Here is a 72,089-nt window from a genome sequence, read left to right on the forward strand (position 1 = left end):
CTTACTGTATTTTGAAATGGATTGGAAGTCGTATTGGTGGAGATCTTATCTTCACTTACAAAATCAATGAGCTGATTAAAATTGTAGATCCTGTATTGGCTTCCGATTTCCCCACAAAACACGATGTTATAGAACAGATTCTTCTGTTGGCTTTATCTTGCACTTGAGCGGATCTAGGCAATCGACCAGACATGAAGGAGATCTTATCTTCACTTACAAAGATCAGCAAGAAACTGTAGTTATAACTAGTATATGAGTTATTAATTGCAAGTTTCATTTCAAGATTGCAGCAGTTTCCTATTTGTTTGAGAACATTACTTCTATTTAAACAATATGGCACTAAATAGAGACTATTTGCTTTGATCATTTTGCCCTTAAACCATTTTAAGTCTTTATTTTTAGCCTCTAGCTCTTTTACTTCCTATATTTGTCTTCCAATAAGAAGAATGCATGTTGTTCCTACTCAAATTGCCCCCGAATTTTATAGTAAAAAAATCTGCACATGTATCAAATTGAGCAAGCTCGGACAACTAGATAAAATCTTGCATATAATTTACCACTTGAATTTTTAAAATAACAAACAGTGCTTACTAATTATCCATTTGGTCGTTAATGATTTCTCATTTATGTATACAAAGGAAGGTTAACTCGAGCAAGCTAGGACAACTGAGAAAACTTATTGGTTATTCGTGTAGCAATAAACAATTCAATTAGATGGAACCATTTAAGTGAACTAAATTGTGAATTAAGTCAGCCTGATATTTATACAGTTCTATACATGATTTACGGTTCGAAAAACCGAGTTCTATACATGAATTAAGTCAGCATGTCATTTACCTTTACAATGTTTCTTGAATATGCATATCACATGCCGTTATGTGTATGTATAGTATTCATGAAAAATCTTTTATCATTTAATCATTTTACCCTTAAATATCTTTTCCATTTCAAAAGACTTGTATTACCAGAAAAAGAGATTTAAATTGTCTAACCAACCCATCCGTCAGTTCTTATAAATAGAGGACCGTCAGTTCCTCTTGGATTCAGACTTCCAGAGGAAGTATGGAGTGGAAAAGAGGTTAAATTCAAACATCTTAAAGTGTTCGGTTGTGATGCTTACATTGGGATAAAAGATACTGAGAGGGACAAGCTTGACCCTAAAGCGAAGAAGTGTACTTTTATAGGCTATGGAGACGCAAAGATGGGCTACAGGCTTTGGGATCCAGAGGCCAGAAAGGTATGTCGGGCTCGTGATCCGGTTTTTAATGAAGCAAGACTTTACAAAGATAGAAAGTCATTCTCACAAGAAGTTGATAAAGAACATGTAGAGTTTGAAGATTCAAGTGAGAAGGTTGATAGTCAGAGCTCAGGAAGAGGTTTTGGAAGAAAATGCAGATGAATTTGAGGATTTCTCTGACAGTGGGAGTTCAGAGCCTAATACTGAACAGTCTCCACTAGAACAAGAAATGGTTACACCTCAGCTAGAGGTTTGGAGGTCTTCCAGAACCATTAGACCTCCTAAGAGATATTCTCCTTCTGTTAATTACCTTCTACTGACAGAGAATGGTGAACCACAATGTTACTCTGAAGTAATGAGCTTGAAAGACTCGTCTCAGTGGGAGAAAGCGATGAGAGAAGAGATGGATTCACTTAACAAGAACGAGACTTGGGTTCTTACAAAGCTTCCGGCCGGGAAGAAAGCTCTTCAGAACCGATGGGCAGGATCAAGGATGAAAGTGATGATACAAAGAGATACAAAGCACGATTGGTAGTGAAAGGGTTCCAACAAAAGCATGGGGTTGATTATAATGAGATATTTTCCCCTGTGGTAAAAATGACTACAATCAGACTGGTGCTTAGTATTGTGGCTGCAGAAAACTTACATCTGGAGCAGTTGGATGTGAAGACTGCTTTTCTGCATGGTGACCTTGAGGAGGATATCTACATGGCACAGCCAGAGGGGTTTCAAACAGTTGGTAAAGAAAGCATGGTGTGCAAGTTAAAGAAGAGTCTTTATGGGTTGAAGCAGGCGCCCAGGCAGTGGTATATCAAGTTTGATGATTTTATGGGCAGGAATGGATACAAAAGATGTGAGATGGACCACTGTTGTTATCTCAAGAAATTCGCCAGTTCTTATATCATTCTACTGTTATATGTAGATGATATGTTGATTGCCGGTTCAGACATGTCAGAGATTAATAAGTTGAAGCGACAGATGTCTGAAGAATTTGAAATGAAAGATTTAGGTCCAGCCAAGCAAATTCTTGGCATGAGCATCACCGGAAACAAGAAGGACAGTTCTCTAACTTTATCTCAGGAGAAATACATATGGAAGATTTTAGAGAAGTTTAACATGAGCGATGAGAAAACCGCTACTCGAAGTACACCTATGGGTAGTCATATTAAACTTTCTAAGGATCAGTCTCCTAGTACTGATGGAGAAAAGGCAGAGATGGCAAAGATTCCTTATGCATCTGTAGTGGGTAGTCTTATGTATGCAATGGTATGCACGAGGCCTGATATCGCTCACGCAGTGGGAGTTATTAGCAGGTTCATGTCAAAGCCAGGGAAAGCACATTGGGAAGCAGTGAAGTGGCTGCTTAAGTACCTAAAGGGAACTTCAAAGATGGCATTATGCTTTAAAGGCAAGAATGCAATTCTTAAAGGGTTTTCAGATGCTGACTTGGGCGGATGTAAGGAGACTTATAAGAGTACTACGGGATATGTGTTCACTATGGGGGATACTGCAATCTGTTGGAAGTCTAGACTGCAAAAGAGTGTGGCACTCTCAACCACAGAAGCTGAGTATATGGCAGCTGCTGAAGCGAGTAAAGAGCTTGTTTGGTTGAGGACGTTCTTAGAGGAGTTAGGCAGGGAACAAACAGATTATCCATTGTACTGCGATAATGAAAGTGCTGTGAAATTAGCCAAGAATCCTGTGTATCATGGTAAAACAAAGCACATTCATATGCGTTATCATTACATTCGGGGTTTAGTCAGTGATGGGACTATTCGGTTGGACAACATTAGGGGAGACAGGAATCCGGCGGATATGTTTACCAAGGTTGTGACCTTGGACAAACTGAAGCTATGTGTAGCTTCAGTTGGTCTCCAGGAATAGTGTTGAGGAGGTGGCGACGAACAGGTAGAAGACATGGTTTATATTGAAGACAAAAGATTACAGGTACGGGTGTGTTTACAGGTGGAGCAAGTGAAGACGTTCCGAGGCTCCAAGTGGGAGATTGTTGGGTTTAATACGGGTGTAGCCCCGGCCCGTCTTAGGTTGGGCAGTTGAAGACTAGAAGGGTTGAATGGGCTGGCCACCCACTCAACTTTAGTGGCCCGTTTTATATTATTTCTTGTAACTTATGGAGAAAGATATAAACCCTAGTTAGCCTCCCTATATAAATAATGTTGTATCTTGTAACTTCTTTACCACCTTAATAAAAGAAGAGACCCTGTTCGTTGCACGTGGACGTAGGTTACACACCGTGACCGAACCACGTAAATCCCGTGTTCGTATCTTCTCTCTGCTTTACGATTATTATAATTATTATTGTTAGCAATTGTGTGTTTTTTGTGAATCTACTGCCGCCACTATCTAATATTATTATATTGCAACAAGTTGTGATTTGCAAATTAGTTGGAGTCTGTGTTCGTGAGAATTCCCTGCCGCCGTCACCAATCATTATTATACAAGGAATTATATATCATAATTGATATATAGTATTTGTTTGACAACAAATACTACCGTAACCATCATCAATCTGGAAGTCCGTTAACAGCCAATATTGTGAACTTGATCAGAAGGAAGCTGCGGTGTTAAGTTTGGATCAAGGGTAATCACTTTCAGGTTTTGGTTTATATTCTGGTTTAATTTGGTTGTTTGGGTTATCTAATTTAAGTTTTGTTTTACTTCTCGTTTATCCGCTGCGTTTACTTGGTACACGTTATTCGTTTTAGAAATCAATTAGAAATACCGTTGTATTGTGTTGATTTCTGTCACCCTATCCGACTCCTTTCGGGTCAGCCGCGTACACGTAGTACCTAACACCTATCAAACCGGTAGCTACACTTAAAACATTTTTCATCAGCCACATGAGTTAAACATTCTTTAGTTGTGTGTGTGTGTGTGTTTTTTTTAATCTGAATATGAAAGATTCAACTGATGAATCATTAGATTGTCGCCAGTGATGAAATACGTGGGAGAGACGGCGGGATCTACGCCGTTGGATCTCTAGACAGCTGGGCTTATGGCCAAACTTTATATCTACATAACCGTAAGTACGTAATATAATAGTTATATTAAAATTGAATATTTTATTAGTCGTAAAAGTTATAAAGACTACTTATTTGAGTCTTACAAATTTGATTTTAATTTCAAAGTATAGGTCGAGTTATTTACAAAGTGGAACAAAAATGAGAATGATGAGAAGGATTTGTAGTGGGTTTCAAAAACATTGGTTTCTCCTTATTTCCAAGTGAGTTTATTTTCAAGTTTTGGGTCAAGTGACCTTTTATATGGTCCTCATTTCACCAAGTTTACATAACGTGGATACAAAATAAAAGTACTGAGGTACGTAATACACCGATTAATAGCAAATAGAAAGACACACAATTCTAATACTAATATAGAATAGGCTTTGCGATTCAAAAGGGGATAGCGGCGCAGCTTGTTGCTCACTTACCCATTATCCAGATATAGCTCGGTTTGTATTATATAAAAAGATATATTAGAATATTAGCCCTAAATTACATCTTTTAATCAATAGTTTGTACGAACGTAACGTCAATAGTGTTAGGTGGGCCTTTTAAGTTTTTCCCTTAAGCATGTATGAATGACTAAAGTAACTTTATAATTAAATCATTGTTATGTCATCATATCCTTGAAAGAGAGACCCAAAGAAAAATATATTGATATCACGTGCACGTTGGGTCTAGTTGTTTCAGCTTTACAATGACTTTATTTGGCACACCGTTCTACACTCTTACAGTACAGTACCATATCATTTTAGACTTAAGACGCCCAGCCAGCATCTTTGAACCCAAACTTTTGTACACTATTTATATACATATTAAAGGAAACCTTAGATTTACTGTAGCAGCTACAGTGGTCAACCTTTTTATATTCAGTTTTAGTCCCTTATTTAGTAGAAGCGAGCAGATGAGGCGGTAGTGAGGTGTACACCTTGACGGTGATTTGCGTGTACGCCTTATTAGTAACTTTTAATTAAATCTTTTCTAATTACTGGATATTGAGTCAACCCATGGTTGAATATAAATGATAATTCAGGTTAAAGAAGACACCTAACAATGTTTGAAGTTTTGTGCATACAATGATTTCCGGTAGTCACTAACCTTCAAATATTAGAGATATCCTTTGATATTGCTGGTCACATTTTTAAACGAGCCAGGTTTAGGATCTTTTTTTAAGACCAAAAGTTTTTAATTAGAAAAGAGGAATATTCCACATACCTTAAAATTATATGTGTGTGTCTGGTTTCTGTTTATGTAGCTAACATGTTTTTATTATTTTTATGCAACTTTGACTTATTGCCAAATATTTTTGATGTTTTCTAGCAGGTTTAACTAATGTTCTCAACGGTTCGATTATTAAGTATGTACTTTTATTTAGGGGTTTGCAGGAACCATTGGTGCCTACTGATTTTATGGAATGGAGTGATTCAAATGGCAAGCTACAAAAGGGCTCTATAACAAGATGACCAAGTTCAACCTATATACCTGAATTTGAGATTTGTTTACGTTGCGTACATTTGTAATCTATACATGCATTAGAAGAACCTTACACTACGTGTCTGAACAACCTCGGCGCAACGCACCGGGGCATCTACTAGTTTATATAAAACAAAAGTGATTGTGCTTGCATTAATATATATACACTTGTCTATGTCATAATAATTTGTTAACGCTTTATATATTTATTTAGATAATTTTGGTGAACACGCAGTTCATTGCAAAGAACTCTTGGGTTTCGGGCTTAGGGACCATAGTCACATAAATCACAAGGAAGGCCGCGTATTACGTATTGGATAGTTTTGTTCCCAAACGAAATCGCATACGTTCCTAATCGCCATGAAATCGTTAATTCAATTGACGGGTGCGGCGATCCTAATCGTTAGTGAATACGAATCCAATTTAACTGGTTCGTCGATTCTAATTGAAATTGAATTCTATCCAGCCGATATGGCATACGTAATTGGATCGTATTTTTGTTAACGTATGCTTTCTTATAAGCAGATCCAATTAACTTGGGCGGTAAATAAGGCAACTCCGCGTTTCCAATCCTAATTATTCCTAAACGATTTTTAGGTATTCATTACCGGAATCAATTTACTGCTAGACTATCAATTAGCCTTCTTGTTTCCAAAGACAGTCCAGTCTATTTACAACAATAAAAGTTAATTTAAACTTTGAGCGTTATATATTACAAGGGTTGAGTTATAATAAGGAGATTATTTTTTTAAGAATGATAGGAAATAATCTTTTCCATTCATTTTACTTAAATGGTTGAGATTATATTAGAGAGAAAATCAAGTGTAAAACAAGGGTAAGACCATAATAGGATAACATATTTGTTTACTTTCTCCCTCCACATGCAAAACACATGTCAAATTCCCCAATCGTTTTAAAACGTTCATAACTTTTTTATACGGCATTTTTTTAAAAACAACTTTACCTTAATAACGAGTGTTTTTTTATCTTTTATATGAGTACCATATTGCTATATAAAAATAAAAAAATTTGTGGGTTTTTTTACAAATTATGTTTTATCAAAATTGTGTTTTACAAAATTGTGTTATACAATTGTTTTTTATTTTTTCATAGTATTTTTTACATTATGTTTTTTACATTGTGTTATTTAATTGTGTTTTTTTCATTGTATTTTTTCATAGTGTTTTCCATTGTGTTTTTTCCGGTAGCCATGGTTGATCATTTCTGGTAATTGTTTTTCGGTAAACATTTCGACGAATTTTCCGGTGAAATTTTCCGGGGATTGTTTACCGGTGAATTTCCGACGAATTTTCCGGCGAAATTTTTCCGAAGACTTTCTGGCAAGGTGGTGGCGGTGGGCGGTGGTGGTTGTAGGAGATGAGTGAAATTTAAGTGGGTTTTAAGATTAATTAAGTGGATTTTTAACTAAATTAAGTGGGTTTTCAATTAAGGTAGTAGACTAAAATGCCCTTGTTCCAAGCCTTCTTAGAAATATTAAACTTCTTATTTGAACCCAACTTTATATTATAATATCAGTTTAGAGTTTAGAGAGATTTATTTTTTGTTATGGTAATTTGAATTTTGGAATTTGGTAAATTATGTTTTGATTTGGGAACATTGAACTAGACTCTATGGTACAACGTACTGGTTCGTACCGAAATGAACCTCCCCCCTATGTACCTAATACGCCCTCACTAGTGAATTGTGTTCCCGTTCCTCGTTTCCGTACCCGAGCCCGCGATCTATGTGACTATGTCAGGGACACCGGGTTTGTTGCTAGATAGACAATGCTAAAGGCAGTAGCAGGAAAAATTGCTAAGCATGAGAATGCGTGTGTTGAGAATCAACACGCTTTCATTCCTTTTGCTTTCGATACATTTGAGTCCCTTGCCCATGGTGTTGCAATGTTTCTAAAATGAGTTTAGCGGATCATGCACAGTAACTCAACGTACAACGCCGAAGACCGATAACTTTGTTTTCAGTAGGATCGGTTTTGTCATTCAAAAAAGGGTGGTGGCGCAGCTTGTTGCTCGCTTACCTGCCTCTCTATCGTAATCGATTCCTTTTATAGTTGATCATGAGCTTGAAAAATAAAAAATAAATTATTATTAATAATTTATTTTTATTTTCAAAAAATATTTATATGTTATAAGTACTGTAGCTAACATATATACTAAAAACAAACATGCATGTATATATGCACATAATAATTATTATTTTAAGTATAATTTAATTAAGCTGTAAAATACTAGATCTTATTGTATTTAATTTAAATGGGAACTCAAACTTTGGGATGCCCTGTGAGGTGGAGTGTAACCACCCTTTACATGGAGAGACTTTCATTAATATGATAAGTCTTTGATTAAACACATTAAGAAATAATATTTCCTCCTAGTTCTGCAATATAAATAATCAGCTTCGATGCTGCTCATCAGCACTTCAATGCATTCAAAATATTTGTCCTTTCAGCTTTCCTTTTCCTGGTACTTTGTGGTCATTGCATCTTGGAAGATGATGAAGTAAATGATTTGAAACATTTCAAGAATTCAATCACAGATGACCTGACTAGTGCACTCCTGAACTGGGATGCTGAATCCACCCAGCGCTACGACTGGACTGGAATCCAATGCAATAATATCACCAAACGTGTCATTTCTATTTCAATTCCACAAGCACGCCTCAAAGGCCAAATCTCCCACTTTCTTGGTAACCTTTCCGGTCTTCGATTTCTAAATTTATCTTTTAATTCATTCACTGGCAACATTCCACTCCAGCTGGGATACTGCGCACAACTTTCCACACTAAGATTAAGAATGAGAATAAAATTATCGATACGTATCACCAACGCATGTCATTGTGAATTTGTCCTCTCTAATAAAACCACCACATCCACTCCTTATCAACCAAAATTGCATTGCACTTACGTTTACCATTTGGTTATGTGTGCTATTAAACAAATATTGTAAAAAGATTAGAAAATAGGAAAAGCCAAGGCTATTTTGTTGGTTGTGTTTTGATTATTTTATTATTATTTATGATAATATTATAATTTATAATTTGTCTCTTCCGTTGAATGCAAAAAAGAGAAGAATTTTATAGTATTATATAAATGATCACGTGTAAAATAATATTTGTCAATTTCTTTCCGATGCAAGTGGGCCCCACTTGAAGACATACAAAGATTTCCTTATCATCTTTATGCATTATCGGCTTTACATGTCGGCTTTTTCACGTTTGCTCCGTCATCAGAAGAGAAGCTTACCAGTACTATCTCGGTTCTTTACACACACTAATGTACTTTACTTTTTACATTAACGTAAGACAAACTTCAGTTATAACTCATATATGAGTTATTAATTGCAAGTTTCATTTCAAGATTGTAGCAGTTTCATATTTGTCTGTGAGCATTACTCTGTTTAAGCAAAATGGCACAGAGAGTATTTACTTTTACCAGTTTGACCTTAAACCAATTTATGAATTTAACTCTTTGTTTTTACCCTATTCCACTTCCTATATTTGTCTCAGAATAAGAAGATGATGGCCACATGAAGCATAAAGTGTGGTCATTAACTAACAATAGTCACATTTGTTATTTTGCTGTCACTATTAGCTTTTAGCCACACATCAAATATTATAAGTGGCTAACAAACAATGTTATATGGTCACATAAACCTTTAAGTGTGACCAAATTTATTAATTTTTAGCCACATATGAAACAATTAAAGTGTGACAATTAATTACTAATAATCACACGCTTTGTCTTAACTTTTAGCTACACATAAAACTTATAAGTGGCTAACAAACAATACTCTATGATAACATATACCCGTAAGTGTGGCCATATATATTAGCTTTAGCCACATATTAACAAATTACTGTAAACATAGATAATATTTGGCCACAGTTTATTAAATGTGGCTAATAAATATCACATTTTTTGTGAAAATGTGGCTAACGCTGCGTTTTTTGTCACACAATTTGAATAAGAGTGGCTAAAGGTTCTATCATGTGTGTTTTTTGTTACACGAATCTAATATATGTGGCTAAAGGTTCTAACATGTGTGTTTTTAGTTCTAACAGGTGCGTTTTTAGTCACACGAATAACAAATGTTTGACGAAAGCGACCTTTAGCCACACATTTAGACCGAGGTGTGGCAAACCGCCCAGAGCATGTGTGTGGCCAGAAGCCAATATTCACGTGGTGAATATCATCCTTAATTGATAGTTTAATTTGAAAAGTGGGTCCACCTAAAACCTAATTACAAATATAATCGGAGTAGATAGTTGGTTAAAAGACTTTGTCGGTCAAGACGGAATACCAAAAATCCTATCGGTCGAGACGATATTTAAACTTTTAAAACTTATAAGAAGAAACTTGAGAATATGAACTCCTTGGAACAAATTCAATCAAAATGCGTCTTGAAAGACAAAATTAAAAATGCTCAACTCTCAAGAAAAATATAATATGAACTGACCAGACAAGAAACATAAAAAAACCGTCTTGATAGATTGTTTTATAAAAAGTGATTTAAGTTTAAAATAAGGTCGGAAGCCACGAGAAGTTTAAAAATCTCGTCTGGTGTGTCAAATGCTTTCCACATGTCAGCTTTTCATTGGTTGAAAAATCTCGTCGTTTATTTTCCCAAAGCGTCGGCTCAGTACATATTTAATTGGTTAGTTTGGGAATGTGAACAAATTTAGGATCTTTATTTTTTTTCTCTCTCTTCTTTTGAGTTATTTTGGGAGTTTCTACTATATAAGAGCATTCACATCCCATCCCCCACCCCATCTCTATAATTACATTATAAAACACTATATTTCACTTTCCTGTTTAATTAAATAATATTTTTTATACTTTTATCATTACAGTTTTCTCTCTCCTCTACTTACAACCAATTCAATAAATATTAAAAAATAAATAGGGACAAACTTTGTTTCCTCAAATTTACAAAAAATCACTACATTTCTTTCTCCACTCTATAATTTACACTCACAATCATTCAAAACTCCATCCTATAATTTACTAATTCCCCTCACATAATTATGGGGGATGGGACGAGAATGCTCTAATATGTTATGATAGGTAGGTAAGTAGATAGATAGTAGATAATAAATTATTAATAATAGACGATCAAATATAATATTTAATTATGCGCATTATTACTAAATTACTGTAATTTCTTGGAAGGAAAATTCAAAAAATATATATATTCATATTCATACGCACGATGTGTCTATTTGTTTAGCATTCCCCGCTCGTCCTCAATCCTCATCTTTATAATTACACTATAAAACACCGTATTTCTCTTTTATGTTCAATTAAATAATATTTTATATATGTTTATCATTAAATTTTTCTCTCTCTACTACTCACAACCAATTCAACAAATATTAAAAATTAAATAGGGACTGACAAAGTACTACAATTTCTCTCCGCCCTATAGTTTACACTCACAACCACTAAAAACCCTCACCCTATAATTTACATATAACCTCTCCTCATATAAATTTAGGGAATGGGTTGAGAATGCTCTTATATGAGAGAAAAAGTGTGATTGTGCATGTGTACGTGAATTTATATACTTATGTGCATGTGTTCACCGTTATTTATAAATTATGGTAAAAAATATTTCTTGTAAAAACTAAAATGTGCTATAATTGTAGCTAATATATATATATATATATATACTGAAAACACACACATGCTTGTATGCAAAAATCATAGAATGTGTTTTTTTTTTAAATATAATGTAATTAAGTTGTAAAACATAGAATTTAATTACTGTATTTTGAATAGGATTGGGGTGTTGGAGTACGACCGCCATTTACTTGGAAGAAGACTTGTTTCACCCCATGAAATAAGCCACGTATGAGATGATGAGTCTTTGATTTGAATTTTTGACACATATTATATGATATGTTAAGTCTTTGATATGAACTTTTTACGTATATAATATGATATGATAAGTCTTTGATTTGAATTTTTGACACATATAATACATAATAAAACGAAAAAAAAATCTTATCTTCTGAATTCTGCAATATAAAAAACCAGCTTCGATATATGCTGGTCACCACTTCAATCAGTCAATGGCGTTCAAAAGTTTTATGCTTTTACCTTTCCTGGTGCTTGGTGCTAATTCCATCTGGGAAGATGATGAAGCAAATGCTTTGAAACAATTTAGAAATTCAATCACGGCCGACCCGACAAGTGCACTTCTCAGTTGGAATGTCGATTTCACCCACCATTGCAACTGGACGGGAATCCGATGCCATAATATCACCAAACGTGTTGTTTCTATTTCCGTTCAACAAGCACGGCTTAAAGGCCAAATCTCTCCCTTCCTTGGAAACCTTTCCAGCCTCCGTGTTCTTGATTTATCTTATAATTCATTCACTGGCAACATTCCATTCCAGTTGGGATACTGCACACAGCTTACCTCACTTGCTCTGTACGCCAATTCCCTCTCTGGCCCGATACCATCCGAACTTGGGAGACTTCGGATGCTGCAGATGCTAGACGTGGGAAACAACTCCATCACTGGAATCATTCCGGATAGCTTGTGCAACTGCACTTCTTTGCAACAACTTAAACTTGATTCCAACAATCTCAATGGTATCGTTCCAGACAGAATTGGTGACTTGGCAAATCTTCAAGTACTCTGGGCTTTTGATAACCTTTTAGAAGGTTCAATTCCAACTTCGATTGGTCATTTGAAAGACGTACAAAATATTGGCTTGAGCCAAAACCAACTTTCGGGAATCATTCCTAGGGAGATTGGAAATTTGTCAAGGTTACAAGTCCTTCACTTGTGGCAAAACAGGTTCTCTGGCCCGATTCCATCGGAACTGGGAAAACTTCACAATCTGCAGAAACTAGACCTGGGAATCAATTTCATTACTGGAATCATTCCGGAGGGGTTATGTAACTGCACTTCTTTGCAGCAACTCAGACTTAATTCCAACTTAATTAGCGATACCATTCCAGACAAAATCGGTGACTTGGTTAATATTCAGGTACTTTGGGCTTTTAATAACCTTTTAGAGGGTTCAATTCCAACTACGATTGGCCGTTTTAAAGAGCTACAAAATCTTGACTTTAGCGAGAACCAACTTATTGGTATCATTCCAAGAGAGATTGGAAACTTGTCCAGTTTGCAAATTTTGTACTTGTGGCAAAACTCCATCACGGGAACTATTCCGGACAGCTTGTGCAACCGCACTTCTTTGAAACAACTTAAACTTAATTCTAACAAACTCAACGGTATAGTTCCAAACAGAATTGGTGACTTAGCAAATCTTCAGGTTCTCTGGGTTTTTAATAACCTTTTAGAAGGTTCAATTCCGACTTCGATTGGTCATTTGAAAGAAGTACAAAATATTGACTTGAGCCAAAACCAACTTTCGGGAATCATTCCTAGGGAGATTGGAAATTTGTCCAGGCTCCAAGTTCTTCACATGTGGAAAAACACACTCTCTGGCCCGATACCATCTGAACTGGGAAAACTCCACAATCTGCAGAAACTAGACCTGGCAATAAATTTCATTACTGGAATCATGCCGGATAGCTTAGGCAGCTGCACTTCTTTACTGCAACTTAGACTTTTTTCCAATAACCTTAGCGGTACCATTCCAGACAGAATCGGTGACTTGGTCAATCTTAAGGTACTTTGGTCTTTTAATAACCTTTTAGAGGGTTCAATTCCAACTACGATTGGCCATTTGAAAGAGCTACAAAATCTTGACTTCAGCCAAAACCAACTTATAGGTATCATTCCTAGAGAGATTGGAAATTTGTTCAGGTTAGAAGCTCTTTACTTGTGGCAAAACACACTCTCTGGCCCGATTCCATCTGAATTGGGTAAACTCCAGAATTTGCAGACACTAGACCTGGGAATCAATTTCATTACTGGAATCATTCCGGATAGCTTATGCAACTGCACTTCTTTGCATCAGCTTAGACTCAACTCCAACAAAATTAACGGTTCAATTCCAACTTCGATTGGTCAATTGAAAGAGCTACAAGATCTTGACTTGAGTCAAAACCAAATTTCTGGTATGATTCCAAGAGAGATTGGGAATTTGTCCAGTTTACAAGTTCTTTATTTGTTGAAAAATTCACTTTCCGGTGAAATCCCTCTATCAATAACCAGGTTAGTCGATTTAAATAGATTGAAAATTAGCTTCAACTTTCTCACGGGATCAATTCCTTCAAGCATTGGGTCTCTTTACAAATTAATGTATTTGTTACTTTCTGGTAATCTTCTCGAGGGGCCTATTCCAATTAGCATCACAAATTGTACAAAGATCCGTATGTTAGAGTTGGCTAAAAATAGGATTGTGGGAGAAATTCCTCATGTTTTAGGAAAGTTGCCAAATCTTTTAATTCTTAATATTGGCCGCAACAAATTGTCTGGAAAGATCCCTGATGATCTCTTCAATTGTTCAAGTCTTGAGCAATTGTATATATATCTAAACAATCTTACTGGGGTGTTGAAACCAGGAATTGGAAGACTTTCTAATCTCAAAATGCTGCAAATTTATGATAATTCCTTTTTCGGGCCAATCCCACGAGAAATTGGAAACTTGACTAATTTGATAACGTTATATCTTGGACAAAACCAATTTTCAAGCTCCATTCCTGTAGAAATCTCAAAAATTTCCTCTCTTCAAAGCCTGTATATTGCTTATACAAATTTAGAAGGCCGGGTTCCTGATCAAATCTTCGAGCTTAAACAGTTGACTCAACTCTCTCTGATGAACAATAAGTTTGAAGGTCCAGTTTTGAATTCAATTTCAAAGCTTGAGATGCTCTCTAAGCTGGATCTCAGTGGAAACTTGTTTAATGGGTCAATTGGGGACAGTATGACAAAATTGAACCGACTGATTTGGATAGACCTCTCACACAACTTTCTCACTGGATCAATTCCTGGGCCGGTGATTGCAAGCATGAAGAATACGCAGATATATCTAAATTTCTCAAACAATTTCCTTACAGGAAACATCCCAAGTGAATTTGGAATGATGGAGATGGTGCAAGCCGTTGATATCTCAAACAATAATCTATCAGGAGGTATTCCTGTAGCAATTCAGAACTGCAGAAACTTGCAAAGTCTTGATTTGTCAGGAAACCAGCTTTCCGGTACCGTCTCTGATGAAATTTTCCCTACTCTTAAGGTTCTTTCCTTCATAAATTTATCAAGAAATCAGTTGGAAGGAGAGATTCCAGAAAGCATGTCAAATCTGACACTTCTTACTTCAGTTGATCTTTCCCAAAACAAATTCAATGGCACGATTCCTAAAAATTTTGGATATAATTTGGCATTAAAACACCTTAATCTCTCGTTTAATCACCTCAAGGGGCGTGTTCCTGATACTGAACTTTTCAAAAACTCTAGCGCCGTTGGATTACTTGGAAATCCATCTCTATGTTTTACCAATGACACCAACTCATGTGTTTTCTCATCCCAAACAAATCATTCACATCATATATCCAGAAAAGTCATTATTCTTTCAATATTCGGATGTCTAGCTTTGCTTCTTGTACTAATTTTGGGGGTTGTATGTTATCGACGTGTTAAAAAATCTAAAGATCCAGAGCCAGAATTCACCCAAGGGTTCACCTTAAAAAGATTCGATAGACAAGAACTTGAAGATGCTACCGACGGATTCATTGAAAGTAACATTCTTGGTATAAGCAGTTTAAGCACAGTGTACAAGGGTAGACTAACAGATGGAAGGATGATAGCGGTAAAAAATCTGAATTTCAGAGACTTTTCAACAGAATCCGATAAGAGCTTCTACAAAGAAATGAGCACGTTAGCAAAATTGAGGCATAGAAATCTAGTGAAAGTGGTTGGTTATGCATGGGAGAGTAGAAAGTTAAAGGCTGTGGTTCTTGAATACATGGAAAATGGTAATCTGGATAAGGTTATACATGATTCTGGGATTGATCGATCAAGATGGAATCTTTCTGAGAGAGTTGGTCTTTTGGTTTCAGTTTCTAGAGGACTCGTTTATTTACATTCAGGATATGATTTCCCCATAGTTCATTGTGATTTAAAGCCTTCTAACATTCTTCTCGATGAAAATTGGGATGCTCATGTTAGCGATTTTGGGACCGCTCGGATTCTAGGAGTGATTCAGCCGGATGGAAGGAGTGTTTCTTCTACATCCGCATTTCAAGGGACCATTGGTTACTTGGCGCCAGGTAATATATGCATCCCCAACTCTCTTTTTAGATAGCATTTGACCTAAAAAGTCACACTAATTCATTTTTTTCTCCACCAGAGTTTGCATATATGCGAAAAGTGACAACAAAAGTGGATGTATTTAGCTTTGGAGTGATAATTTTGGAGTTTATGACCGGAAGAAGACCAACAGGACTCACCGAAGACGAGGGAACTTTGCCACAGTTGATAGAACAAGCACTTTCAAATGAAACCAGTGAGCTGATTGAAATTGTCGATCCTGTACTGGCTTCCGATTTCCCCACAAAACACGGTGTTATAGAACAGATTCTTCAGTTGGCATTATCTTGCACTCAAGCGGATCCAGATGATCGACCAGACATGAACGAAGTCTTATCTTCACTCACAAAGATCAGCAAGAAAGTGTAGTTATAACTCGTATTTGAGTGATTAATAACAAGTTTCACTTCAAGATTGTAGCAGTTTCATATTTGTCCGTGAGCATTACTTCTATTAAAGCAAAATATCATAGGGAGTACTTACTTTGACCATTTTGCCCTTAAACCATTTTAATACTTTGATTCTAAAAAAATCATTTCAACCCAAGTCTATTCTATGAATCGCATTCGCATTCGTTAAAATTATTTGTTTCATTTCATCAGACAATATATAAAACTCTTGTTTTCACACACAGGTTCCTCATAAGGCTACCTTAGTCATTACTCATTAGTAAATTCACAGTTTGACTTTCTTTAGTCAAAATGACCAGAAGATGCATACATTAACCAACACTACAAATATGTTACAAATTTATAACTCAAAACCTATGAATTCATACACTTCTGCTCTCCTGAACTGCATCATTCAAAGATCACTAATCTCTATGTCTATCTTGTTCTTCGCATTTCATGGTAAGTATCCAACTTATTTATCAAAACTCTAGAACTCGTCACTGATTAAAGTCTCTTTACTTCTTCTCTCCTTATAATATCTTTCATAAGCTGGTTCCGTTCTTAAAGAAAGCAGAAAACTTGAAACCAAACCCAACAAAGAAACGCATCCCCACAATATAAACGTCTGGTAATAACATTTTCGACCGATACACACCGTTGATCCTTCATCTTCTGAGCTCCTGATGTGGTCATCATAAACCAAAGATGCAGTAACACCATATATCAGTGATCCCAACGGGATGTTGGTTATAAGAATATTATGATTAATCCTCGAGCTCTCTGAGCCAAAAAGCTCGGAAGTGATCATAACAGCTGTCGACACTAAGAACCCGGAGCAGACTCCTATCAAACCGGTAGCCACACGTAAAACAGTCAACCTGTCAGATAATATTAGCAGGACAAAAGAAAAAGGCATCGGCACGAGGGCAAGTGATAGCCTCCCGGCCCGAGTTCTATACATTCCTGTATAAGGCTGGTGGTAAAAGCAGGCAACCAAATCTGCAGCACCCGTAAGAAGACACCCAAAAAACGAGCATGTAGAATAAGTCGTAACAAGTGGTTTGGTCATGGAAATGTATCCAAGCGACTGCACAACCTGCCCTAAATTGTTACTGTAAACGAGCCCGATAGTACCCCCACAAAAATACGCGATATAATAAAGCCAAAAATCACACCGAGATTTGTAGCACTATGCTCCTCACCAAGCACCGTTAACTGATCCTGTTCGATTATTTCATTAAAACCGCAACCACCACGTGAACTTGTGTCAACCACAGGAGTAATACATTCTTCATGGAATTCTTCATGATGTTCAAATTCAACCAAATTGTAACCCGGGCCTTTAGCGGGCTGTTGTTTAAAATAGTGAGCCCGCTGCACTTTCTTTATATACAAGATAAATGATGCTTGGGGAGATGAATGGAAGGATTATCAACAAGAATATCCGTGCGCCGCCACCACCGGGTGTCGTTTGTGTTGTCACCTAGCGAAGTTTGTTATGTGGTGTCTCAACCGGTTATTCATTAACCGAGTTAAAATTAAATATTGTCGGTATTTAATTTGGTTGATTTGTTTTTTACTCATATTGTTTGTAACCGGATCCTATATGATTCCATAAAGTGATGATTACTCATTTATTTATTTTGCTGCATTCATAATAATTTTAATCAGATTAATAATTATGAAACTTTTATTAAAACCGGGTTTAATCGTTAAACTGTTGACTGATCACCATTGGAACCCAACAAAATGAGTATACCCAAAGTATGAAGACTGAAGCACAATTTAAAATTTAATCCTTAAAAGTCAAAATATATATTTTTAGCCTTTAGACAGTTGTCTTTTAATCAATGTTGTAAAAGTAGGTTTCAAAGGCCGAGTACTCTCCGAATACTCGCTACAAGGTATGTCTCCGAGACAAGTTTATTTAATTCCGCCTAGTTACTAAAAATTGATTAAAAGTGGTAAATTTCAGTCAGAATCGCATCTAGTCGGTTAACTTGGGCCGATTTTGGCTTAAAAAAATAAAACATAACTCGGATTTCTTTAATATAAAAGAATAAATATCATTTTTTTTACTTAATAACTAACCATTTTTAAAATAATTTATTATTTAAAAATGTATTTCTCTTATTTATATTAATCATTACCTATTTTGTTATAAATATTAGTAAATTTATGATATTTATCATGTTCGAGTATTATCCGAGTACTCCGAGTACACCCAACTCCCCAGTTGGCCGCCTAGGGTCCGCCTAGCAACTTTTGCAACCTTGCTTTTAATATCTACATGTTAATTCCATTTTCTTTGTTTTGTACTTTGGGTCCTACGAACTTACTTGGGTTTTCTAGTTTCGGTAATTTTATGGCTTTTCTAAAAAATGTAGGGTGTGTTATTATCTTTATAAAATAATAAAATTTAATATATTATTATTTTATTTAAAAAAAATAAAAAGTTCATTATTTTAAATATAAAACAAATGTCAGTTTTTGTTTTACTTAAAACTATATATTTGGCTCATGACCTAGGTGACTAGGTCCGGTCATTCAAACAACCGATTCGTTACTTTTATTTTCTTTTTTATTTTGTTTATTTCAATGAAACCAATATTAGTTTGACGAATGATATGTCACTAAGATCATGTGTAGTCAATATGCTTTACCCTTGGATAATTTGTGTTATGTGACGCTCAGTCAGAATATTAGTTTTTTGGGAAAAGAGTGGTAGTCAAAATGCCCACTTTTGTGCATTAAATAATTAAATATTAAATTAAAAAAACTACAGTAAGATAAAAAAAATACATTAAATTTAAAAGTAAAAATTACAGTAATAATAAATAGACTAAATGTTGTATTTTTCAAAAGTTTTATTTTGTTGAATTGCTTTTGGAGATTGAAATCAAATGTTGACTTTTGTTAGCTTATGGGTGACCATAGTTTGCATAAAATGACTGGTGCATGGAGTCATTGTACCTTGAAAACCAAGTAAATAGTAAATTTAAAATCGTATCGCAGTTACGAGGGACTTGAGTTCTTTCACTTGCAGATAGATGAATGATTCGGGCCTTTATATTATATTCCTTTGTGTTTTATTTCCAGTTTGTTTTTTATATTTGTTAGCATATGATTACCGCAATAATTTCATTCGGACATTTATCAAACAGCTAGAGTGCTAATGGAATCAATCAATAATAAATTTTAATATTATATATATATAGGGGTGAGATCGAGAGAGAACTCCTTTTAAAGAGATAACTAGAGAAGTAAAGAATTATTTTTAATTATTTTAAAAAAAATTATTTTGTGATTTTTTTTCCTTCCTCATTCTACTAAGATGAAATTGACCCTAAAAAAAAAAAAAACTTGTCGGTGTAGTACTGTAGTGCATATGTGCACTAATGCCTATTGAATATATACAATAGTGTTTTATTGCATATAATACAATACAATTGCATTATCCAATACACACTATTGAATATATGCAAATACGACACTAATAATTGTATGCAAAACACATTATCGCATATATGTAATACAACACTAATGCACATATGCACTATATCGATTTTTTAATTTTTGTATATAATATAACACTATTGCAAATAAACAATACAAACAACTATCCATATGCTATTCAACACTATTTCAAATATCAAAATGCACACTATTGCACATATGCATTATAAAAAAAGTCGGTGTATTGCATATATGCATTACTCGTTAATTTTTTTATTTTTTTTTATTTTTATTTTTTTGTGGTGAAGAATAACAACATACAAGAAGGATGAAAGGAAAAAAATTTAAAAAATATTTTTTTTAATTAAATTAAAAATACTTCATTATTAGTTCTCTAGTTCTCTCCATATTATGGAGTTCTCTCATGATCCTCTCCCTATATATATATAGGGGGTGGTTAAGGAGAATTATGAAATAACTGCGAGAAATGAATGTGAGTCACTAGTGTAGTTTTAGGTTTTAAATGCTTAAATAAAGAAAGTATAAACGTATTCTCTTTCTTCGATTAATATAACTAATAAACCATAATAGTTATATATTTAATTAATAAAACTAATCAAATTATTATAATTGAAAAATAATAAGAACTCATTTATTTTATAACTTATTTTTTGTCTCTTGAATTTTTATTCTACACAAATACAACTTATTCATACATTATAATTTCTTTCTACTAAAATCAAATTTCTTCCAACTCAATATATTAATATCCATCAACACGTACTTACATTGTGATGAATAATACAAAAACTATTTTACACGTGTTTGCATTAAATATCAACAAAAAAACATGCAACATACACAAAAACATATAACCTACACTTGTTCTAAGAATAAGAAAGCATATAACCTACACACGAAAAACATATAACCTACACCCAAAATTCATCATCAATAAAATAAACATGCACACGAAAACATATAACCTACACATGAAAAACATATAACCTACACACGGAAATTTTATCTTACACGAATACAATTTATCCACACATTAAAATTTCTTTTTATTCAAAACCAATTTCTTCCCACTCAACATATCAATATCCATCAACACGTAGTTACATTGTGGTGAATAATACAAAAAACTATATTACACACGTTTGAATTAAATGTCAATAAAAATATACAACCTACACAAAAACATATAACCTACACCTGTTCTAACAATAAGAAATGTCACACCACAACCTAAGACGGAAATGTCGGGGCGTGAGCCGATTGCTCACAGCTCTCAAGGTACTATTATGCAATATTTAAAAGTGACAAAAACTATTTAATTCGATTAAATGATTCAAATAATTCAAGTACAAAGTACAAAATCCATAATCATACAACAATACAATTTATATCACAAATGATCTTGATTAAAAGTTTTATAACTTAAATTCTTCACCAAATCTTTGCAACTAGTTCAAACAATAACCTGCATATGCGTATAAAATAGAATGGTTTGTCAACAACACATGTTGAGTGAGTAAAACACCAGTTTAATACACAAAAATAATATATAATAAATAAATAAAGATGCAAACTGTTCATGTAAGAATAAACAGTTTAACCATAACACATAAACAAACAATCAACCATAAAGAAAGAGCTCAACTAATTCCATATAAATGGACATTGGTTACCAAGGAAGGATTAAACCGTTGCCATAAAATGGACATCGGTTGCCTAAATATTTGTATGATCGTACTCAAATGAGGAACTTAGCAAAATGCGTTCAAATAAAGCAAGTAAGCAAATAACAAGTTAGGCATAAACTGATATACACACAAAGATTAAATAGTTGCGGTTTTGAATACTAGATATTATACAAATAATTTAAATACGCATATGTCCCTAAAAGGTTTTAAAATAAGTAAAAATGAGAGTGATTACTCACCTCGATGATTAAGCGAGTAAACCGAGAGAATGATTAAACGAGTAAAGTTCACGCGATGAGTGATATGAACCAAACAGACCTGAGATTTATACATAAGAAAATAGAGTAAAAACCGAGTACATAGCGGTTGGAATCAATCCAAATGGATGTATGGAACTCCGGTTATGAGATTTTCAGCAAATAAGCGAGCTGGTACTTACCAGAATCAGAACAGCTAGTTGGGAGTCGGATTTTTGTTAGTACACTCAAAATTTCAAAACAAATAAAAAAGTCTTCTGGCCCGAAAGCTAATTTTGACCAGAAGATAGAGAAATCAAATAGTCAATCTTGTTGACTATTTTGCCCTTAAACGGGTCGGAGTCCAATTGACACGGTAAATCCCCTCAATCTCATAAATTGATTAAGGTCTTTTGTAAAGGAGATAAAAACCTACAATAGTAAAGAAGAAAACTTACCCAAACGAGGATTGGAACTAGGAGAAATTGTGGTCTACGAGGTCTTGAAGCTTGAAAGTCAACAACAGCTTGAAAAACTTGATTAATCTTGAAGAAACCGACAAAGGAGAAGGGAACCTCCGTGGGATATGGAGAGGATGGCTGGACTTCAGTAGTTTTTAGGGTTTATAGGTGTGTTTTAATTTAATATTGAGTATTATAATGCATTTTTGAAGGAATCCACTCGATTAGGAAACAATATTAATGAGAAAATTGGGTATAATAACTAATAAAATTTGGCTTGGACAACAAGAAAACGGATTGGCCTGATTTGAAACATTAATTTAGATATCTTGGAGTTTACGTTTCGCTAATTTAGTCTAAAATATGCAAAACTAGTCCCTGTACTTCTATAAATGCGAATTTTAGCCGTTTTAAGCGATTTAAAGGTTTTTAAGCATAGTTTAACGAGTTTGAAAGTTATATGAATATAAAATAAGTCTAACAAATTTAAATTCGAATAAATATAAGATTTTAATAATTTGAAAGATCCGAAATATATTCCCGAGTCGGGTAAACGAATACGAATTCAAATACGAAAACCCGAGTTGTTACAAGAAAACATATAACCTACATACGAAAACATATAACCTACGCACGTGTAGGATATGTGTATCTTTATGTAGTTTATATAATTGTTGATGTCGTTGTATGATTTTTATATGTTGTACGTTTTTGTTACTCAAAATAAGTGTAGGTTATATAATTTTGTGTAGGTTGTATATTTATTATTAGTACCTAATAGACACATTTGTATGATATTTTTTTATTAATATTTATGACAATAATTTTTATAGACATATCAACTGAAAAAAAAATATATTATGTTTTGATATTTATAAAAAAAACACGTTGATATATGCTAATAAATTGAGTGGAAAAAAATTATTTTTTTAATATAAAGAAATAGTATTATATTATTAAATTATATTTTTGTTGAAAAAAATGAAGATGGTGTAACAAAAAATAATACTAAATTAGTGATTTATCTTTTTTATTATTATAGTTAAATTAGTTAGATATATTAATTAGAGAAAGATCTATTATGGTTATATTAGTTGTATTAATTAAAGATACAGAGTGCATTTATTGTTGCATTTACATCTTTTTTATTTATTCTTAAATATTAAAAACTAAAATAAAATTAGTGGCTCATATTCATTTCTTGCATTTCTCGCACTAATTTCATTTCTCTCATGAACTTAATTACATATATATATCTCAATCAATTAGACATGTCGATTCGATAATATAATAGACTTGATCTAGTAAATATTTTTAATTATTTGGAGACGCGGGAGTGCATGCTCGTTTAAGTTCAATAGTATTTTGTGTTTTCGGGTTAAGTGTTTAACGAGGCCTTATATTGGTTTGTTACTTCTTGGGCTATTTAAATTAAATGGTCGAGCTTATTAAACTAGGCTTTAGATGAAGGTATACTTGGGCTTGGGCCTGGGCTTGGACTTGGTCCAACCGGTTCATAAAAATCAATCTGTACATGAAGATTGAAGAATCCGATTACTTCTAAGTTCTAACCAGCTAGAACTTCACTCAATTATAAAAAATATAGATATATTATTATAGATTATAATTAGAGTAAACTGCGTTTTTCATTCTTGTGGTTGTCCAAATATACGGTTTTAGTCTAGTAATTTTAAATTTATGATTTTCGTCCATATGGTTTCAATTTACTTGCAATTAAACTCGCATTCGCTAACCCCGCTAAGTTTGATCGTTAAACCCATCAGCGTGCCCCTCACGTGAGGGGTAGTTTTGTCTTTTTCCTCCCAAAATAAACCCCAATTCTATTTCGCAAGCCCCCCTCACATGAGGGGGTTGGGTTGTATTTGGGGAGAAAAACGACAAAATTGCCTCTCACGTGAGGGGCACGTTGATAGGTTTAACAACCAAATTTAACATGGTTAGTGAATTCGGGTTTAATTGTAAGTAAAATGAAACCACAGGGACGAAAATCGTAAATTTAAAACTATTGGACTAAACCATAAAGTTGGACAAACCACAGTAACGAAAACCGCAGTTTATCCTAATAATTAAAAAGCTTTTACAAGTGATATCAGTGAGTGACAATCGTTACTCTATTATGGATTGATATGAACAAAAGTAACACCTCAAGAAGTTAAGAATTTAATAGTAAAGTAAAATCATTTAAATTAACTCATATTATGTAATGGATCTAAACTTAAAAAACGGATCACTACCATACAGATGACTTGCCTTTAAATACGTTATCACACGCACATGTTGTACCTGCTCATCGTTGTCGACACCGCAATCTCTGTTATGTTGCCAATGTCGATGCCACCCCACCGATGTTGCCACCTCCACAGTACCGCATGCTACCTCCACCGTTTCGAACACCACCACCGCCCACTGCAGCCCCTCAACCACCGCAACACTACAAGAAATTTGTTTTTAGCGGCAAATCCTTTAGCGGTGACACTACAAGAAACAGATCACTACTATACATATGACTTGCCTTTAAATACTAATTTTGTGAACCCTGGTATCTGTGAGGACAAAACTGTGAGCCTGGTAACTTAACCAAACTTGAATCTTTATTCGACGTAATAACATATAATGCTTGATCAGTGATTAATGACTAATTAATGATGCTATTTTGGAGCATGTAATTATGGAGATGACTGGAGGTGTGCAGACTGTTGCTTTGAGTGTCTTGGTATGAAATTGATAGTTTATTTCAGACTCGAGATTTATGGCACAATTCACAAATTATGGATTCAAAAAAGGCATCAAATAAAGGCAATGAAGATGATACGGATGAAGGGAGCGAGTTATGAAATGAACAGGCTAGATTAATGTTTTAATTGTTTATTTTATGTATAACATGAGCAAAATATTTGAACTAGTTGACGTTTATGTACTTATTATGTTTATATATATATTTCCAATGGTTGCAATATGCATTTTGGAGAATCTGCTTGTTTGTTTTTGGCTGTGAAAATCTGGAAATGGCAAAAACATAAGTTAAAAAATAAAAAATGCATTAGTGACAACAAGTCGTCGCTAAAAGTCTGCCGCAACTCAAATCCGGCTAACCGGATTTTGGTGACTCCTTTTATGGCGATTTATTAGTGACGACATAGAGCATTAGTGACGGTAGACCTTCAGCGGCGACTTTGGAAGCGGCAACAGCCAGTCAATAGCGGCGCGAACTAGCGGCGACCCTTTAGCGACGACGTTTCAACGCTAAAACTTTTAGCGGCGGCTTTTAGCACCATAGCGACGACTTTGTGTCGCCATAAGTGAAAGTTCTTGTAGTGCGAGCTCTTTTGGTTCATATCCGTTTCGGCCCGATGTAAATTGACTTCTCTTTGGTCCCCATGCCCGCGTTTCCCATGCACAAGAATCATAATCTGCTTCTGTGTCATCATGTTTCCTAGTCTTCTTAATTTGTTAATTTAAAGTAACTTAGATACTTATGTTTATTGGTTTGTTTGGAGTATGAACCACAACATTCTTCTCGTTTTAACCCAAACTCATCTAGCTCTGTACTCGTTACATAACATCATCTGTTGTTCCAAAAAAAAAAAAAAAACATGCCACCACCCGTCTCGCCAGTTTTGTCTGTTTTTTCAAAGCATCTCCCAGTTAAAGAATAAATAATATTAAACTACTAAATATAATATTTTTTATGCATTAATATTAGTAAATCACTGTTATGTAATCCTATCCTTGAAAGGGAAATCCAAAGAAAAATATATTGATATAACGCGTACGTTCAACACTCTTACTTGTACACTAATATAAGACAAAAAGTGATTGTGCATATATACTAAAAAAAACACATACTTGTATGCGTATAATGTTTATTTATTTTTTTATTTATAACCTAACTAAGCTGTTAAGCTGTAAAATATAAAACTTATTGTATTATGAAAGGGACGTCAAAGAACTTAGGGAAGCCGTGTGCTTGGGGGAAGTAGAGTATGACCACCATGTACCTGGAAGAGACTTCTTCCTCCAAAATACTTAAAACAAAGCCACATATCATATGATAACTGATAAGCATTTGATTTGACACATGAAGAAAAATCTTTTCTCTAAATTCCACAATATAAAAAAACCAGCTTCGATGTATGCCCATCATTACTTCAATGGCATTCAAAATCTTTATCCTTTTAGCTCTCCTGGTGGTCGGTGTGCAATCAACCTTGGAAGGTGATGAAGCAAATGCTTTGAAACATTTTAAGAATTCAATCTCAGACGACCCGACTGGTGCACTCCTGAACTGGAATGCTGAATCCACCCACCACTGCAACTGGACTGGAATTCAATGCCATAATATCACCAAACGTGTCGTTTCTATTTCAGTTACACAAGCACACCTCAGAGGCCAAATCTCTCCCTTTCTTGGTAACCTTTCCTGTCTTCAGCTTCTAAATTTATCTTTTAATTCGTTCACCGGCAACATACCACTCTAGTTGGGATACTGCACACAGCTTGCCACACTTGATCTTCACAGCAATTCCATCTCTAGCGTGATTCCATCCGAATTGGGGAGACTCAAGAATCTGCAAACACTAGCCTTGGGAAACAATTCCATCACTGGAATCATCCCAAATAGCTTGTGTAATTGCACTTCTTTGCTACAACTCAGTGTTCATTCCAACAAACTCAATGGTACAATTCCAGACAGAATTGGTGATTTGCGCAATCTTCGTAAACTTCAGGCTAATAATAACCTTATAGAAGGGTCAATTCCGACTTCCATTGGTAAACTGAAAGAGCTACAAGGTCTTGATTTGAGCCAAAACCAAATTTCTGGTATAATTCCTAGAGAGATTGAGAATTTGTCCAGGTTACATTTTCTTTACTTGTGGCAAAATTCCCTCTCTGGCCTAATTCCAACTTCCATGGGAAATTTGAAAGAGCTAACAAATCTTATATTGAGCCAAAACAAACTTTCTGGCATCATTCCTAGAGAGATTGGGAATTTGTCCAGGTTACAAGATCTTTACTTGTTGCAAAATTTCCTCTTTGGCCCGATTCCAACTTCCATGGGAAATTTGAAAGAGCTACAAGATCTTAGATTTAGCCAAAACCAACTTTCTGGTATCATTCCTAGAGTGATTGGGAATTTGTCTAGGTTACAAATTCTTTCCTTGTGGCAAAATTCCCTCTCTGGCCCTATTCCAACTTCCATGGGAAATTTGAAAGAGCTAACAAATCTTATATTGAGCCAAAACAAAGTTTCTGGTATCATTCCCAGAGAGATTGAGAATTTGTCCAGGTTACAAATTCTTTCCTTGTGGCAAAATTCCCTCTATGGCCAGATTCCAACTTCCATTGGAAATTTGAAAGAGCTAACAAATCTTGAATTGAACCAAAACCAACTTTCTGGCATCATTCCTAGAGAGATTGGGAATTTGTCCGGTTACAAGATCTTTACTTGATGCAAAATTCCCTCTCTGGCCCGATTCCAACTTCCATGGGAAATTTGAAAGAGCTAACAAATCTTATATTGAGCCAAAACAAACCTTCTGGTATCATTCCTAGAGAGATTGAGAATTTGTCCAGGTTACAAATTATTTCCTTGTGGCAAAATTCCCTCTCTGGCCCAATTCCAACTTCCATTGGAAATTTGAAACAGCTAACATATCTTGAATTGAGCCAAAACCAACTTTCTGGCATCATTCCTAGAGAGATTGGGAATTTGTCCAGGTTAAAATATCTTTACTTGTGGCAAAATTCCGGCCCGATTCCAACTTCCATTGGAAATTTGAAAGAGCTACAATATCTTAGATTGAGCCAAAACCAACTTTCTGGTATCATTCCTAGAGAGATTGGGAATTTGTCCAGGTTACAAAATCTTTCCTTGTGGCAAAATTCCCTCTCTGGCCCGATTCCAACTTCCATGGGAAATTTGAAAAAGCTAACAGATCTTGAATTGAGCCAAAACCAACTTTCTGGCATCATTCCTAGAGAGATTGGGAATTTGTCCCGGTTACAAATTCTTTACTTGTGGCAAAATTCCCTCTCTGGCCCGATTCCAGCTTCCATGGGAAATTTGAAAGAGCTAACAGATCTTGAATTGAGCCAAAACCAACTTTCTGGCATCATTCCTAGAGAGATTGGGAATTTGTCCAGGTTAAAATATCTTTACTTGTGGCAAAATTCCCTCTCTGGCCCGATTCCAACTTCCATTGGAAATTTGAAACAGCTAACATATCTTGAATTGAGCCAAAACCAACTTTCTGGCATCATTCCTAGAGAGATTGGGAATTTGTCCAGGTTAAAATATCTTTACTTGTGGCAAAATTCCCTCTCTGGCCCGATTCCAACTTCCATTGGAAATTTGAAAGAGCTACAATATCTTAGATTGAGCCAAAACCAACTTTCTGGTATCATTCCTAGAGAGATTGGGAATTTGTCCAGGTTACAAAATCTTTCCTTGTGGCAAAATTCCCTCTCTGGCCCGATTCCAACTTCCATGGGAAATTTGAAAAAGCTAACAGATCTTGAATTGAGCCAAAACCAACTTTCTGGCATCATTCCTAGAGAGATTGGGAATTTGTCCCGGTTACAAATTCTTTACTTGTGGCAAAATTCCCTCTTTGGCCCGATTCCAGCTTCCATGGGAAATTTGAAAGAGCTAACAGATCTTGAATTGAGCCAAAACCAACTTTCTGGCATCATTCCTAGAGAGGTTGGGAATTTGTCCAGGTTACAATGTCTTTACTTGTGGCAAAATTCCCTCCATGGCCCGATTCCAACTTCCATTGGAAATTTGAAAGAGCTACATTATCTTAGATTGAGCGAAAACCAACTTTCTGGCATCATTCCTAGAGAGATTGGGAATTTGTCCAGGTTACAAAATCTTTCCTTGTGGCAAAATTCCCTCTCTGGCCCGATTCCAACTTCCATGGGAAATTTGAAAGAGCTACAATATCTTGATTTGTTCCAAAACCAACTTTCTGGTATCATTCCTAGAGAGATTTGGAATTTGTCCATGTTACAATGTCTTTGTTTGAGGCAAAATTCCCTCTCTGCCACGATTCCAACTTATATTGAAAATTTGAAAGAGCTACAATATCTTGAATTTAGCCAAACCCAACTTTCTGGTATCATTCCTAAAGAGATTGGAAATTTGTCTAGGTTACAATTCCTTAACTTGGGGCAAAACTCTCTCCCTGGGACAGTTCCATTCGAACTGGGTAAACTCCAAAATCTCCAGACACTGAACCTGGTTAACAATTCTATCAGTGGAATCATTCCGGATATCTTGTGTAACCGCACTTCTTTGCTACAACTTGGGATTAGTTATAACAAACTTTATGGTTCAATTCCGACTTCAATTGGAAACCTAACGGGTCTGATGCGGTTACATCTACACCAAAATCAATTTTCAGGCACCATTCCTGCAGAAATCTTAAAAAATTCTTCACTTCAAAGCCTATCAATAGGTGACAATAATCTAGAAGGTCGGGTCCCTGATGAAATCTACGAGCTTAAACAGTTGACTCATCTCTATATGATGAACAATAAATTTGAGGGTCCAGTTTTGAATTCTGTTTCAAAGCTCGAGATGCTATCTAAGTTGGATCTCAGTGGAAATAGGTTTAACGGGTCAATTGGGGATATCGGGACAAAACTAAACTAGTTGATTTTGATAGATCTGTCACACAATTTCTTCAGCGGATCAATATCAGGGCAAGTGATTTCAAGTATAAAAAATATGCAGATATATCTAAATTTCTCAAACAATTATCTTACAGGCTATATCCCAAGTGAGTTTGGGAAGATGGAGATGGTGCAAGCTGTTGGAACTCGGGAATCAATCTATAACTATAACAGATCTCGGATCTGTGTTAATACGATTAATACCTTAATCAATGGATCTAGCTCATAATTAACTTTGATTAAGTGTTATATCTGTGTGTATATATATATATAATCTATATGTTTATAGTAGTTGGTATAATATTAGGTTGAAGATCGAGAGAACGATTTGACAGCAATTCGATAATTAACTCTCTCAAAACTTATCTTATGAGTGAACAAGGTTCACTATAAATAGAAGACAGGTCTGGACGAGAACCTACTTCGTTACAAACATTAAATAGGACGAAACACCCCTAACGAATCAGGAGGGAATAAGGTTAAGTCTTAGTTCGCTAACACCCCCTAGCGAACTAGACTATATACATAACGAATTAGATAATAATTAAACAAATTATTGCATTAAATTTAAACAAAAACGTTAACGATAATTACAAAGACTCAAGACACAAAACCGTGCACTAACAGACACCCCTTCGTCTTGAGCTCTTTGTCTTTAAGTTACTTGAAGCGCTTGGACCGCCAGTCTCTGCAACTATGAATTCCATTTTCATGACACACACGCACAACGCGTTGGAATTGCATAAAACTTTTATCTTGATAAAACTTAAATTATTAGAGTGTGAGCATTACTTCTATTTAAGCAAAATAGCATAGGGAGTACTTACTTTGACCATTTTGCCCTTAAACCAATTTATGAATTTAACTCTTTTTTTTATACCCTCTCTTTAACTTCCTATATTTGTCTCAGACTAAGAAGAATGCATGTTGTTCCTATGTACTCTCAAATTGCAACAAAGCTTTATAGTAAAAAAAATCTACACATGTTTCTCATCAAATTACTGCACAACTTGCAATCAAAAGTTCAGCAATTTATTACTCAACTGCATGTCTCGAATTGAGTAATTGCACTTCTTTGGTAGAACTTCATCTAGATACCAACAAGCTTAACGGTACAATTCCAGATAGAATTGGTGATTTAGTCAATCTTTGGTTTCTTGGAGCTTTTAGTAACCTTTTGGAAGGTTTGATTCCAACATCGGTTACCAGTACAATTCCAGAGTCATTTTCTCCCTCTAAAATTGTGACATATTTAAAAAATATTTACAATTTTCATATAAAAAAAGATAAAAGAAATATGAAATAAAATGAATTGCAAATTAAAAAGAAAATTAAAAACAATATAAAAATAAAACAAAAGTTTCAAATTTTAAAACTTAAAAACTAAATTTGAAATTAAAAGTTTAAAATTTAAAATAAAATAAAAATTTATGCTAAATTAAAAAGGAAATTAAATTAAAAAGAACTTAGATAAAATAAACTTTTAAGAAAAAAAAATAAAAATAAAACCAAATAAAACCAAATAAAATTAAAATAATTTTAAAAGAAAAATAAAAAAATTAAAACTTAATTTTGTACAAAAGAGATCATGCCAAGTGACTCAACGAGAAACAAAAATCTGGCACGATCAAAGGCTTTAGCAAACAGGTCTGCATAGTTGTCATCAGTATCGACCCAAGCTTTCGGTTCAGATTTTAGAGATGCTAAGCAAGTTGTGGTTCGGTTGTTCCACCAGATTGACGTCGTCAAACGTCAGGACTCCATTTAACACTCTACCCTGTTTAGTGATATTTTCACCCATATCTCCAGCAAAAGAAATGTATCCTTAACGGTTTAGTGATTCGGTTGTTCCAGCAAGTTGTGGTTCGGTTGTTCCACCAGATTGACGTCGTCAAACGTCAGGACTCCATTTAACACTCTACCCTGTTTAGTGATATTTTCACCCATATCTCCAGCAAAAGAAATGTATCCTTTACGGTTTAATGTCAAATAGCAAGGATTTGTCTCCTATCATGTGTCGAGTACAGCCACTATCCAAATACCAAATACTATTTACATAACGTCTTGGCTGACCCTACACATTAGTAGTTTAATTAGATACAGGTTCCCGAGACTTAGTTTACTCGGGAGGGTCAACCACAAGGTTGTCAAATGTCCTTTTCTCGTTATTGTTTATGAAGTTGTGGGACGTGTCAGAATCAGAAGAACAGTCTTTAAGATTCCATGCACAAGCAGGTTTCTGTTTTTAACAGATTTTTGAGGCTGTCTCCTTGGTTTTAAAACAACATCCTCAGATTTTTCAATCTTTGGATTTCTTTTCTGCTTTCTTTTTGATGAATTCTCAAGCCTTTCAGTCTTTGAATTCCTTTTTGCTCTCTCCTCTTTGGTTATCCAAAAAGGAGGTTTATCATTCTTTTTATTTCTGGATCTCACATCCATTTCGCTAGCAGAACGGTCAGGTTGGTCATTTCTTGTTCTTGAGCTTGGTTTAGCTCTTGAACGGAATTGATTAAACCTACTGTTCGTTTCTCTTTTCATCTTATGCCAGCTCTTGCAATGTCTTGCAAGGTGAGATGGGTTACCACACACAAAACAAAGTTTTCTTCTATCTTCCCTATAGAAACCGTCAGAATGATAATACGTGGGTTGTGGCGAATAAAGAGATGGTTGTACGGGAACAAACAAGCTGTCAGATCTATGACCCCTATCATCAAAAACATTTGTATAGAAAGAGTTAACATAATCTTGTGAATAGTAACCATAGTAGCTATTATCAAATTGATTGTATAGTTGAGGTTGATAATATTGATTTGTGGATTGATGAAAATTGTTTCTATGAGGTGGCACATATTTACCAGATGTACTTACCTTTTCTTTTTCAAAACGATTTTCATTAATTTTAGTTTCCTCACTTTACAATATTTTGATGAGCATCTGGGTAGGTTAGTATTCACAGAGATCTTTTCATGCACAGTTTTATCAATAATGGTTTCATCAAAAATAGTTTCACAATCACTATCTGAAATAGAAACTTCATTTTCATTTTCAAGAGACGTGCCAACATGAACATTCTCATGAGATACATCATTGTTCAAAATGTTTTTGGAATCAATATTATTACAGACAGGGTTGACAATAGATGAATCAAAAATTAAGTTTTTATCTCCACAACCCTTGTTTGTTTCCACACACTCCTTTTCTTCTACACAACCCGCTACAGAAGATGAACTACTATTAGGATTAACTGAATAATTAGCTGAATTAACAGTCTTGGGAGCAGCAGGAACAAATGTGTTTGATAAGGGCACATGACCAATACTATAGACCATTTCTTCCTCGGGAGGAGAATTAAAATCAAAGTGAGGAAGGCTAGTATAGTTATTGTTAAACGGTGGAGGTACATCAGAACTATCATAGCCTAAACCAGTCTTTAATCTTAATTCCATTTGTGACCCAATTAGTTTATTCAGTTTCTCAGAAGCTAACTTAAAGTTTTCTATAACAACTTTTCTTTGGGTTAATTCAATCTCTAATTTGGCAATTTTAGCTTTTAGTTCAATTACATGATTTTCATGACGTTTTGCCAAATTTCTAGCAATGGAAACTTGTTCCCTAAGATCGGCCATATCATACCATGAGTGTTAATTCTAATATTGTAAATCTTTGCAGCCTTTTTAAGATCATCATTCTGAACTCTAATGCTCTCAATTTGTTCAAGAATTTTAGCATTATGGTTTCTATAGTGAAGAACTTTCTCTATGCAAGCTTGTGAGCAAAGTTTGTGTACCTCGGGAATGAGAGAGGCAGGTGTAGGAATCCCATTAGTGGAGCTTGACGAGGTGTTTGCTTTACTACTTCCACTTGCAGCACACTATGGGATTATAGGACTTGCTTGACTGCTCACACCCTCATCACTTGTCTCATCTTTATTTTCTCTGCACCAAAACTTGATGGTAGAAGTCATCTCTAAGAGTGTTAAGGTATCCAGGTTTGTCGTTCTCTTGATGGTAATCACACGGCTATTCCATGCATAAGGCAGTGAATCCAACAACTTCATGTTGATCTCAGACAACTCATGGATGACATCGACACTTCTCATTTTAGTAACGAGTGACTCAAATCTGTTGATGAGAGATGCAACCGATTCTCCTTGAATATGTTTAAATTTGTAGAATTCTTCTTTTAATATTCATTTGCGGTTGTTTCTCATTTCCAGGTTCCTTCAAATTTGTTCACTAAGGCATCCCATAGACCCTTAGCAGTGGTGTAGTCTCTCAGTGTCAATGCAATTTCTCGTGAAAGAGATACAGTTAGAATACCAAAAGCCTTTTGATCTTCAGCAAGCATTCTTCGATCATTATCATTGTAGTTAACTACTGTTTTAGGAACCGCACCATCAGTACCAGTTGTCATAGGACGGTGTGGACCTTGTTCAATAGGTCTAATAAGATTGTAATCAATGATCTTGAGATAGTTGTAAAACCTCCACTTAAACTCATCAAAATCACAGTCCCATTTCACCAACTTTGGAGGCTTAGAGGTAGTTCCGTCTTCGTTCTCAAACATCACATATTGAACAGCTTCAGCGCTAGCAACGATGGAAATTGGGTTTGCCATATCTCAAAATTTGTTCAAAAACTAAGTCTGATGCAATAGAGTTTAGATTACAATTGTGATTGAACAATTTAGATTACGATTGTGATCGAAAAATTTAGATTACGATTGTGATCTAAAAATTTAGATTACAATTGTGATCGAAATATTTAGATTACAAATGTGATCGAAAATTTTAGATTACAATTGTGATCGAAAATGATTGTGATCGAAAAATTTAGATTACAATTGTGATCTAAAAATTTAGATTACAATTGTGATCGAATATTTAGATTACAAATGTGATGGAAAATGTTAGATTACAATTGTGATCGAAAATGATTATGATCAAAATATTTAGATTACAATTGTGATCGAAATATTTAGATTACAAATGTGATCGAAAATGTTAGGATTACAATTGTGATAAAAAAGTTTGGATTACAATTGTGATCTAAAAGTTTAAAAGTTTAGATTACAATTGTGATCTAAAATGATTGTGATCTAAATATTCAATGTATTCCAACAAGTTGCATGTGATCAAATCCAAATAAGGAAAGTCACCAACTCACTTTCCAACACCTTTCTCAAATACACCCATAAGCATGTTTATCACAACTTTTGAAACACACCATCACATGCACCACACACTAACACAAATATTTTAGAATCAAAACACCAAAACACTAACTTTTTAACACCTCTTTGGCATGTTCATGAACAAGAACATCAAAGAAAACTTGAAGAACACAAAAACCGAAAATCAATTATTTTCTAGAAAAATCCGTCTTTTCACACACAAGACCAAAATCCAAGGTTGTGACCCAAGATCTACAACTAGTAGAGCCCGAAAGCTCTGATACCAATTGTAGGTCCCGAAACTGGATCAAACAACAAAACAAACTAAATACTAGTTGTTCTTGGATCAACCTCACAACTAGTTGGACCGAGATCTCGGATCTTGTATGTGTGTAGAGAGAGGACCGAAACTTGAAGGTGGGGTGAGGGGTTAGAGAGAGTTTTTGGAGTTAGAGAATACTTGAATAATTAAAGTGCAAGAGTTGTTTGGTGTATTCCATACACACACATTATATAGTGTGGTATGTTATACACCATTTCATTAATAACAAGCCCAATAGGCACCAAGTACACAAGGCCTCGGGCCCAATACATATAAACGTAAATGAACGAAAACGTAAACTAAAATGATACAAATACGAAAGACTTAATTAAACAAAACCGGGCCTTACAATCCTTCCAAGCCTTCCAATTTTCAAATTATACCATCACAACATTTATTATTATTTGATAATAAACTTGCAATTCACTTTGAGCAAAAACCAGTTTCTACCTCCGACGAGTTTAGATATCGATTCTGTATTCATTGTTTAAAGAACATAATTAAAAGGTTCTTTTCAATTTTTTTTTTCAACAATTGGTTCAAGAAATTGATGATCAGTCGACGGTAAGTGGTAGCTTGAGGAGGAACTATCAATCGGCGCATATTAGAACCGAGTTGGGTTTTTGATGGGGTGTTGGAAAGGATTATTCAAACCGGACAAGGGTGTTTGGTTCCGGTGGCGGGCTAAAGAGAGTTTGATGTGAAAGAGTTTTTTTTATCAGAAATTTTGTTTGTGTGATTTAATTCTTTTGTGATTAAAGAATTATAGGGGTCACCAAAGTCAAAAGTTGTTGGAAGTGAAATTTTCACGAATTCAGTTTCTTTGTTTTACGATTAAATAAATAAGAAAAGAATGGAAAAAGGTTATCGCAACGTTAACGAGCAAGGTGAGTTGTGATTGGTTGTTTGTTACAAAAGTCAAAACAAAGTGTGTGAATTTTTCTTTGGTGCAGACAAGAGGAAGAAATTTATAAGCCGTGGTTTATTTATTTATTTATTTTTGTTGTACAAGAAGGTTTAACCATTCTTGTTAGGTTTTTATTTAGTTTGAACAAGACGGTTTAGTTTAGAGTTCGTATTTTATTTGGGTTGAACGAGTAGGTTTGATTCAGAGTTTGTTTTTTTACATGGTTTGAACGAGATAGTTTTAACTAAGGTTTGATTTATTTGGAGAGCAAGTGGGCCCGGTTCTGAAAAGTTGTTCGTAATTGACTGGTTTGCTCGAGTAGGGCTGCGAAGGCTCAAATCGTTTGGGTTGTGTGAGTCAACCACGGAAAAGAATCGATTGGAGCGAGCCCATCGACTGAAAGTTCAGTTACCTGCGATATATAGGTGTTACGGTGTGATAATGGTGAGGAAGAAAACTGTCAATCTGTGATAGATTGATCAAAGAGTGAGGCTGATTGTGTGAATCAATCAAGAACGATGTGAGAAGTCGGTTGTCATGTGAAGCAATCAACTTTGCCGTGAAAACAGGTTCATTATGAAGAAATGCTTATTCTTTCAAATCTATGTTTCTTCATCACGAGGAATTGTTTTTATCAAAACCTTTTTATATGAAAAGCTTATTTCGTCTATCAAAACTTTTCAAGGCTTAACTATACCCCCCCTCCAATTAGGGTCTAAGCTATACAAATGCAAACACTTAAGCATAACCTATACCTTAACGATGATTTATAGGGGACACTTAGTTAGGAATGATCAGGCAGCACTTCTGCTCATAAAATACGTTGGGGCTTCGGTAAAATGACACATTGGGTGTTGGGGCTTTTTCACGTACTTTGAGGGCTTCGGGACTCGCCTCGTCAACTCGTTGGAAATGATCGGAGCACACAAACCAAGGTAAGCTTCTGCAAGTTGTGATGTTAAAATGCCATGCTCGATTTGCTATTTATATATGAGCCCACGCACGCTCTGTGGACCGTCGGGATTAAGGTGACGGTCCTTCGGGACGTAATTTGTCGTGTCACTAGACGTGTGAAAATCTTGTAAGAATGGATAACTCATCAGCCATCGACATCTAAAACCAAGTTACTTTAGACTCATCGGCATCTGAGAGGCTAAAAGCCCAAAGTTGTACACTATTATAAGACCAAAAGTGGTTCTGCATGCATGAATATATATACTTGTGTGTACTGTGTTTTCTATAAATTTATAGTTACAAATAATATTTTTTTGTAAAAACTAAAATATGTCATAAGTGTACTAAAATACAGATGAACGTGTTGTATTTTGAATGGGATGTCGTGTGTTCAGGGTGGAGGCTATGGACCACCATTTACTTAGAAGAGACTTAAAGCAAAGCCACAAATGATATGATAAGCCTTTGATTTGACACATTAAGAAAAATCTTTTCTTCTGAATTCTGCGATATAAATAACCATCTTCCATGTATGCTCATCATCACTTCAATGGAGTTCAAAATCCTTATCCTTTTAGCTTTCTCGGTGCTTGGTGTTCAGTCCATCTTGGAAGCTGATGAAACAAATGCTTTGAAACATTTCAAGAGTTTAATCACAGACGACCCGACTGGTGCACTCCTGAATTGGAATGCTGAATCCACCCACCACTGCAACTGGACGGGAATCCAATGTCATAATACCACCAAACGTGTCATTTCTATTTCCATTCCACAAGCACACCTCAAAGGCCAAATATCTCCCTTTCTTGGTAACCTTTCCAGTCTCCAGCTTCTTGATTTATCTTTTAATTCATTTACCGGCAACATTCCATTCCAGCTGGGATACTGCACACAGCTTTCTGAACTTATTCTGTTTTCCCATTCCCTCACTGGAATTATTCCGGATAGCTTGTGTAACTGTACTTCTTTGGTAAACCTTGAACTTAGTAACAACATACTTAACGGTACAATTCCAAACAAAATCGGTGATTTGGCTAATCTTTGGATTCTTGGGGTAACAAATAACCGTTTAGAAGGTTCGATTCCAACTTCGATTGTTCAACTAAAAAATTTACAAGGTCTTGGTTTGAGCCAAAACCAACTTTCTGGTATCATTCCTAGAGAGATTGGGAATTTGTCTAGGTTACGAATTCTTTACTTATGGGAAAATTTCCTCTCTGGGGAAATCCCGGCATCAATAACCAGATTAGTCAATTTAAGTCGCATGGCCATTAGCTATAACTTTCTCACAGGATCAATTCCTTCAAGCATTGGGTCTCTATACAACCTAAGAAATATGTCATTTGCCCATAATCTTCTTGAGGGGTCTATTCCAATTAGCATCATAAATTGTACTAAAATACAAAGTTTAGATTTGGCAAAAAATAAGATGACAGGAGAAATTCCTCAGGGTTTAGGAAGGTTGTCAACTCTTACACGGCTTAGTTTCAGCGACAACAACCTGTTTGGAAAAGTCCCGAACGATCTCTTCAATTGTTCAAATCTTGTGAATTTATGTATGTGACATAACAATCTTACAGGGATGTTTAACCCAGGATTTGGAAAACTTTCTAATCTGAAAACTCTGCAATTTCATGTTAATTCCTTTTTCGGGCCAATCCCACAAGAAATTGGCAACTTAACTAGTTTGTTTATGTTAAATCTTGGCCAAAACCAATTTTCAGGCACCATTCCTATAGAAATCTCAAAAATTTCATTTCTTCAAAGTCTTTTGATGGGTAGTAACAATCTAGAAGGTCAGATTCCTAATAAAATCTTTGAACTTAAAGAGCTGACTGAACTCTACTTGATGAACAACAAGCTGGAGGGTCCAATTTTGAATTTTGTTTCAAAGCTCGAGATGATTTCTCGGTTGGATCTCAGTGGAAACAGGTTTAACGGGTCGATTGGGGACAATATGACAAAAATGAACCAGTTGATATTGTTAGATCTGTCACACAACTTTCTCACTGGATCAATTCCAGGGCCAGTGTTATCAAGTATGAAGAGTATGCAGATATACGTCAATTTCTCAAACAATTCCCTGACAGGAAATATCCCAAGTGAGTTTGGGAAGATGGAGATGGTGCAAGCCATTGATATCTCAAACAATAATATGTCAGGAGGTATTCCTGTAACAATTCAGAACTGCAGAAACCTGCAGAGTCTTGATTTGTCAGGAAACCTACTTTCTGGTACCATCTCTAATGAAATATTCCCTACTCTTGACGTTCTTTCCTACATAAATTTCTCAAGAAATCAGTTGGAAGGAGAGATTCCCGAAAGCATGGCTAATCTCACTCTTCTTACTTCACTTGATCTTTCACAAAACAAATTCGATGGCACAATTCCTGAAAATTTTGCCAATAATTTGGCATTAAAACACCTCAATCTCTCTTTCAATCACCTTGAAGGACGTGTTCCTGGAAAGGGAATTTTCAAAAATTCTAGCGGGGTCGGATTAATTGGAAATCCGTTTCTGTGTGTTGCAAATGGAACCAAATCATGCACCTATCGTTCACATCAATTATCCAGAAAAGCCGTTTTGATTATAGCAATACTCGGATCTCTAGCTTTGTTTCTTGTATTATTTTTTGGGATTTTATGTTATCGCCGTGTTAGAAAACCAAAAATAAAGTCTAGGGACCATGGACAAGATTTCACCCGATGGTGTACTCTTAAAAGATTTGATAGAAAAGAACTGGAAGATGCTACTAATGGATTCGATGAATGTAACATTCTTGGTGCAAGCAGTTTAAGCACGGTGTACAAGGGTAGACTAATAGATGGAAGGATGATAGCCGTAAAAAATCTGAATTTCACAAAGTTTTCAACAGAATCCGATAAGAGCTTCTACAAAGAAATGAGCACATTAGCAAAACTGAGGCATAGAAATCTAGTGAAAGTGGTTGGTTATGCATGCGAGAGCGGGAAACTAAAGGCTTTGGTTCTTGAATACATGGAAAACGGTAATCTAGACAAGGTTATTCATGACTCGGGAATTGATCGATCAAAATGGGATCTTTCTGAAAGAGTTGATATTTTGGTTTCGGTTTCTAGAGGACTCGTTTATTTACATTCTGGATATGATTTCCCCATTGTTCACTGTGATTTAAAGCCATCTAACATTCTTCTGGATGAAAAATGGGATGCTCATGTTAGCGACTTTGGGACGGCACGGATTCTGGGCGTTCATCAGCAAGATGGAATCAGTGTTTCTTCTGCATCAGCATTTCAAGGCACCATTGGCTACGGTAATGCATCACCAACTCTCTTTTTTGATAACAATTATACCTAAAGGTTAACCTAATGCGTTTTTTGTTTTCCATTAGAGTTTGCATATATGCGAAAAGTGACAACGAAAGTAGATGTATTTAGCTTTGGAATAATAATGATGGAATTTATCTCAAGAAAAAGACCAACAGGACTCACCGAAGATGAGGGAACTTTGCCACAGTTGATAGAACAAGCACTTTCAAATGAAACCAGTGAGCTGATTGAAATAGTAGATCCTGTACTGGCTTTCGATTTCCCCACAAAACACACTCTTATAGAACAGATTCTTCAGTTGGCATTATCCTGCACTCGAGCGGATCCAGATGATCGACCAGACATGAACGAAGTCTTATCTTCAGTTACAAAGATCAGCAAGAAAGTGTAGTTATAACTCATATTTGAGTGATTAATAGTAAGTTTCATTTCAAGATTGTAGCAGTTTCATATTTGTCTGAGAGCATTGAGAGTATTTAGTTTGACCATTATGCCCTTAAACCAATTTAACTCTTTGTTTTAACCTCTCTTTCGCTTCCTATATTTGCCTTTGGAAAAAAAAATGCATGGTGTTCCTACTCAAATTGCACCACAACTTACAATAAAAAAAACCTGCACATGCTTCTTATCAAATTAGTTGACAATTTGCAATAAAATGGTGAATTTTGTGAGCACGTACATGGGAGACCATAGTTGGCATAACCGAAAGGGTGCAAGGAGTATTGTGCGGAAAACCAAATAAAAAGTAAATATAAAAACATAGCCCGGACATTTGCAAATAGATACTGGTACCCTTTACTACAATAATATGCCCGCACACTCTTTAATTAGTAACTCATGATCAACTGATTCATATTTGGAGTTAGTTTGTTCATTTTGAACCATATGATTTGATGAGTCAGTTGAACTCATCTTCTTTTGAAATAAATTATGAAATTAAAACATGTTATTCAACATGCTGAAGAAGAAAACTGATACATGTAATTAATGATAATTTGATCCAGCAACAATATAGCAATATATATAGTTCAAGTCATTTCCAGAAACAAATATATATGATGATTTAGTAAAATGCCAATCCAAAAACACAATAAAATTCATATATAATCCAAATCGTAATCATATGCAAATTTAAAAATGATTATGGATTTTACAAATAAACACATATGTAGTTTTAGACGTTAAAGCTAAAACGAAATGAAAGACCAATAATATTAGCAGTTACCAAAGATGCTGACCGTAGCATGCTAGAGCACCTCCTATCAGATTGTTTTGTAAAACATAAACGTTAGCACTTGACACCCGAACCTCATTATTTTAGTTTATTAGAAGAGTAAGATAAGAAAGGATATAATCGACTAAAATGATGTAGTTTTGATGTAAATTAACCAACAAAAAATTTAAGAGGCTTCGCATTTAAGCTTAGGTGTGTGACCGTACTTACAGGGAATAATGAGAATGGTACTTATTGTTACCTATAATAATGAACATTAATATCATGCCAGATTTAAGTACACAATTCCAAACCAAAAAATACCAAAACAAAAATCAAGAATTTGGGTTCAAAGTTCAAACAAAATGCACAAACAATTCACACACCCAATTTTTTAGTGATGTTAGTGTAATTAGGGATTAACTAGTTAATCAAGTTAGTTGTAATATGAACCTAAATAATTCGGCACACGGTTGGAAAAACCAAGTGTATTTGTGTTTTTCCCATAGATTTATAGATTTGGACATATATATTTATATTATTCTCTAGTTAATTGTTTGAGGTTTTTTTCTATGATGTAAGGTCTTTACAACGAATCAAACCACAGCCAAATCAGAGCTAAGATGAATGAGAGAGGCTCAAAGAGATGAAAATTTGAGTGGCTTATATATGGGAGGGCTCCTCCTTTAGTATTATGATAAAGCCTCACTCAAGTCAGTTTGCAAAGGTACGCACCATAACTTGTATCGTACGCAAGCCGCTTATACGTTTTTATAGGCTGGTTATGTTGTGGTTCTTATGGATCTGTTGCAACTCGTTTTTCCTGTATATATATACTAAGGACTCCTTAGTACGTAGAAAGGTACAAAAAGAAAACACAGAGCATACACTAAGCTTTCTAACTCTCTCTACGTATTTTCTTTCTGCAACTTGTACGAATATGTTTGGGTGTTGGCTCAATTCGACAGTGACAGCTGTTTTGGCAGTTGTGTATTGGAAACAAACGAGTTCTCCTGGGAGACTCGAAATTTGTTTATGCAAACGCAATCATCAACAGGTTTATTTGTTAGGGCCATTTTTGTATTAGTCTTTCGTAATTGTTCGATATGTATTGTTTATGTAATGTTAGCTTGTTGGATTTTGCTTATATGTATGTTTGGCCCCAAGCCCATGTATTATGGAGCCCATTAGGCCGTTAATAATGAATATATAATGTATGAGCACACACACTATATATGGTGTGTGTAGCTCTTACACAAACAACCTTTTGTCATTTCTTACATCTTATCCATACTTACAAACTCACCCTTCTCTCTTATCTCCCTGCCCTCACGGTAATAATATAACCAAACAAGATCCGAGATCTCGGTCCTCAATAGTGATTTCCGCTAGCTAGTGTAGAGGTTGATCCAAGTAAATTAGTTGTTGTGTTGTTAGGTCCGGTCAAGGTATCTACAATTAGTATCATAGCTTTCGGGCTCTACTAGTTGTAGATCTTGGATCACAACATTTGATTTTGGTCTTGTTTATGTTGAAGACGGATTTTCAAGAGGTTTTGTGGGTCACGGGTTGTTCAAGCCACAAAAGGTGTTCAAAAGTTCATAATATTGTGTGTGTTCAAGCTTCGAGTGTTAAAGTTTGTGTGTTGTTTGTTGAAGATTCAAGAGTTAAAAGCTTCAAAAATTCAAAATTTGATACTTAAAAGTGTTAATATATGGATGTTTGTTAAGATCCATAAAGTGTCAAAAGTGATTGAAGTGACTTTCATAGGAAATGAAATCTTCAAAAAGGTGGCAGAATGTACATTTTGTACTTTTCACAAGTACAGTCTTCAATCGAATCGAATAGCTTGTATTCGAATCGAACCTCCTATTCTAATCAAGTCCAAGTTGTAATCTAATCGAATCTAAGGCTAGTCGAATCGAATCAAGTCAGCGTAATCGAGTCGAATTCCAAAAGTAATCTAATCGATTCTCAAACGTAATCGAATCGAGTCCAGATTACATTCTAATCAAATCGAATCGCCATTCAATTAGATTAGACCATTCGATTAGACTATAATCTCATTCTATTAGATTATCAAGACATTCGATTACTTTGTAATTAAACCATTTTCATAAAAGCTGTTCTACATTGCATTTGATTATATTACATTCGATTACTCCATACTTGTGTTTTGGGCATAATCTGTTGTGGTTGTGTTTGAACTTAAAGTTGTTTAAGCAATGGCAAATCCAAATGAGGAAGTCAGAAATGAGGCTATGAATCAGTTGCCAACCTCATTCATAGATTTGAAACATTGATTACCAAAATCTAGAGTGCTGGAACCGATTATGATCAAATTGAAATCAATGACAAGTTAATTAACTCCCTTCCATATGCATGGAATAGTAGTGTGATCACGACCAAAAGAACTACTAATCTGCAAATTACCACCTTTGCTGACTTGATGGATGAAAAATTAAGGATGGGTAATCACATTAGTTTTCTCACTCAAGCTGGTATAGCTACTAGATCAGGTGTAAGCACAACATTCCTAAGTCAAGCACACCATGTTGCTCACACTGTTAATTCCGCCTTCAAGACTACTGATGCACCCAAGCACCATCTAGTTCAAGCTCGTTTCAAGATGCCGTTAGACAAAGCCGTTGCACAATCCTAAAGGCTCATGGGATCAAGACACCATCAAGCAATCAAGCTCACTTTGCTCCTCAAACCATTTCAACCGATGACTCCAACGTGGCACTGTTTCATGCCTTTATGGCAAGCCATGAAGAGCTGTTGCAAGGAAATAAGAAAAACAGTAAACCTCCTTTATGGATAACCAAAAGGGGAGAGCAAAAAAGGAATTCTAAGACTGAAAAGTCAAGGAATTCACCAAAAAGAAATCAGAAAAGGAATCCAAAGATTGAAAAATATGAGGATTTTGCTTTAAAACCAAGAAGAAGACAGTCAAGAAAATCTTAGCACGTGCATGGCTTCCTAAGGGCTGTTCTTCTGATTCTGAAACGTCCCAAAACTTCATAGTTAATAGTTAATGACACGACAATAAAAGATGGTAACTGTGTGGTAAACCTTCCCGAGAATACTAAGTCTCTGGAACCATATCTAATTAGTTTGCTAGTGTGTGTAGGGTCAATCAAGAAGCTTCGTCAACAGTATTTGGTACCTAGACAGTGGCTGCACCCGACACATGATGGGAGATGAGTCTACTGTTCAGCGTTAAACCGTTTAACTGTGGACACGTTTATTTTTCCGGAGATGTGGGAGGTAACATCACAAAACGTGGAAGAGTGTCAAATGGAATCCTGACATTTGATGACATCAAATTGGTGGAGCAACTAAACCACAATCTGCTAAGTGTCTCACAAATTTGTGATCGACAGTACTCCACGCCATTCATTGAGAATGAATGCTTGATTCTCAGACCAGGTTTCAAAGTCCCAGAAGAATGGATATTGATGCGTACTCCAAGGCATAATGATGCTTATATAATGAATATAGCTCTTACTCACGTAGGACCGCTTCACGTTTAATATCTATGGCATAAACGTCTTGGCCATGTAAATTTTAAAAAACTTAAACAAATTAGTCAAAGGTGAGCATGTGATGGGATTGCATGTTAATTTTTTTTCTTACATTGAAAAATGTATTTCGTGCTCTAAGTGCAATCAACACAAGCTCCCTCACAGGCCCAAGACGATTAACTCCATAGATTCCATTCTCTAGCTGTTACATATGGGTTTGTTTGGTCCTATTTATCCATTGGCAAACGGCCGAAAAGCCCATTGTCTTGTGATTATTGATGACTTTTCTTGTTTCAGCTAGACATTCCTTTTAGGGCATAAGAATGAAACCGCTCAGTTTCTGATCAAGATCATTACATTAGTGGAGAGGCAGACGGACATGAAGGTGAAATGTATAAAAAGTGATAACGGAACCGAGTTTTGCAACAGAACTGTGAATGACTTTTGCAGTTCAAATGGAATAGAACGCCACTTCAATGAACCTTACACTCCACAACAAAATTGTGTAGCTGAACGTCGAAACCAAACACTGATTGAAGTTGATCGAACAATGTTGTCAGATGCCAAGCTTCCTCTATTCTTTCTGGGTGAAGCAATCAATGCTGCTTGTTTCATTCAGAACCGTGTGATAATCAATAAGCGTCAGACTCCATATGAAGCTTACTACAAAGCAAAGCCGCTAGTCAACTACTTCAAGACCTTAGGATGTCCATGCACCTTGCTAGGGTTCTCTTCATCATGAAAGACACAGAGCTACATTATTTCATCAATATACTTTATACTATCTTGTTATAGGGTTTTGTACTCACTTGTTCTTATGTTGTTGCAATCCTATGTAATACGCATTCAGTTTGTAATAAATAAGTTATTATTCATGTTTTATAACACAGGCAAAACAAAAAAAGCTCTTTTTTTTCATGAAAAAACTCATTAGTAAATTCATAGTTTGACTTTCTTTAGTCAAAATGACCAGAAGATGCATACATTAACCAACACTACAAATATGTTACAAATTTATAAACTCAAACCTATGAATTCATAAACTGTTGGTCTCCTGAAAAAGATCACTAATTCTATGTCTCTCTCATTCTTTCAGTTTCATGGTATTAGTCAACCCAGAAAAAGTCAACAAGTTCTTCTGGTCAACAAATACTAGAATCAACCCATTTATCAAAAGTCACCCATTACTGATTAAAGCCTCTTTACTTCTTCTCTCCTTATAATATCTTTCATAAGCCAGTTTCATTCTTAAAGAAAGCAGAAAACTCGAAACCAAACCGAATAAAGAAACACAGCCCCACAATATAAACGTTGGTAATAACATTTTCGAACAATAAACACCGTTGATCCTTCATCTTTTGAGCTCCTGATGCGGTCATCATAAACCAGAGATACAGCAACATTGTATATCAATGATCCTAATGGGATGTTGGTTATAAGAATATTATGATTAATCCTCGAGCTAGCTCTCTGAACCAAAAAGCTCGGAAATGATTGTAACAAATGTTGACACTAAGAATTGTTAATGCAGAAAACACTTGCGACACTTACATAACCTATAAAAAGAAAAAATAACATACTAAAAATATACAATTTATGAACCTGACACGAATTCGGTTGGTAACGGTTAGCTTCTTTATTGTACTAAACCCAAAAAATTAAATTCAAATGTCCAGAATACTTGTATAAATTTATATATTATGATAAAAAAAAATATTTTGCTATAGTGAAATCTTTTTGTTAGAAATTAACTATTCAAATTAAACTTTTGCTTTAGTGGAACACAGCACCTGCAACAAGCACCGTCAAACATCTTTAACAAACGACATATAAAATAAATATTTAAGACATTCTATTATTAAAACAAATATCTTTTTTCATAGCAGATTAAAAATTTTACTAGTGACACTGACATCATAGCATAAGAGCGGCAATTATTACTTAGTTTATAAATAAATTGATCTAACTAAAAGCAACACCTCAAGAAGTTGTAAGTAGATTCATTTAAATTAACTCAAAACATATCACTATTATAATTACCAACTTAAACGGGTCTAAATGCGTCATCACAACCTCCGCTTATGATGTCACAACGTCAAAGCCGTCGCCACCCACTTCCACACCTCAACTACCGCCAACCACCACCATCGTTGTGCCGCCCCTCCACAACCACATGTTGCCTCCTCTTTCACTGCCAGCATCACCTTGCGTTGCCGCAAATTCTAACATCATTGTTACCGCCTCATGGCCGGCATAAAAGTATAAGGCATTTCGATTTTTTTTTGCTTTCTAAAACATCACTTTAATCCAAGCTCTTTCGGAATGTCTTAACCCAAACTCATGTGGCTCTATATCCGTTTTGACTAGTTATCTAACACCATGTGCCTTAAAAATATAAAAAACATAATACCACCCGCCTAATCCGGCCCGTTTTGTCAGGCTTTTGGATTAATAAGAAACGATTAATATAATATTTTATTATGCATTATTACTAAATTACTGATGAGATCCTATCCTTGAAAGGAAAATTCAAAAGAAAAATATAATATATTAATATCCCCGCGTACATTGTGTCTGTTTGTGTAAAAGAAAACTCGTTCCACCCCAAGAGACATAAAATAAGCCACGTATGGTATGATGAGTCTTTGATAAATGATATGATTAAGATTAAAAAAAAATATTTTCTTCAGAATTCTGCAATATAAAAAAACCAGCTTAGATGACATTCAAAATCTTTATCCTTCTAGCTTTCCTTGTGCTTGGCGTTCACTCCACCTTGGAAGCTGATGAAGCAAATGCCCTGAAACATTTCAAGAGTTTAATCATATACGACCCGACTGGTGCACTCCTGGATTGGAATGCTGAATCCACCCACCATTGCAACTGGAATGGAATCCAATGCCATCATGTCACCAAACGTGTCATTTTTATTTCACTTCAACAAGCACACCTCGAAGGCCAAATCTCCCCATTTCTTGGTAACCTTTCCGGCCTCCAGCTTCTTGACTTATCTGAAAATTCATTCACTGGCAACATTCCTTTCCAGCTGGGATATTGCACACAGCTTTCCGAACTTGTTCTGTATTCCAATTCCATCACCGGAATTATTCTAGATAGCTTGTGTAACTGTACTTCTTTGCTACGCCTTGAACTTAGTAACAACAAACTTAACAGTACAATTCCAAACAAAATCAGCGATTTGGCAAATCTTCAGATTCTTGTGGTTGTTAATAACCGTTTAGAAGGTTTGATTCCACCTTCGATTGTTCAGATGAAAAATTTACAAGGACTTGGCTTGAGCCAAAACCAACTTTCTGGTGTTATTCCTAGAGAGATTGGGAATTTGTCCAATTTACAAATTTTTTACTTGTGGCAAAACTCCCTCTCTGGGGAAATCCCTGCATCAATAACCAGATTAGTCAAGGTTTAGGTAAGTTGTCAAATCTTACACGGTTTAGTATCCTATACAACGAAGTCTCTGGAAAAGTCCCGGACGATCTCTTCAATTGTTCAAATCTTGTGATGTTAAGTTTTGCACATAACAATCTTACAGGGATGTTGAAGCCGGGAATTGGAAGACTTTCAAATATACAACACCTAGAAATTCATCGTAATTCCTTTTTCGGGCCAATCCCACAAGAAATTGGAAACTTAACTAGTTTGCTTTTGTTAAATCTGGGCCAAAACCAATTTTCAGGTACCATTCCAATAGAAATTTCTAAAATATCTTCCCTTCAAAGCCTTTGGATTAATAAAAATAATCTAGAAGGTCGAATTCCTAATAAAATAGGTGAGCTTAAACAGCTGACTGAACTCAGCTTGTCGAACAACAAATTTGAGGGTTCGATTCTGAATTCTGTTTCAAAGCTCGAGATGCTTTCTAAGTTGGATCTCAGCGGATACGAGTCAATTGGGGACAGCATGATAAAATTGAAACGGTTGATGTGGATTGACCTGTCACACAACTTTCTCACTGGATCGATTCCAGGGCCACTGATTTCTAGTATGAAGAATATGCAGATATATCTCAATGTCTCAAACAACTTTCTTACAGGAAATATCCCAAGTGAGTTTGGGGAAATGAATATGGTGCAAGCCATTGACATCTCAAACAATAATTTGTCTGGAGGCATTCCCAAAACAATTCAGAACTGCAGAAACTTGCAAAGTCTTGATTTACCAGGAAACAGTCTTTCCGGCAGTGTCTCTGATGAAATATTCCCTGCTCTTGGCGTCCTTTCCTACATAAATTTCTCAAGAAATCAGTTGGAAGGAGAGATCCCAGAAAGCATGGCCAATCTGACACATCTTACTTCGGTTGATCTTTCACAAAACAAATTCAATGGCACGATTCCTGAAAATTTTGGATACAATTTAGCATTAAAACACCTTAATCTCTCATTCAATCATCTCGAGGGACGTGTTCCTGATACCGGACTTTTCAAAAACTCCAGTGCAGTCGGATTGCTTGGAAACCCTTCATTGTGTGTTGCCAACGACACCAAATCATGCGCCGTCTCAATGCATTCACATCGTTCACATAAAAAATCCAAAAAATATGTATATGTTCTTGCAATATTACTTGGATCTCTGGGTTTGTTTCGTGTACTATTTTTGGGGATTTTATGTTATCGTCATGTTAAAAAGTCTAAGGATCCAATACCAGAGTACACCCCGGAGGGTTGACTCTCAAACGATTCGAAAGAAAGGAACTGGAAGATGCTACAGATGGATTTGATGAAAGTAACATTCTGGGTAGAAGCAGGTTAAGCACAGTGTATAAGGGTACACTAGAAGATAGAAAGATGATAGCAATAAAAAATCTGAATTTGACAGAGTTTTCAACCGAATCTAATAAGAGCTTCTACAAAGAAACATTAGCAAAATTAAGGCATAGAAATCTAGTGAAAGTGGTTGGTTATGCATGGGAGAGTAGAAAGTTAAAGGCTGTGGTTCTTGAATATATGGAAAATGGTAATCTGGATACGGTTATACATGATTCTGGGATTGGTCGATCAAGATGGAATCTTTCTGAGAGAGTTGATGTTTTGGTTTCAGTTTCTAGAGGACTCGTTTATTTACATTCTGGATATGATTTCCCCATAGTTCATTGTGATTTAAAGCATTCTAACATTCTTCTCGATGAAAATTGGGATGCTCATGTTAGCGATTTTGGGACCGCTCGGATTCTGAGAGTTCTTCAGCCGGATGGAAGGAGTGTTTCTTCTACATCAGCATTTCAAGGCACCATTGGTTACTTGGCACCAGGTAATGCATCACCAACTCTCTTTTAGGCAGCATTTGACCTAAAAAGTCACACTAATTCATTAATTTTTTTCTCCAACAGAGTTCGCATATATGCGAAAAGTGACAACAAAAGTAGATGTATTTAGCTTTGGAGTGATAATTTTGGAGTTTATGACTAGAAAAAGACCAACTGGACTCACCGAAGACGAGGGGACTTTGCCACAATTGATAGAACAAGCACTTTAAAATGAAATTATTGAGCTGATAGAAATTGTAGATCCCGATTTGGCTTCCGATATCCCCACCAAACACGGTGTTATAGAACAGATTCTTCAGTTGGCTTTATCCTGCACTCGAGCGGATCCAGATGATCGACCAGACATGAACGAGATCTTATCTTCACTTACAAAGATCAGCATAAAACTTTAGTTATAACTCATATATGAGTAATTAATTGCAAGTTTCATTTCGAGATGGCGGCAGTTTCATATTTGTGTAAGAGCATGACTTCTATGTAAACAATATATCATATATAGAGAGTATTTGCTTTGATCAGTTTGCCCTTAAACCAATTTAATTAACCCTTTGTTTTTACCCTCTCTTTCTCTTCTTATATTTTTCTTCCAATAAAAAAAATCGCATGATGTTCCTACTCAAATTGCACCACAACTTAGAAAAAAAAAACCCTGCACATGCTTCTTATCAAATTACTTGACAATTTGCAATCATATGTCGAATTTTGTGAGCACGTACATGGGAGACCATTGTTGGCATGAAGGTACCCGTGCAAGCAGTCTTTAAAACCAAATATATAGTAGTAAGTTTAAAGTCATAATTGGGTTGCAGTTATCTAAAAAGTAGCATATTGCAGTTACGAGGGACTTGAGTTCTTTCACTTGCAAATAGATACTGGTATCCTCTACTACAATAAAATGCCCGCACACTCTTTAGTAACTCATGATCAACTGATTCATATTTGGCCGGAGTTAGTTTGTTCATTTTAAATCATATGATTTGATGAGTCAGTTGAACTCATCTTCTGTTGAAAGAAATTAAGAAATTAAAACATCAACATTCAACATGCTGAAGAAGATAACCTGATACATGTAAAGATAATTTAATCCAGCAACAATATATTTATAGTTCAAGTCATTTCCCGAAACAACTATATATGATGATTTAGTAAAATGCCAATCCAAAAACACAATAAAGTTCATATGTAATCCAAATCATAATCATATACAAATTTAAAAGGATTATGAATTTTACAAACAAACACATATGTAGTTTTTGATATATTTAATCCCGATTCGTTAAAGATAAAATTCAAATATATTATTATTATTTTAGTTTTATTATTTAAATTATATTTATCTTTTATTAGTTTCTCACTTCTAGTTAAATTATGTCTGTTAGATTTATAAATAGCTTTGAGTTTTATATTATGAATAATAAGTTAGAGGAGTTTGAGTTTTAAGTTTAATTCCATCACCACAGATTCATCCTTCCAAGCCTTCCAATTTTCAAATTATACCATCACAACATTTATTATTATTTGATAATAAACTTGCAATTCACTTTGACCTAAAACCAGTTTCTACCTCCAACGAGTTTAGATATCGATTCTGTATTCATTGTTTGAAGAACATAATTAAAAGGTTCTTTCCAATTTGTTTTTTCCAACAGTTGGTATCAGAGCCAAGTTCAATAAATTGATAATCGGTCGACGGTAAGTGGTAGCTTGAGGAGGAGCCATCAATCGGTGCATATCGGAACCGAGTTGGGGTTTTGATTAGGATGTTATCAAAAGAAACTATTCAAACCAGACAAGGGTGTTTGGTTCTGGTGGCGGGCTAAAGAGAGTTCGACGTGAAAGAGTTTTTTTTGTCGGAAATCTTGTTTTTGTGATTAATTCTTTTGTGATTAAAGAATTATAGGTGTCACCAAAGTCAAAAGTTGCTTGTAGTGAAATTTTCACGAATGTTTCTTTATTTTACGATTAAATAAAGAAGAAAAGAATGGAAAAAGGTTGTTTGATACAAAAGTTAAAGTGTGTGAATTTATTTTTTTTTGGTGCAGACGAGAGGAAGAAATTTATAAGCCGTGGTTTATTTATTTATTTACTTTTGTTGTAAAAGAAGGTTTAACCATTCTTGTTGGGTCTTTATTTAGTTTGAACAAGACGGTTCAGTTTAGAGTTCGTATTTTATTTGGGTTGAATGAGTAGGTTTGATTCAGAGTTTGTGTCTTTACACGGTTTGAATGAGATAGGTCTTAACTAAGGTTTGATTTATTTTGTGAGCAAGTGGGTTCGGTTATGAAAAGTTGTTCGTAATTGATTGGTTTGTTCGAGTAGGGCTGTGAAGGCTCAAATCGTTTGGGTTGTGTGAGTCAACCACGGAAAAGAATCGATTGGAGCGAGTCCATCGATTGCAGGTTCGGTTACCTGCGATAGGTGTGGAGTTACCAGAGCAATTCGGAGTTACGGTGTGATAATGGTGAGGAAGAAAACTGTCAATCTGTGATAGATTGATCAAAGAGTGAGGCTGATTGTGTGAATCAATCAAGAACGAGGTGAGAAGTCGGTTGTGTGAATCAATCAACTTTTCCGTGAAAGCTGGTTCGAGAAGAACTAATCTGTCATATCAATGTGATAAAGCGGGTGATCCGTGTGAAGGAATTTAAGGCGAGCAGCTGACCGGTGAGAAACCGATAAAAACTTGTGTGAAACAGGTTGTGGAAGAGGGCATCAAGGTAGTCGAGTTCGGGAAAATATAGTTTGAGACACCTTTAAGTCTGACAATATAGTTTCACACCTTGTAAAACATACGTCTTCTTTTGTTTTATAGTTTAAAACTTTATAACATTTACACCTTTAGTCTTTCTGTTTTAGTCTACCTTAGACTTTTATATGGGGGCGAAGTCACGGATCTTGTTTCCTCGGAAAGGGAGGGGGGTGGAGGGGTCCCTTCAAAGCTTCGCCCATGTTCATTATGAAGAAATGCTTATTCTTTCAAATCTATGTTTCTTCATCACGAGGAATTGTTTTATTAAAACCTTTTTTTTATGAAAAGCTTATTTCGTCTATCAAAACTTTTCAAGGCTTAAGTATACCCCCCCCCCCCCTCCAATTAGGGTCTAAGCTATACAAATGCAAACACATAAGTATAACCTATACCTTAACGATGATTTATAGGGGATACTTGGTTAGGAATGATCAGGTAGCACTTCTGCTCATAAAATACGTTGGGGCTTCAGGAAAATGGCATGTTGGGTGTTGGGGCTTTTTCACGTACTTTGAGGGCTTCAGGACTCGCCTCGTCAACTCGTTGGAAATAATCGGGGCACACAAACCGACGTAAGCTTCTGCAAGTTGTGATGTTGGAGTGTCATGCTCGATTTGCTATTTAAAGTTGAGCCCATGCACGCTCTGCGGACCGTTGGGATTAAGGTGACGGTCCTTCAGGTCGTAATTTGCCGTGTGAAAATCTTGTAAGAATGGATAACTCATCTAAAACCAAATTACTTTAGACTCATCGGCATCTGAAAGACTAAAACCCCAAAGTTGTACACTATTATAAGACCAAAAGTGGTTGTGCATGCGTGAATATATATACTTGTGTGTACTGTGTTTTCTATAAATTTATAGTTACAAATAATATTTTTTTTGTAAAAACTAAAATATGTCATAATTGTACTAAAATACAGATGAACGTGTTGTATTTTGAATGGGATGTCGTGTATTCGGGGTGGAGGCTATGGGCCACCATTTACTTGGAAGAGACTTAAAACAAAGCCACATACGATATGATAAGCCTTTGATTTGACACATTAAGAAAAATCTTTTCTTCTGAATTCTGCGATATAAATAAACCAGCTTCGAAGTATGCTCATCATCACTTCAATGGCATTCAAAATCCTTATCCTTTAAGCTTTCTTGACGCTCGGTGCTCAGTCCAACTTGAAAGCTGATGAAGCAAATGCTTTGAAACATTTCAAGAGTTTAATCACATACGACCCGACTGGTGCACTCCTGGACTGGGATGCTAATTCCACCCACCATTGCAACTGGACGGGAATCCAATGCCATGATGTCACCAAACGTGTCATTTTTATTTCACTTCCACAAGCACACCTCAAAGGCCAAATATCTCCCTTTCTTGGTAACCTTTCTGGACTCCAGCTTCTTGATTTATCTGAAAATTCATTCACGGGCAACATTCCATTCCAGCTGGGATATTGCACACAGCTTTCCACGCTCAATCTGTATACCAATTCCCTTACTGGAATTATTCCGGATAGCTTGTGTAATTGTACTTCTTTGGAATACCTTGAACTTAGTAACAACATACTTAACGGTACAATTCCAAACAGAATCGGTGATTTGGCTAATCTTTGGATTCTTGGGGTAACAAATAACTGTTTAGAAGGTTCAATTCCAATGACATGGTCTGATAGACCTAAACCTCTCAGAGGACATGATTGATGATAGGAATTCGTGGAGAAGTAGAATTAAAGTTAAGGATTTTTAGGGATAAATGAATACTTTAAGGCGTTTATTTACCTTATTCTGGTCACAAACAATAATGGTACTTTCTTTCCATACTTACAGTATTATTATTATTATTTTATTTTATTTTTTACTGTTGAATTTTGATTTCCTTATATTGCCACATACGTATGTATTCTTGAGCTGAGGGTCTCTCCAAAAGCCACATCTTTATTCCTTTGGATAGAGGTACGGTGTGCCTACATCCCACCCTCCCCAGACCCTACTTATAGCTTTGTTGTTGGTGGGACTCCACTGGGTATGATTGATTGATTAATTGGTTGAAGGTTCAATTCCAACTTTGATTCTTCAACTGAAAAATTTGCAAGCTCTTGGTTTGAGCCAAAACCAACTTTCTGGTATCATTCCTAGAGACATTGGGAATTTGTCCGGTTTACAAACTCTTTACTTGTGGCAAAATTCCCTCTCTGGGGAAATCCCTGCATCAATAACCAAATTAGTCAATTTAAGTTCGCTGTTAGTTAACTTTAACTTTCTCACAGGATCAATTCCTTCAAACATTGGGTCTCTTAACAACCTAAGAAATTTGTCACTTGGCGATAATCTCCTTCAGGGGTCTATTCCAATTAGCATCACAAACTGTACCAAGATACGTTGGTTAGATTTGGCTATAAATTGGATGACAGTAGAAATTCCTCAGGGATTGGGAAAGTTGTCCAATCTTACACTTCTTAATATCGGCAATAACAAACTATCTGGAAATATCCCGAACGATCTTTTTAATTGTTCAAATCTTAAGATAGTAGCTATAGGGCGTAACAATCTTACAGGGACGTTGAAGCCAGGAATTGAAAGACTTTCTATTATACAACACCTAGAAATTCAGCGTAATTCCTTTTTCGGGCCAATCCCACGAGAAATTGGAAACCTAACTAGTTTGTTTTTGTTACATCTGGACCAAAACCAATTTTCAGGCACCATTCCTATAGAACTCACAAAAATATCTTCCCTTCAAAGCCTTTGGATTAATAAAAATAATCTAGAAGGTCGAATTCCTGATAAAATAGGTGAGCTTAAACAGCTGACTGAACTCCGCTTGTCGAACAACAAATTTGAGGGTCCGATTCTGAATTCTGTTTCAAAGCTTGAGATGCTTTCTCGGTTGGATCTTAGTGGAAACAGGTTTAACGGGTCAATTGGGGACAGCATGACAAAACTGAACCGGTTGATTCTGATAGACCTGTCACACAACTTCTTCACCGGATCGATTTCAAGGCCAGTGATTTCAAGTATGAAAGATATGCAGATATATTTCGATTTCTCAAACAATATCCTAACCGGAAATATCCCAAGTGAGTTTGGGAAGATGGAAATGGTGCAAGCCATTGATATCTCAAACAATAATCTTTCAGGAGGTATTCCATTAACAATTCAGAACTGCAAAAACCTGCAGAGTATTGATTTGTCAGGAAACAATCTTTCCGGTGGCGTCTCTGATGCAATATTCCCTACTCTTAATGTTCTTTCTTACATAAATTTCTCAAGAAATCAGTTGGAAGGAGAGATCCCAGAAAGCATGGCCAATCTGACACTTCTTACCTCATGTGATCTTTCACAGAACAAATTCAATGGCACGATTCCTAAAAATTTTGGCAACAATTTGGCTTTAAAGTACCTAAATCTCTCATTCAACCACCTAGAGGGACATGTTCCTATACCATACTTTTCAAAAACTCTAGTGCAGTCGGATTGCTTGGAAACCCTTCACTGTGTGTTACTAACGACATCAAATCATGCATCGTCTCAACGCATTCAAATCGTTCACATCAAAAATCCAAAAAATCTGTATATGTTCTAGCAATATTACTTGGATCTACGGGTTTGTTTCTTGTACTATTTTTGGGAATTTTATGTTATCGTCAAGCTAAAAAGGCTAAGGATCCAATACCAGAGTATACCCAAGGGTTCACTCTTAAAAGATTCGAAAGAAAAGAGTTGGAAGATGCTACAGATGGATTTGGTGAAAGTAACATTCTGGGTAGAAGCAGGTTAAGCACAGTGTACAAGGGTACACTAGTAGATAGAAAGATGATAGCAATAAAAAATCTAAATCTCACAGAGTTTTCAGCAGAATCAGATAAGAGCTTCTACAAAGAAATAAATACACTAGCAAAGTTAAGGCATAGAAATCTAGTGAAGTGGTTGGTTATGCCTGGGAGAGTAGAAAGTTAAAGGCTGTGGTTCTTGAATATATGGAAAATGGTAATCTTGATACGGTTATACATGATTTTGGGATTGATCGATCAAGATGGAATTTTTCTGAGAGAGTTGGTATTTTGGTTTCAGTTTCTAGAGGACTCGTTTATTTACATTCTGGATATGATTTCCCCATAGTTCATTGTGATTTAAAGCCTTCTAACATTCTTCTTGATGATAATTGGGATGCTCATGTTAGTGATTTTGGGACAGCTCGGATTCTGGGAGTTTTTCAGCCGGATGGAAGGAGTGTTTCTTCTACATCAGCATTTCAAGGCACCGTTGGTTACTTGGCACCAGGTAATGTATCACCAACTCTCTTTTAGATAGCATTGACCAAAAAAGTCACACTAACTCATTTTTTTTTTCTCCACCAGAGTTTGCATATATGCGAAAAGTGACAACAAAAGTGGATGTATTTAGCTTTGGAGTGATAATTTTGGAGTTTATGACTGGAAGAAGACCAACAGGACTCACCGAAGATGAGGGAACTTTGCCACAGTTGATAGAACAAACACTTTCAAATGAAATCAGTGAGCTGATTGAAATTGTCGATCCTGTACTGGCTTCCGATTTCCCCACAAAACACGGTGTTATAGAACAGATTCTTCAGTTGGCATTATCCTGCACTCGAGCGGATCCAGACGATCGACCAGACATGAACGAAGTCTTATCTTCGCTCACAAAGATCAGCAAGAAAGTGTAGTTTTAACTCATATTTGAGTGATTAATAACAAGTTTCACTTCAAGATTGTAGCAGTCTGCAGTTTCATATTTCATTGTGGATAGTAAATATAATATCATAGCCCAGACATTTGCAAATAGATACGGGTATCCTTTACTACAATAATATGCCTGCACACGATTTAATTAGTAACTCATGATCAACTGATTCATATTTGAAGTTAGTTTGTTCATTTTGAACCATATGATTTGATGAGTAAGTTGAACTCATCTTCTGTTGAAAGAAATTAAGAAAATAAAACATGTTATTCAACACGCTTATGTAAAAAAGAGAGTATTTTCTTTATTACTTACGTTGAACTCACCCAAGATATGACTTACGTCATCATAAATTTTTTTATTAGGTTAAATGTAAATTGGGTCGGGAGTTAGGACTTTTACTTAAAAATTGTGTATAGTTTGATTCGGCATTTGAGCTTAAACTTGTATTAATATTATTTTTGATAAACTAAAATTTAATTGGATAAATTATATGGGATAATCCCCAAATTGTCCATTTTGTTTGAGATTTTGATAAGTTCTCATACTGTCCACTTCATTACCGTTGCCGGCGACGGCATTAACCGGCGAACGAAGGTTTTTGTTGGCCAATACCATATGCCCACGTACCATAATTATCGGCGAGATGACGCTTTTTTAGGTTTTAAACCAACGGCGGCGACGTTTTCACTGTTGCATGTTCCTGGCGGTGATGCCATTATTTATATACATTTATATAATTATATTTGTAATTATGTAAATTTCGATAAGTAGAATCGGTCTCAAAATTTCACGGGGGCGTTCCCCAAATTCCACAGAGGTCGGTGTTAAAATTTTTCATGAGACAGTCGAGATTTTAACACATATATATCCTAATAATTATTTTTTTCACAATATATGATGGACCCCCCCCCCCCCCCCCCCCCACCAAAAAAAAAGACATGTCCACTAATGTTTGACTAAGTATCCATTTTAACCCGTTACCCGAAACAACTCGTTAATTTTGTCAAGCTTTTTGGTGTGTCACCAAGTAAAATTACTAATAAGAAAGGATTTAATATATAATCTTTTATATGCATTATTACTAAATCACGTGTACGTTGGGGTCTATTTGTGTAACATCCTCAAAATTTTGATCCAAATTTGACAACTTAAGACCGTTGAGGGATCAAAAATAATATCAAAACAAGTCATGAGAAAATATTAAATAAGGAAATATAAGAAAAATAAGGAAATAAAAATATTTACTAAGTTAAGTCTACTTACATGAAAGAAATTTCATCCCACATTGGAAGATGTAAGAAAGTGGAAGCATTCCACTAAGGTATAAATAAGGAAGATAGAATCCACACCACATGGAAAGTGGTAAAGAAATGGAAGCTCTTCATAAGAAAGAGATTTTCCATAGTAATATTCTTTTATGAATATCATGCACCAAGTGGTCCTAGCGGAGGGTGCGTAGCACCCGACGCGCTCGGGCGAGGGCGAGCCGCTTTAGTATTTTTGGATAACGAGAATTAGATCCAATATGACAAGCTACCAAAAAACGAGGGACTAAAACTGAAAAATATTATCCAGGGACCATCGCGCTACGCGATGAGTCCAAGAAGACGGCCATCGCGTACTGCGATGGTCCGTGATGACCCACGGACACATGCATGTCACGTCCGGGTGACACGTGGCAGCGTACCAAGACACGTGTCAGACCACGTGGCGACACGTGTCAGGCCACGTGGCGACGTCTGGCATTACGCGTCATCGCGATACGCGATGACCATGAAGAAGGGGCCATCGCGTACCGCAATGGGATCCAATTTCAGCTATAAATAGGAGGGGGTCACGGCATTTCTCTCACACACCTCTCCACTCTCTCTCTAGAAATCACACACTCTCTACATCGTTTTGCGTGCCGAGTATCGTTTGGCGTGCCAAACCTCGTAATCCGTGCCAAATACCGATGTTTCCTCGAAGTGTGTGCCACCCAAATAACACGACATTTCGTCTCGAAGTACGTGCATGACCCGACGATATGAACATCATCTCGATTTGCGTGCCAAGAAGGGTTGATCAAGAGCGTCTCGATAAACGTGATATAGAGTAGAAGTGCTGCCCGACTAAACTTAGGAATATCTAACTCCGAATATCCGTGTAAGGTAAGGGATTCTGCCTAAGTTATTATTTTATTATTATAAATGGCTTAGACCATAGGCGGAGGTATAGCTGAACCTTGATTACCATTAAGTATTATATAACTTTTCTTAAGCAAAGGTTATAGTCAAAATAATATTTCCTTATGACTAAGAAATATAATATTTATAACAAGAGATTATAGATAATAAAATGATGTTTCTTCTTGAAGAAGAAACTCAGTATAGACGTTTCTTCCTGAAGAAGAAACGTAGCATATAATTGGTAAATAAAGAAAAAGGACTAACGGTCCAAATGTTTTATATAAACAAATGATTTTATCAAGATTGAAGTTATACAAAACAGACTAGAGGTCTGAAGCTAGATCGATGATCTAGTTATTTATACAAATGTTATTCTTGTACTATAGGTCCGAGGTAACCAATCTAGGAACATAATCAGAAAACAAGAATAGTAACATAAACTGATTATAAACAGAAAAGGTGAATACGCCCCAAACCTTTTATAATGAGTATGAATGTTTGCATAGGATTTACGAATCCTTAAAACTTTGTGTTACAATAATAAGAAACAGACACTCTAATTAAGAGTATATATGTGTCTGGATCCAAACATACATGATGACTCGGAGTTCCCCGAGGCCATGCATATCATCAACATGCATCTGAAGGCCTACGGGATTGTTCAGAGAAATGATATTGTGTATATAATTAATTGTACATGGTACTTAGGGTAATTTGATCCCAATTCAGTTGGGTGCCTAATAAGTAGTCACAAAGGTATTATTGTTGGTTTCACAAAGGTACTGAAAAGAGATTTTAGAGTCAGCGTTATTGACCAGCTTTTTGCTGACTTATTTTCCCACCCATGTGACAGGAAAACAAGAAAGGTTAGAACATACAAGCAAGAAGGAATAGAAGATTGGAGTTATAGTCATTAGATGCTATCTGATGGCTCAGATATTTTATTTAAAATATTATAAAGAGTTATGTTTTCCAAGGAAATGTATTTGAAACATTAAACGGGTAATTAAACCCGAGTTTTAATAATATTTATTCAAAGACTTCCGCTAAATAAGTTTTCAAATATAATAGTATTTTAAAAGACTTCCGCAACTCTGATATATTTACAAAACAGGTACCAACTATTGGTCACACGCCTAGGCCCTAAGTCGGGGTGTGACAGGTTGGTATCAGAGCCATCAATATTAGCGAATTAGGTATTTAATTATACCTAGGCTTTGATTAAGGATAAGTTTTGAAAACTTATTATACAAATATTAATTCAAATGGACTAGATAATTAATTGAAAAGTATTTAGAAATTATCCAAACTGATACGGATAAGATGCAATACAAATAAGATAGGAGCGTCTACCTATCCCTAAAAATTAACCTCGCGCAGATGTCAGATTCTCAATCTAGTCAAGGATCATGTCAGCCTCGAACTGTAAAGGAAAAGGATTTATGGGAACGTCTTTTCTCCCAATTCCTATATCTAGAGATGAAAGTACATGTCAAACAAAAATGGAGGAAGATTCGGATTCATACAATTCTGACATTCCGCTAGCTCAAATAATTCCAAATACATATGGAACAGGATCAAGTAGATCCAAGAAAACAATAATGCTAAAGTAAAAAGAAGTAATGACTTATCCGGAAGAATATATTCAAGAGCAAGAATATTTCCCGGCAACACAAGATCCTTACTTTGTTTGCACTCAAAAGGAAGAAACAACGGAAGAGATGGAAGTAAAAGAAAAAGAAAATGAGGATATCAAGAAAAATAGCAAGATTAAGAAATTAGTTATCCGTTGGAAGAAATAGAACCTTAGTAATTATAGAGAGTATAATTGTATCAAATAATATGCACTCTTGTAACTATAATAAGATGAATAAAAGATAATGTTTTGAATTCTTCGAATATTTGACTTATCTTTTAAAAATTTTATTGTAGTATGTCAAGAGAAGAAAGTGCAAACTCTCACAATAGTCCTCCCAAGAAAACTGTAAATGAAGAAAACATTGAAAATAAAGATAATGAAATTCCCGCTCAATATATAAAAGGAATTCAAAAGATGATTAAGGAAGCTATCAAGGACATATCTACAAGTCAAAGTCAACCAAAATCTAATAAGAGAAGTCGAAGTAAATCTGTTCCTTCAAGAAAGGAGGAAGCTTATGATAGCTCTACGTCTGATAATCAATCAAAGAATAAGAAACGAAAGAAAAGAACGATCCAAAAAGGATGTAACTTTAAGAATTTTAAAGTTTACGATCCTAAAGAATTTCATGGAGACTCGGATGGTATAGCCGCTATGAGTTGGCTAGAAGAGCAAGAATCAATCATCACAATAAGCAAATGCACCGGTGAGGAAGCTATCCAGTACTCCTCACAAATGTTCAAGGGAGAAACTCTTGAATGGTGGAACACCCTGATTCAAACCAAGGGTCGAGAAACAATGTATAATTTAAGTTGGGAAACATTCAAAAGTCTTATATTAAAGCAATTTTGCCCAACTCATGAGATGGATCGGATTCAAACTGAGTTATGGAATCATAAGGTTGTTGGCACAAATCTTAGGGAATATAACATTAAATTCCTAGAATATTGCCGACTGGTTCCACATTTAGTAACTCCGGAATATAACAAAGTAACTCGATACATATATGGACTACCAAGAGAAATAAGAGATATGGTACGATCCAACATGCCAGAAACAGTTGATTCGGCTATGGAATTGGCCGGATACTTAATCAACAGTATGATAAGGAATCAAGAAGAAGAAAAGATGAAAGATAAAGAAATTAAGAAACCAAAAGATTCCGAGAAGTTAGGAAAAGAAGAAAATACTCCCAAGTCAGCATGTAAGACTTGTGGAAGAAAACGTAATGGAAAGTGTCGACTAGAAAATACAAACAATTGTGCATACTGCAAGAGAGCATGACACACAATAGAAGAATGTCGTAAGAATCTAGGAGTATGTTTTACATGTGGAGAAACGGGTCACTTTAAGACTGAATGCCCGAAAAGAAAAGCTAATGAATGACAAGATCATATCAAGGAAATATCAAGATAGATTAGCTAACTTTTGTATATTAATTGTAACTTGTTCTTAAACGAGAATTTTTGTAATCAATGAAGGGTATTTAAGTCCCTAAGTTATAAATGAAATATTAGCATATAGATCGTGTTAATACACAAGAATGCTTATAAATAATTACCTGTAAAGGACAAACAAGAGGTTCAAATGTTGAAAAGTTCATCCGAAACTTAGAACAAATAAAACGTTGAGAAAACTTATCATCTAGGAGAATGATATATCAACGTTAGAAGATATCTAAGGACAACGTATTATTGAAAGGAGTTTGTGATTGACCACAAAACATTTAAGCAATACAACTGACGGAAAATTATTACCTACCTAGTAAGGTTGATCAAAAAGTCAAAGAAAAAGAACTCGAAGATATTCAAGAAAGTACAATTGCTAAGTATAGCGAATGAAATTAAGTCAAAGGATACTATAGAAAACATCATTGATCAAGATCAAGGATAGAATGGATTCGATAGACTGAATCTAAACAACAATTTAGTGAAACAGATTCGACAAATTGAATCAAAACAACAATGTAGTTAACATCAGTAAATGTTTAGAATACATAACGGTAAGGTAAATAGTTAAACACAACTGATCAATGTGTTTAGCAATTTATATTTACTAATGATATTCTGAACTATTGACTGGTTACATCATTCAAGGATGTAAGTTAGCAACAAAATAAAGACCCTGGCTATTCAGCAACAACAAGAACAAGATTAGATAGAATCTAATCAACAATAAAAAAGGCAAGAACCATTCACACTAAAGACAACGAAACTCGAGGACGAGATTCATTCCAAGGTGGGGAGGATGTAACATCCCCAAAATTTTGATCCAAATTTGACAACTTAGGAACGTTGAGAGATCAAAAATAATATCAAAACAAGTCATGAGAAAATATTAAATAAGGAAATATAAGAAAAATAAGGAAATAAAAATACTTCCTAAGTTAAGTCTACTTACATGAAAGAAATTCCATCCCACATTGGAAGATGTTAGAAAGTGGAAGCATTCCACTAAGGTATAAATAAGGAAGATGGAATCCATACCACATGGAAAGTGGTAAAGAAATGGAAGCTCTTTATAAGAAAGAGATTTTCCATAGTAATACTCTTTTATGAATATCATGCACCAAGTGGTCCTAGCGGAGGGTGCGTAGCACCCGACGCGCACGCGCTCGGGCTCAGGCGAGGACGAGGACGATGGCGAAAGCGACGGCGAAGGACGTTGGGCGCAATGTGGCGCTTTGATGGCGCACTTTGCACTTCGCACGCTCGCATCGTCGCGAGCCGCTCTAGTATTTTTGGACAACAAGAATTAGACCCAATATGACAAGCTACCAAAAGACGAGGGACTAAAACTGAAAAATATTATCCAGGGACCCATCGCGCTACGCGATGAGTCCAAGAGGACGGCCATCGCGTACCGCGATGGTCCGTGATGACCCACGGACACGTGCATGTCACGTCCTGGTGACACGTGGTAGCGTACAAAGACACTTGTCAGACCACGTGCAGACACGTGTCAGGCCACGTGGCGACGTCTGACATTATGCGTCATCGCGATACGCGATGACCATGAAGAAGGGGCCATCACGTACCGCGATGGGATCCAATTTCAGCTATAAATAGGAGGGAGTCACGGCATTTCTCACACACACCTCTCCACTCTCTCTCTAGAAATCACTCTCTCTCTACATCGTTTTGCTTGCCGAGTATCGTTTGCGTGCCGAACCTCGTAATCCGTGCCAAATATCGACGTTTCCTCGAAGTGTGTGCCACCCAAATAACACGACATTTCGTCTCGAAGTACGTGCACGACCCGACGATATGAACATCATCTCGATTTGCGTGCCAAGAAGGGTTGATCAAGAGCGTCTCGATAAACGTGATATAGAGTAGAAGTGCTGCCCGACTAAACTTAGGAATATCTAACTCTGAATACCCGTACGAGGTAAGGGGTTCTGCCAAAGTTATTATTTTATTATTATAAATGGCTTAGACCATAGGCGGAGGTATAGCTGAACCTTGATTACCAATAAGTATTATATAACTTTTCTTAAGCAAAGGTTATAGTCAAAATAATATTTCTTTATGACTAAGAAATATAATATTTATAACAAGAGATTTTAGATAATAAATTGATGTTTCTTCTTGAAGAAGAAACTCAGTATAGACGTTTCTTCCTTAAGAAGAAACGTAGCATATAATTGGTAAATAAAGAAAAGGACTAACGGTCCAAATGTTTTATATAAACAAATGATTTTATCAAGGTTAAAGTTATATAAAATAGACTAGAGGTCTGAAGCTAGATCGATGATCTAGTTATTTATACAAATGTTATTCTCGTACTATAGGTCCGAGGTAACCAATCTAGGAACATAATCAGAAAACAGGAATCAGTAACAGAAACTGATTATAAACAGAAAAGGTGAATACGCCCCAAACATTTTATAATGAGTCTGAATGTTTGCATAGGATTTACGAATCCTTAAAACTTTGTGTTACAATAATAAGAAACGGACACTCTGATTAAGAGTATACATGTGTCTGGATCCAAACATACATGGTGACTCGGAGTTCCCCGAGGCCATGCATATCATCAACATGCATCTGAAGGTCTACGGGACTGTTCAGAGAAATGATATTGTGTATATAATTAATTGTACATGGTACTTAGGGTAATTTGATCCCAATTCAGTTGGGTGCCTAATGAGTAGTCACAAAGGTATTATTGTTGGTTTCACAAAGGTACTGAAAAGAGATTTTAGAGTCAGCGTTATTCACCAGCTTTGTGCTGACGTATTTTCCCACCCATGTGACAGGGAAACAAGAAAGGTTAGAACATACAAGCAAGAAGGAATAGAAGATTGGAGTTATAGTCATTAGATGCTATCTGATGGCTCAGATATTTTATTTTAAAATATTATAAAGAGTTATGTTTTCCAAGGAAATGTATTTGAAACATCAAACGGGTAATTAAACCCGAGTTTTAATAATATTTATTCAAAGTCTTCCGCTAAATAAGTTTTCAAATATAATTGTATTTTAAAAGACTTCCGCAACTCTGATATATTTACAAAACAGGTACCAACTATTGGTCACACGACTAGGCTTTAAGTCGGGATGTGACAATTTATTTCTGGTTTACAATGACTTTAGAATTGACACACCATTCCACACTCTTACGTACAGTACCGTATCATTTTAGACATAAAAGGAATATTAGGGGGCTTTGGGTAGTTTTCCATTATTTATTTAGTGCTTCATCCATTATATGTGCATCACATTGTTATTTCCATTAAGCTGTAACTTTTTATTATAATTTTTTTCGTTTTGAATGACAAACAGGCCATTTAATATAAGGAAAATTGGATTTTAATAATCACAACTTAATGCAGTTGGCTGATAATAATCTCAACTTTGAAGTAGCTGTCACTAGTCCCAACTTTCACACTATTTATTTTCATTGAACCTCCGTTAAAAAAAACTTAATGACGTTATGTTTCTTTTCCAAATTTCAAACTGATATTTTAGGGCTTTTGATCGGAATGAGAATACGAGTCGATTGATGTAATACTTAACTCGAAACGACGCTTCAAACAGCTTGAATTTTGTTAATTAAAAGTTTAAACGCCGAAATTGAAGCTTCCTTTAGTCGTTTGGACCACCGTTTGGAAGTAAGTTTTACATCAATCGACTTGTATTCTCATTCCAATCAAAAGCCCTAAAATATCAGTTTGAAATTTGAAAAAAAAACATAACGTCGTTAAGTTTTTTTTAACGGGGTCCAATGAAAATAAATAGTGTGAAAGTTGGAACTAGTGACAACTACTTTCAAAGTTGGGATTATTAAAATCCAATTTTCCATAATATAATGAACAACATTCATATACATGCTGGGCATAGCAACCTGCTATAAGCCACAGCCCTCTCCCAAAATACATCCCACATTGCCACCCATTAAGTAACACTAGATAACATTTTGGAATAACAGAAACCAAAAAATAATAACAATATATACTAATAATAACAATAATAATTAATAACATACGTATATAATAATAATAACATCTTAATTCTTAAGTTTTAATTAAGGACATACATTACTTTTACATTAGTTTAAGAAATACACTTGACAAAAACATTCACATTACACACGAATCTAAAAAGTATTTATAACCAACTAGTGAAGCTTGTCAATGTACATAAACTTAGAGTTATGGGTCGGATTTGAAATTCGTGGATTGCGAAAATAGACACAAAAGAGATGGATGCATGATCAAAGAGGTTACATTTTTATTGTACCTATTTATAGATACTAGTTTGAACTCTCCATGTTACATGGTTTATTTAGATTTTTATTATAAATGTTTTGTTATTTTATATTTTATAATGATTTATTCTATTTCTTAACGTAATTTTGCTGTTTTGTTTTTGATATAATAAATATATATATATATATATATATATATATATATATATATATATATATATATATATATATATATATATATATATATATATTAGTTTCTTATGTTTATTATATTTTTTAATGTTTGGACTCTTTCAGCTGAGATGTGTGGGTTTTTTAGATTTTTAACGATTGAACATAAACGAACACAAACATATTGATTTGTTTAAAAGAACAAACATGGTCACACATATTTGTCTTATGAAAAAGGGGTGGTTGATGTATGTGACGATTGTAGTTGATGTATTAGAGGGGATGTTAACGATCGTGGATGGTAATGATTGAGAGGATAAACCGGCGACGAAGAATATATAAAGAAGAGAAATTAAATTAGGATTTGATGATGAAAATTTTCACAAATACCTTATACCCGTTTAAGGGCTATTAGGGTTTGGTGAGACCTATGACCCGTGAAAATTATTGTATGATTATGAAAGAGTTTCACAAATAAATGAGATGTTATAATCCATCTAAGGATTATCCGGGTTTCGTGATATATACATGTAAGGACCCGGGTCCCGGTGCCCTACATTGGTGTTGGATTTACTCATAAACACGGTTCTAAATATCAGAGTTAATTAAAACTTTACGCGAAATATAAAATTTCAACCATATATTACATAAACATTCAAATCTTCCATAATAAACAACTTTTGTCTTTAAACATAATTTAAAAAGTCATAATAAAACATCACAACATTCCTGTAATGATGCCGGTATCTTCAGTCAAATGTCATGTGTCTTCATTCAAGCCAACTGCCTTATCCTATTCACCTGCGTGCATACTAAAAGTCAGCTACGCTGAGTGAGTTCTAGTTAATCAGGCAACATACAATACATTCACATACTTACATATTGTAAGATCAATTTTAGTGACTTTCGATATCAAATTACGAAACTCGATAAATATACTATGGTCAAGTTAATAATTAATGTTGCGGGAAATTCGGTTACGAGACGAGAGCTTCGGTGCACGCGTTTAACTTCAATGGGAGTGGATCATTTATAATATCTGTAACTATAAATGGAAAGTTGTTTTCTTTTATAGTGTGTGTTTGTAAGATGTAAATCACCACCCAAGGGGAGCTCACATTGGGTGGGTCGGCTCTCCATTAATATATCCAATCTTTTAACCGACAACGAGATCGTTCATATATTTTATTTTTATGTTATTTATGTTTGGTCGTTTGATTTACCGCACCCGTCTCGACACGTTTATTAAGTGCAAAATCCGTTCGAGTGGTCGTTTTATGACCTACAATTGGTATCAGAGCAGGTCGAATCTTATGATTCAACTTTGCTCTTGATATTCGGGTTCTATTTCCGCTATTACCCGAACCGAGACGTTAAAATCCGTTGAAGTTTGGAAATAAAGTTTTTAGACCTAAAAACAAAGATGGAAATTAAGTAGGAAATAAGCGTGTTTGAAGCATTCTTCTTGTAGATCCGAATGTTCGGGGATCTACAAGTGCCCGATCGGGGCGTTTTGGGAACGGTTCCGCCATGCGCCGAAATTCCGGCGAGCCTATGGTTCTTCTCCGACGATGATACTAGAGATTGAAGACGTAAAATCAAACTCCGATATTTAGTTGGGTGAGCGTCAGTTATCTCTAATTGTTGCAACTGTGGGATGAAGACCGTGGTTGTGATTTTGGTAGCCAGAAATTGGGTTCCGGTTACGATGGCCGTGGTGGTGGCAACGAGAGAAGAGAGTTTGAGAGTTAGTTTATAAGGTTTTTACAAAAGGTTTTGTTTCTGTGTATGAGATGCACACACATTATATAGTGTGTGTTCTCATGCACAAGTAATTCCATGACAAATATCCCAATGGGCTTAAGTGCCAAATGGTCTTGGGTTCAAACATATGTTAACAAAATACTAGATACAAATACAAAAGATTAACAAAATAATAGATACAAATACAAAAGACTAACATAATAAAAGTCACTTTCTTTAGTCAAAATGACCAGAAGATGCATACATTAACCAAAACTACAAATATGTTACAAATTTATAAACTCAAACCTATGAATTCATAAACTGTTGCTCTCCTGAAAAAGATCACTAATTCTATGTCTATCTCATTCTTTCAAATTCATGGTATTAGTCAACCCAGAACAAGTCAGCAAGCTCTTCTGGTCAACAAATAAGCAAGTTCTTCTGGTCAACAAATACTAGAATCAACCCATTTATCAAAAGTCTAACAGCCAATGTTGTTGAAACCGGACCGGACTGGCCGGTCGAACCGGTTTGATAGGGATTCGGTCCACCGACCGGTTCGGTTCACATAGTTCGGTCGGCTGACAGGGAACCGGCCGGTCCGAACCGGTTCAGCCGGTCGAACCGGAAAACCGGACCGGTTGAACCGGTTTTCTAAGAAAAAAATATTTTTTTTTTGAAAAAATCATGATCCGTCATTTTTTACCAAATTTGTTCGGCCGGTTCGACCGGTTGAACCAGTAGGCCATCCGGTTCGGTGTCCGGTCCGATTATGAAAACATTGCTAACACCCATAACTGATTAAAGCCTCTTTACTTCTTCTCTCCTTATAATATCTTTCATATGCCAGTTTCATTCTTAAAGAAAGCAGAAAACTCGAAACCAAACTGAATAAAGAAACACAGCCCCACAATATAAACATTGGTAATAACATTTTCGACCAATACACACTGTTGATCCTTCATCTTTTGAGCTCCTGATGCGGTCACAATAAACCAGAGATACAGAAACACTGTATATCAATGATCCTAAAGGGATGTTGGTTATAAGAATATTATGATTAATCCTCGAGCTAGCTCTCTGAACCAAAAAGCTCGGAAATGATTGTAACCGCTGTTGACACTAAGAACTGTTAATGCTGAAAACACTTGACACTTATATAACCTATAAAAAGAAAAATTAACATACTAAAAAATATACAATTTATGAACAGAGCGACACAAATTATATATACTTGATGAAATCCTGGCCATTGATATTATATATAATAGATTACAGGAGAGTGAGTTTTAATATCAGCCCTTGGATAACACAATCTTTAATCTCAACCATCCGAAGTTAGTTCTTTTCCTCACGTGTTTGCTCTTCATCTTTCTCACGCCTACGGCGGTTACCAGCGGTTTTTACCCCACTCCCTATAGTGATCCGGCATACATGGTTCACAACAACACATATCATCTCTCCAAATTCAGTTTTGCTACACCCATCGCCAGTCCTTAAATCGGCGTGCTCACACACGAAACCCCGGCCCCGGTTAAAATTCAAGTTCTTCATATTTTTTGCAAAGTTCGTGTATGTATATTTGGAACAAGGTTACATGTTCAATGTTTAGGTTACCACATGCATAAGTTGTTAATGATTTAATCGGACCTTGAAGCAGTTTAGGTTACGCATGTTACCACATGCATAAGTTGTTAATGATTTAATCCGGTCAACATTGCTGCCATAAAGGGTGTTGTTGAAGACTTGAAGGTGCCAAGAAACTAAACGCATCACAGTTGGAGTTTGCAAACGATCTTCAGTTGCTACAGAACTTGCTCAATAACTGGTATTTTTCACTCACCTCTTGTGAATCTCCAAATTTTTTATCTTTATCTTTTTTATTTTTTTGGTGTAATGCTTATTAATTTATTATGTAAGGTATCAGGTCTGAGAGAGATGCAGTCACTTATTGAAGCATGTGTCTTGGAACTTAAAGCTTCAATTTTGCTCCCATATTTTACGTATTGGGATGAAAAGATTGTTTTGTATATAGCTTTAGCAAATACATTTTTGTATATTGGCATTTGGTTTTGTCTAATGTGAATAAAATCTTTTAAGAAAGTTTATTTTGTGCACTGTTTTCTGTATACATGAACAACACAACATGAATGTTGCAATAAAGGTACCAGGGGTAAATTGGTAACAGTCAATTGTTGAACTTTATTTACTCAAACTGCAGGTCTTCGAAAAACTTGAATTAAATCGTTGCAGAATGATTACAAGGGGCATTTTAGTTATTGTGCAAGTTGAGGTTTTGTTACTTTCAAGTTCTGGTATGTTTACGGAGCAGTGAGTTACAAGTTATATTTTGGTTTACAAGTGAAGATGTAAACACCCTTTGGTTCGGTTAATTTCGGGCTATTTTGGGTAGTTGTTTATGGTTGGTTTGTGAAAGGGCAATATTGGAATATCAAGTTTTTGGTAACACCAGGTGCATCAAAAAGACTAAGATATGTCTCAGGTGTGTATTGGTTAACATTTTGCTACATAATATGCGACCGCTGCAATAATCATCATGCATGTTTCTATGCGT

General features: G+C 35.4%; 1 protein-coding gene and 4 pseudogenes across 3 annotated transcripts; 4 read left to right on the plus strand and 1 right to left on the minus strand.

Moving 5' to 3' along the window:
• Positions 1-11,823: 11,823 nt before the first annotated feature.
• LOC143636723 (uncharacterized) lies at positions 11,824-16,412 on the plus strand. The gene is made up of 4 exons (XM_077104240.1): positions 11,824-12,658; positions 13,307-13,973; positions 14,247-15,943; positions 16,024-16,412. Exons 1-4 carry the CDS (start codon positions 11,824-11,826, stop codon positions 16,350-16,352), a joined length of 3,528 nt encoding a protein of 1,175 aa, XP_076960355.1. The 3' UTR covers positions 16,353-16,412.
• A 448-nt stretch (positions 16,413-16,860) lies between these two features.
• On the minus strand, positions 16,861-25,686 carry LOC143636711 (protein NUCLEAR FUSION DEFECTIVE 4-like; annotated as a pseudogene).
• Positions 25,687-37,709: 12,023 nt separating this feature from the next.
• LOC143636724 (LRR receptor-like serine/threonine-protein kinase FLS2) lies at positions 37,710-41,061 on the plus strand (annotated as a pseudogene).
• Positions 41,062-48,058: 6,997 nt separating this feature from the next.
• Positions 48,059-51,541, plus strand: LOC143636726 (uncharacterized; annotated as a pseudogene). The gene is made up of 2 exons (XR_013154297.1): positions 48,059-50,607; positions 50,687-51,541. The product of XR_013154297.1 is annotated as an uncharacterized LOC143636726 (transcript).
• Positions 51,542-54,490: 2,949 nt separating this feature from the next.
• Positions 54,491-58,096, plus strand: LOC143636725 (uncharacterized; annotated as a pseudogene). Its single transcript, XR_013154296.1, has 3 exons — positions 54,491-55,016; positions 55,423-57,652; positions 57,730-58,096. The product of XR_013154296.1 is annotated as an uncharacterized LOC143636725 (transcript).
• Positions 58,097-72,089: the final 13,993 nt, after the last annotated feature.

The sequence above is a fragment of the Bidens hawaiensis genome, unplaced genomic scaffold (genome assembly GCF_021521415.1).
Source record: "Bidens hawaiensis isolate Kalapana, Puna unplaced genomic scaffold, B.hawaiensis_p1.1 tig00008041_1, whole genome shotgun sequence".
Classification (NCBI taxonomy): Eukaryota; Viridiplantae; Streptophyta; class Magnoliopsida; order Asterales; family Asteraceae; genus Bidens; species Bidens hawaiensis.

What these genes read in the sequence shown, in the direction of transcription:
- LOC143636723 (XM_077104240.1), top strand. Translation starts at nt 11,824, where the DNA reads ATGGCGTTCAAAAGTTTTATGCTTTTACCTTTCCTGGTGCTTGGTGCT. An exon ending in AATCATTCCGGAGGGGTTAT is followed by an intron (nt 12,659 to 13,306) that starts GTAACTGCACTT and finishes CGGATAGCTTAG; the next exon opens with GCAGCTGCACTTCTTTACTG. An exon ending in CATTGGTTACTTGGCGCCAG is followed by an intron (nt 15,944 to 16,023) that starts GTAATATATGCA and finishes TTTCTCCACCAG; the next exon opens with AGTTTGCATATATGCGAAAA.